The sequence below is a fragment of the Pelodiscus sinensis genome, chromosome 9, assembly GCF_049634645.1.
Source record: "Pelodiscus sinensis isolate JC-2024 chromosome 9, ASM4963464v1, whole genome shotgun sequence".
NCBI classification, from domain to species: domain Eukaryota; kingdom Metazoa; phylum Chordata; order Testudines; family Trionychidae; genus Pelodiscus; species Pelodiscus sinensis.
The window spans coordinates 50,408,786-50,472,253 of record NC_134719.1 but is presented as its reverse complement, the minus strand read 5'-3'; the positions used below and the strand labels follow the sequence as shown (position 1 = coordinate 50,472,253).

The window sequence follows — 63,468 nt, the reverse complement described above, 5'->3', positions numbered from 1 at the left end:
TGCATGGATCAAGAGATTGGGAATTGATTAAGAGTGTTTTACTTCCTTGTAACTAGCTCGCACCTGGACCTAGATGTTTAGTGACCAAAATTAGTTTTCTAGCTAGTGACTTTGGTGTCCATATGAAACTGGCCATCTCTGTCTAGGTCCTTAAGGATCTGATTTCAGAACACTGCAAATCACCTCTTTTAGGGTATGTCTACACTACAGCGCTAATTCGAACTAACTTAGTTTGAATTAGTTAATTCGAACTAAGCTAATTCGAACTAACGGATCCAGACTAAAAAACTAGTTTGAATTAGCATTTTGCTAATTCGAACTAGCATGTCCACATTAAGTGGACCCTGAACTTGGGTTAAGGATGGCTGGAAGCAGTGCCGGCAGGGCATCAGATGAGGACTCAGAGCGTGGAGCTGCTGCCTCAGGCTAGCCGAGGGCTGTGCTTTAAGGGACCTGACCCCCACCCCGGACAGACAGTTCTCAGGGGTGCCCCGCTTGCAAAGCAGTCCTGGCTTGGAGTGCCCTGAGTGCCCACACTGGGCACATCACAGCACTCGGCCATCAGACCGGCTGCATTTGCTGCAGGCTGCCATCTGGGGAGAGGAGGGAATTGGGGGGCTGCAGGAGAGCTTCCACCCCCAGAAGCCCGCAGAGCCAGCCCAGTCCTCCCCATCGGGGGCTCGTACCCCATTCCTCCCTCACCTCCTTCCACTTACCCTTCCCTAGCCCCCCTTCCTGATGTACAAAATACAGAAAACGTGTGGTCAAAAATAGAATCTCTCTTTATTGAACAAAACTCGGGGAGACTGGGAAAAGGAGGTGGGAGAGGGGAGGGCAACTACAATGATCAGAGGTTTGGAACAGGTCCCATATGAAGAGAGGCTAAAGAGACTGGGACTTTTCAGTTTATAAAAGAGGAGACTGAGGAAGGATAGGATAGAGGTCTATAAAAGCTTGACTGGGGTGGAGAGGGTGCATACAGAAAAGTTCTTCATTAGTTCTCATAATAGAAGGACTAGAGGACACCAAAGGAAAGGAATGGGTAGCAGGCTTCAAACTAGTAACAGAAAATTGTTCTTCACAAAGCAAAGAGTCAACCTGTGGAACTCCTTGCTGCAGGAGGCTGTGAAGGCTACAACTAGAACAGAGTTTAAAGAGAAGTTAGATACATTCATGGAGGTTGGGTCCATGGAGTGGTATTAGCCAGGGGGGTAGGAGTGGTGTATCTGCCCAAAGTTTGTGGAAGGCTGGAGAGGGATGGCACGAGACAAATGGCTTGGTCACTGTCTTCGGTCCATCCCCTCCAGGATCCCTAGGGTTGGCAGACAGGCTACTGGGCTAGATGGACCTTTGGTCTGACCCAGTACGGCCATTATAAGCTCAGGGCTCAGGGTCGGGGGTCTCAGTGGACCCCCTTGATTTTCATGCACACGTGCTCCTGGGTGGCCAGGCTGGCAGCTCTCCTGCCCTAGACGGCCGCTTTCCTGTGCCTAGTGCAGAGGTCGTGGACAAGGTCCACGATGTCCGCACTAGACCAGGCGGGTGCCCGCCTCTTGCGGTCCTGGGCAAGCTCCTGGGAGCTGCCAGCCTGGTCCCGGGAAGAGGCGGAGGGCTAGGGGGCATCGGGTGGCTGGCTCGAGCCGTGCCAGGTGCAGGGTCTGCTAGCTGGGTGCTGGCAGGCTTGCACCTTGCATGGGCATCGTAGCCAGCCTGTGCCACTTTAAGGGGTCCGGGGCCGGGAGGGGGGCAGTAGAGTTTCCCTGGTGTTGGCCAGAGTTGCCACCAGGGAAAGCTGGGGAGGGCTAGTCTCCCACTAGTTTGAATTAAGGGGCTACACACCCCTTAATTCGAACTAGTAAGTTTGAACTAGGCTTAGTCCTCGTAGTATGAGGTTTACCTAGTTCGAACTAAGCGCTCCGCTAGTTCGAATTAAGTTCGAGCTAGCGGAGTGCTAGTGTAGCGCCTATCAAAGTTAATTCGAACTAACGTCCATTAGTTCGAATTAACTTTGTAGTGTAGACATACCCTTAGTCACCCTCAGCAGAAAAGCCCATGATTGTCTGAGTTTTGAGTCTGAACATACTGCAGAACCAGCATATAGAAGACTGTATCATAGCTCATCAGAGAATTTTGCCTACCCAGAGCTGCCAATGTTGCCTTAAAACTGACCATTTTAAATGTAAGAACCTCAAATTAGGCATCTAAGCTTATATTTACATATTAAGGCCTTGGTTACTGAAAGTATTTATGTGACTAGCTCCCACTGATTTCAGTTGCACTCAGGTCCTGCTTTTCAAAGAAGCTCAGTATCTGTAGCTTCCATTGACTTCAATGGGATTTGAGAGTCTCTGCCCTTCTGAAAAGTCACCAAAAAATAAAATCTTTATTTTTAGATACTGAGCAGCTCCAGCTTCTATTGAAGTCAATGGCACCTGAGAATCAGGCCACTTTCCGTTAGTAACAAAAATGGACATATGTGCATAGTGTTAGTTTCAAAAAATGGAAAATATCTGTCTAGGTTTCTTTAAAAATTATTCTGAGAGCTTAAGATAATGTGATGTGTTATTTTGTGCTCTTATGTGGACTTTATTTAAAACTAAAAATTGTATATTATTTTTATGAAAGCATTTCAGGAGAAACGAGGCTGTCATCTAGCAAAATATCATGTTCCACAAGCACTAACCATAAACAGGCCTGTGGTAATAACTATGTTTATCATCATGATCAACGGCCATTTTGCAAATTTGCAATCTCACTTCCCTATGTGACAGCTGCAAGACAGAACTCTACTTAAAGTCTTGCTTACAGGCAGCTTTCATTTCATTGGAAGTGTAGAATCCTCTCCTTTTCACTTCCTGTTTCAGACACCTATCAACTACTAGTTGAGAAGCACCTCAGAGTCAGATTCTGTACATTTTTAGTTTCCTGAACTGAAATGTACAAGGTACAATAAATGGAATTGCTGCAAGTAAGCTAGAGAAGCATTTTGAGATAACTTGAATCCTTGTCAGAGGAAGATGGAGAATCCACTGCTTTTATTCCCCCAACTAAACATTTCCTCTTCAAAGGAGAAGAACTATTGCAAAGTTATGAAATCCACAAATAAAGAAGAGGCAAACAAGGAAATCCAGATCACGTAAGTTCCAAGTTTTTTGCTGAGACTCACAAGTGTTGTATGTAGAGAAGGGATTATAACAGCATAGTTGATAAATGTGAATTTAAGGCACCGTTCTTTTCATATTTGTAAGATATTTGTAAAAATTCATGAACGGCAAGACTGAAAATGTACACATAAAATATTCATTTAGTAAGGGAACACTTTTAAGGGCAAGAAAAAGAAGCAAATCAAATAATATATGAAGCAAAATAAATAAGAAAGAAGAATTATTAAAGTGAAGCTTAGAGAAATGTGTTTTTAAAAAATCTGACTAACTCTGATATTTCACCCTTCATTCAGAGCAAACAAGAGAAGACCCTGATCTTTTCTTACACGTTCATCAGCATTAGTTCCACCCCCTCTTCCCCCCCCCCCCACAAAAAACCCTTCAAAATTGAAAGGGGGGGAAAGTCTGAGAATGAAGTCATTCATTACCCTTTGCAAAAGCTTTAATATGTAAATTAGATGGATAGATATAAGAAGGAAATCCATTAATCTGTATGGCATATACAGAGAAATAGCACCAACATCAGTGTAACTGAATGTATAATGAAATAATCAATTATGCTGAAAAAGAAATTAATCGGAGGTAAACATTTGAAAAAAAAAACATTCACAAAGGTTGCTTTAAAGTTGCTTAAACCCTTTTTCAGGTCTAAGAAAAAAAGAAATAGACTGAGCCTTCTTCTGCAAAAGGCTGAATTCCATGAAAATGTCAATCCTGACAAATCTGAGAATTTGACAAAAGCTTCAAGGTGAGCATTGTAAAATATAAAGAGACTGAGAAATCCTATTAGAAAACTGATGTCTCTTATTCAACAGATTTCATCCATTTATCTGTGTGCATTCAGGTTTTTCACCAAATAATGCTTTTAAAATCTATGTTATTTTAAATTTTAGCATAATGCAATATAAACTAATCTGGGCACATATGCGGTATATATAAAGTGTGCTAATAGTGTTTTTGCATGCACTGGGCCACACAGTGATACTGGTATTTATAGTATCTTAGCCACCAGTAGTCCCCTAGACTTCAAAAGAACTATTTCTTCTATAAAGTATTATTCAGGAAGACTATGATCATATTCAAAGATTTATTTAACTCTCTGATACATCAAGTTTCCCTCAGTTGAGAGAAGGGGAAATGTAGGGATGAAAGTGAATATACTGGCTACCCTTCATATCACTAACGATTTTCATATAATCTAGTCCAGGTGGAATTTGTCCTTGTTTACCTAGTGCCAATGGGCATGTTTATTTGTAGTGTAATGTTCTTTTTTGTATGTAATACTAATTTGCCCTTCGTTTACTCATGTTGATGAGCACCTTAGTTTGCAAGTCACCCCACTGATTGTAAAGTGGCAGGTTCTGGATCTTTTGTAGCTGACAAACATTTATGTTTGCTTGGAAAGCTTGTGATTTTTATGAAATATCTTCTCTGAAATAATTTAATGATAAATGACTCTGTTGACATAAACCACCAAGTTTCCTCTCAAACACTCTAGATGTAAAGTACCAGTGTGCCAGCTGACCTGACATACACTTATCTCCAAATTCAGATACCACCATTTAAAAATCGTGTAGCTGTGTCTATGCTGTACTCTTTTTCCTTACAAATGTAGGGTGAAAACCTGGCTCCAATGAAGCTATTGAGAATTTTGCAATTGACTACACTCAAGCCAGGGTTTCTCTGGTAATTTGTCTGAGCATTGCCTCTGCTGTTGGGAATGTACAGAAGCTCCATGGGCACAAAAGTTCCATTCTTTTCACCACACAGAGTCTCAGAGCATGTAGTAACTTCAGTTTGTTTTTCTCTCCTTGAATTTTAATTTGTATTAACCCTAACCCTGACCAGTTTGGACAGGGACTCAGGCTTCCAGCAGTGAACAACTTGCCAGGGGAAGCTGTCCTTTTCTGAACAGATCATCCTGTTTGAGAGTATTTGACAAAGGTTTTGAATAACTGCTATCTTAACCTTTTAAGCCCATACCGATTGGGAAAATAGAATGAATAGTATCTTTATAGAGGAAGTTCTTGAGACCTAAACTCTGTTTCTGGGCCTGTAATACAGATTGTCATTGGAACTTAAGTCCTTGAATCTGTCCTTCTTGGAGTTTATACTATATTTACTACTCTGATATCCAAGCACCTAACAAATCTAAAGAATAAAGTCCAGCATGTGATCAAATATTCCCGTTTCTCAGAAGAATTGTCAGAGTTGTTTGTTTGTTAGCTGAATTTGGGTAAATGTAGGTTTATGTTTCCTGACGCCTCTTTTTTCCCCTTTGTTGCTGCAGAAGAAATGAAGTTTTCACTTTATTCAGAGATCCAGATTCTGATTAACTGCAGAAGTGGCCAGATGCTTAGTGGAAAACTTCTGCCACTTTTTTGAACTTTCCCTCTTGTACACCTAAAACCATGCAAAGTCTTCGCATAACAGCATGGCTGTGTCTAGACTGGCCAGTTTTTCCACAAAATCAGCTGCTTTTGCGGAAAAACTTGCCAGCTGTCTACACTAGCCGCTTGAATTTCCACAAGAACACTGACGATCTCATGTAAGATTGTCAGTGTTCTTGTGGAAATACTATGCTGCTCCTTTTGTTCAGGCAAAAGCCCTCTTGCACAAATCATTTGCGCAAGAGGGCCAGTGTAAACAGCACAGAACTGTTTTGTGCACGAAAGCCCCGATGGCTAAAATGGCGATTGGGGCTTTTTTGCGCAAAAGCGCCTCTAGATTGGCATGGACGCTTTTCCGCAAAAAGTGCTTTTGCGGAAAAGCATTCGTGCCAATCTAGACGCTCTTTTCCGCAAATGTTTTTAACGGAAAAGTTTTCCGTTAAAAGCATTTGCGGAAAATCATGCCAGTCTAGACGTAGCCCATGAGTTATAGCTTCCAAGCCATCTGCAGCTATTTGCATTTTAGCAGTCATGATTACATGGGTAGTGGATTACAGTTGGGTATCTAATGCAAAGGAGACTGAGGCATCAAATGGTTTTCATGATTTATAGTCAGAATTCCTCCAAACAGGATGATGTCAAAATAGTCATTGATAGTTCTCTGAAGTGTTTCTCTGTTCCTATACATAACCCAATAACCTTGCCTACTTATGGATCAGCCAACTGCTTCACATCCATGTGTTGATCTCAGGCAGAAATGATAGAAATGGTTCTATTCTATGTGAAGTAGAAGGTCAAAGGTAACATTTCAGAATTTAGATGGGATCAGTGTTCTCTGTAAGCTAAGTGCTTGTGCAGCCACTAATGCTAATGCTGCCCAGCTGATTAGCAGAATGTTTCTAAAGGTGGTGCACATCTGCAAATGCTTCTGTGCCAATAACAAAATGTATTCCATAAAGGGGTGGAAAAAATTAGAGAGAACATTGTATGGGATATCTGTGTGTGCAAGAACATTCATCCTTTTGCCTAGTTGCAGATTAAACCTGAGTGACATCCTTTACATGTTTCAGAGGGGTAGCCATGTTAGTCTGTAACTGGAAAAACTTAAAAAACAATGGAGAGTCTTGCTTCACTTTGGAGACTAACAAAAATGTAGATGGTACCATGAGCTCTTACTGCACAACCCACGCCTTTATATGGTTAGCATTTAGTGCCATGTCTCATAGATTTTAAATAGTATGGAGGGAGAGCTTGGACTTATGGAACTCCACAAGTGAATGGTCTGATGGCCATGAAGATGATCATCCCAATAAGCCAACTCAACATTTGACTAACCTGCTATCCTAGAAAATGGCAGAGCTTAACAGATCCTGGTAAATTGAAAGATTCCTTAAAGGCTGATTTTCCTGTTTCTTCCATTATATAATCTCCCTCTTGCACTTCATTCATCTTATGGTCAATTTGTACAAGATTTATTTCTTAGGTGCTTGCACCTCATGGGAATTTTTCTGCTCTTTAGTTGCAATGCCTTTTTCTAGGAAGTTAAGTAATATTTATGACAAATCTTTCTTTAAGTTTTTGGAATAAAAAAGTAGTCATTCTAAAATTCTTCACAATGTGACTGGAATTTCACTTCCTATGGTCTTCCTGAATCCAGAGAATTTTCCAGGGAAGCTAGACTATGTAAGCAAGTATAAAAAGAGATTTAAGTCTGAAAAGGATCAAGCAATTTTAGAAGTCACCTTAGTTTCCCAAGTCAAAAGAAGTTCAAACGCTATTCTCTATTGGAAAGAAATTGGGTCCAGTTCAGTGATGTAGTAGTAAAAAAAAATAAGGGGGACAACTGAACTAAACTCCATATTCCTCAAATGAGAAGTGGGTAACCTAGTTTATCTAAGTTTACTCTTCACTATATTATTGGTCCCAAGTCCCTGGATGGGGAGTCAGGAGATTTGATCTGGTTCTGTTTCCAGTTCTACTACTGACCTATTGTGACACTTTAGGCAAGTTACTCCATCTATTGTGCCCCAGTATTTCCTCTCCAGATAGTGAGACCCACTTTCATTTGTAGATGCTTTTAGAACTACAAAGGAAAGCATCTATGTAATGTGTATGTTGTCTAAATAAATTGGTCACCAGATTAAAATTTAGGGCCAGGTCAGAGTCCTACGACAATGTTCCCTCAGAACCCCCTCAATTTCTTTGTTCAAAAATAAAAGTAGAAACTATCTCTGTGTTCGGATAAAAGCGACGAAGAGTCCTGTGGCACCTTATAGACTAACTGAAGTGTAGGAGCATAAGCTTTCGTGGGCAAAGACCCACTTCGTCAGATGCATCTGACGAAGTGGGTCTTTGCCCACGAAAGCTTATGCTCCTACACTTCAGTTAGTCTATAAGGTGCCACAGGACTCTTCGTCGCTTTTGCAGATTCAGACTAACACGGCTACCCCTCTGATACTTGTGTTCGGATAAAGTGTTACAAAAGTAATTTTACAAACTTTTTTATCAAGAGATATGAAATGGTTTTTCTCTATTGTCCTAAACAGAGGAAAGTTTGAGATCAATGAAGAATACATACAGCTTGACATATTCGATAAAGAATACATAGAGTTTTATAAAAAGAACCCAGTCTCTGAAAATAACATGACATTTGAAAAATGTCTGTGGTAAACAAACCAGGCTACGTGTGTTATTACCTATGAGACTATTGCTTTTACTATACTGCTGTGACTTTGTTTTCAAACTGTAGCATTTCCTGTATTCTGTTAAAAATAGACTATGGGTAACATAACCTCAGACTGATTGCAATCAAAACCATATCTCTGCAAGAGTACACCAGTTTAGCTACTAAGGCTTTCCTTTTTTCAAAGTTAAAAAGGTAGTTCACTAGTTTCTCTGATGATTGTTAACCTTCCAAGATGTAAATTTTCCTCAAAGATTTGGAGTACAGTGCAAACAAACTCTCTAGACACAATGCTCTGCTTTAAATGTTTTATCTAACGAGTGTTATTTCAATAGGCAAAACATCAGAATGAAATAAAGAAAATGCCTTAGAAGTCTCTAGTAGAAAAAACTTCTTTGTAAAATAATCTATCTAACCAGGCACCTTGTAGAATATGACAGAGTGAAAGAAACAGCAGGCAACATATATTACAATAGCTACACAAGTACACAAAACACACTTTATCAGAAATATTTTTTGTGTCTTGTACAGTGTGTCCCCTGAAGAAGCAGTGAAATGGGGTGAATCCTTTGACAAACTGCTTTCCCAGAAAGGTTAGTAGTGTTTTCATTGTTCTGCTTCATGATGAAAAATAACACAATGTAGGCGTGCAATTAAATAGACTTGGCAGTCATCAACATTCAGCAAGATAGGTAACTAATAGCACTGTGAGTTTTTACTCTATTTGTGTACTTAGGCAGTAGCATGCCATAAACCACAGAAAATTAAGAATTTATTTGTAATTTTAAGTTTGGTATTACATTGAACAAGATTAATGTAACCATAAGAAATGCAATGAAGTTTTACTTTAATAAATGGTGAAAAGCTGACAAGATATAAGGAAAGCATTGTTTTGAAACAAATAATGATCTACTCATGAATTAATATTTCATATTGAATACCTGTGGATGAATTAGATAAAATTATTTCCATTTTGATACTGGAATGAATAATTACTTAGAAAAAATTGTACTGAATTTAACAGAGGTCTGCCTTTTCTGCACTGGACTATATTTTTTTAGAGTTAGCCCAGAAAGATCACTATAGTATGATGAGTTGGCAATTGAAAGTCTTCTAGCAACAATCTTACCTGCTATTTTGTGTCTCCCAAAGTAGAACATAAATATATACCAAGCCTAATGGGAGCATACTTTATAGGTTTACATACTCTTTCTTTCTTTTGGCATGTAGTCTTATACCCAATTTTGTGCTAAAAAGTCTTGATATGATTTTTTGTATACTGAGGATTACTATTAAATGTGTGGGGCAAGGAGGCAATTATATTAAATTTACAATGGGAAACATATTTACGTAGCAAATTGTTTGGAATTTTTATCAGAATTAAAACCTGAGAACACGCATAATATCTAAGCTTGGGTGAAAACTCAAAGTGATTAATATTTCATCCTTATGCATCACCTTTGGTTTCATCTTGCTGTGTGTACTCAGCCAAGCAGCCCACTGACATTGATAGGGATTACAGCTAAAGACTACAGCAGGGTGACATATTCATTAAGGAAAGTTTTTTTTTTCTAGTTAAATGACTTTTCAGGGGAGTCACTGGTTCTACTGAGCAGACAATCCTTATTTTAGGGTTGTGGTTAAACCACTCAAGTACTCTGTTAACATCAGGATAGCAGAAAAAAGTAGTGGACCTTAGAATGCCAGAAAATCTGGAAATGTCGGGAAATTAACGTAGGACCATCATCACAGGTGACACCGGTAGTGTGCCTTTCAAGACACTTTACAGTAAGTGGTCTGTAACCATACTTTCACAGGCCACTGCTGAGACTACCAAATTCAGGACAAATTGCTGAGAAATAGGGCACATATACCCCAAAAAGTTGTTAAATATTCTGCCAGGAGATATATCAAATAAGCCACAAAAGTAAACTTCTGCCTCACCACACTGGCTAGCAAGAAGTCATAAAAGCAGTTTCTTGAAGTATTCCGTTCCTTGTATCACCCCAAAATTCTGTATTCAGAGATGAGTGATTCTTTACAACTAGACTCATCAAATAAAAGGTTCCTCTTCAAAAAAGAGTTACCTACATTCATGGAGAACAAGTTCATCAATGGCTATTAGCCAGGATGCGCAGGAATGGTGTCCCTAACCTCTGTTTGTCAGAAGCTGGAAATGGGCGACAGGGATGAGATCATTTGATGATTTTCTCTGTGATGATCTGTTCATTTTCTCTGGAGGCACCTAGCATTGGCCACTAATGGAAGACAGGATACTGGGTTAAATGGACATTTGGTCTGACCAAATATGGCTGTTCCTATGTTTTTATGTTCTTCTGATCCCAAAGGATCAGCCACATGCCCCATTCAATATATAACATAGATCTTACCCATAAACCACCCTGTCTTGAATGAAAGAAAGAGTGAAAGAGTTAAAATTGTTAAAGGAATCAAATACATATAGTAATTGCAAAGTTATTGGATTTTAGCAGTGATTAAATAAACTGCTAGCTTAAGTCAAGTTTCCAAATCAGGGTGCATCTACACAGCACCCTAAATCCCAAATAAGATATGCAATTTGCATAGTGCAAATTGCATATCTTATTTTAATTGCATTTTGAAATAGTTAATTTCGAAATTTGGCACATTTACACAGTACCAAATTTCAAAATAACATGTTATTTGGAGACATCTCTTAATACTTGTGGAATGAGGGTTACAGGGATGTCAAAATAACATGTCCGTTATTTCAAAAAATATTTCAAAATAATGAGAGTGTTTCAAAGACATGGGGTAACTATTTTGAGATACTGGAGGTATCCCCAAATAGCCACGCAGTGTAGGCGTAGTCTCAGTGAAAGGTTCTCAGTCCCTTTGTTAGAATGCTCCAATTAGTATAAATCCACAGTCTAGAGACTGAGCAGGATAGAAGTAAAATGTTGTTTCCAGGGTCTTTCATAGTTTCTGCCATGTCAAGGGAAATCCATTGTTCCAAACAAAGCCCTCATCATATCTAGAGGAAAATTACAGGTGAAGGGGGAGTATGGATTCACTTGGGCAAGTCACATGCCCATGTGCAATTTTTGCTTAGTCACAGCAGAAGCCTTTACATACACTGTAGTTTGAATGTTCACAGTAAAGTCCATAAGGTACAAATGGACAAGTTCCATGGTTCAATGGGATCAAAGTGTTTCTTGATGAGTCATTCCTTCACAATGTGCTATCTATATACCTCCTGAGTCTTACCACAGGGGCCAATCATTTGAAGTACAGGTACGCAGCTAATATTCATAATTTCAAATACAAAAATGATACACGCATACAAATAGCATAATCAAATTCAACAAATCATACCCTTTCCATGTTGCATTTTCTATGGTGTTGCCCTGCATGCAACATTTTGTTCAGTGGTTGCAACAATGATTAATATTGTCATATTTTAATTAGATAATGTCATGTGATCAAAAATCAGATGGGTGCATGGCGAATTTTTGCCTTATACATGAGGTTCGATAAGGCACCATGAGGCATTTACAGGCTATAATGGTGGTGTAGAAGGCAAAGTTTGTCCATAGATTTGGCACACTATGAGAGACATGACCAAGGAGTTCATACCAATGTTTACAACAAATGACATATAGGATGGTTTTTCATTGCAACATTGCTCAAATGCTCACTGAAACCCTGCTAATATCACTATTTAGTGTCTTTGTACAAGACATGTGTCATCTTACGTAGAGCTTGTTCCTGAAACAGTAATATGGGAAAAAGTTGTCAGCCAAACACCTAATTGTCTAATGCCTGAAATTCAAGTTATTGATTGGAGGCCTGTTTCATTTTCTCCCTTTGCTGCACATAGCTAAGATGAGTCTTCCCCAGTACAGTGGTGGCCATTACTATCATTGCAATTTTGTGATTGTAGGTAATTAACAATAATAACATCCTAGTTATTTCTGCACATTAATTCTATTAATAAAGGGACTACCATGAACAACTTGGCAATGATAATTATAGGCAAAGAAAATTGTAAAGATTTTACTAACATTATCTTTTAAACTGTCTTCTCTTGTCTCATTTCTGGGACACAGCCTATTTGTAAATACATTCAAGATTTAAATGACACTTTAGGCATCCTAAATCTGATTGGAATTAAAACTAGGACTTAAATGGTTGAAAATGGCCACACTTTTGGTCACTCCATTTAAGATGTAACCACCTATTTTCTAATTTTTAAAGAGGTTGAGCATCCACGGTTGCTACTGAGATTAACTGGAACTTTGAGTCAGAGTCTTTGAAAATTTGTCACTGGCAAAGAGGCATCCAAAACCAGAGGCCACATTTCAAATTTTGGCCTAAAGCCAACTATCACTGCCTCTGACCTAACTGCAAAGCAATTAAACAGCACTTGTTTTGTGATGTAAAAGTAGATTCCATAATATGAAGTTTCATAAATAGTTTAAAATGAGATCAAATATATGTTGTTACATAATTTAAAAGGTAGAATTGTGTTCTAATATCTAACTGGAGTGGTAATTTAATGCTTCAATTAATTAAAGTAATTCAATGTTTCTTTTAAAAGCCGGATTGGATGCTTTTACAAGGTTTCTGAAAACTGAGTTCAGCGAGGAGAACATTGAGTTTTGGACAGCCTGTGAGGATTATAAGAAGAACAAAACATCTCATCATCTTCTTCCTACAGCCAAGACAATTTATGATACATTCGTAAGGAAGGATGCTCCAAAAGAGGTACAGAATAACTGAAGATACACAGTGCTTGATACAAGCTACATCTGATAGAAGCTGCCTTTCATAAATGCTTCAGTCATAAGCATCATCCATTCAGCCATGAAGGTCAACTTTTGATGAATTTGTAGTAGTTTGTCATGTGGACCCTGCCACTAGAATACTGTACCTTAAATATTAAAAAAAAATGCTTTGGAAGGAAGTATTGAATCCAACCTCTACAAAACATTCTCTTTCTCCCTCTTTGCCCCCGCATAACCTCCATATTATTCATTTAACCCTACAACAATGACAATAGTCATTTGTCAATAACATTAAAAACAATTAGTAGTTCTGTGGCAGCTTATAGTGTGTCTACACAGCAATTTGAGCTACATAAATTGCATATCTTATTTCAATGTTATTTCAAAAAAGCTTATTTCGTCATTTGGTGGTGTCTACAAAACACCAAATTTCAAAATAAAGTGCTATTCTGAAATGTCCCTTGCTCCTTGTAGAATGAGGTTTACAGTGACATCAGAATAGCGAGCCCAAAATAACAGGCTTGCTGTGAAGACGCAGGATACCTATTTCGGAATACTCTGGTATACTGAAATAGCGTTGCAGTGTAGACGTACCCTGAGCATGCAGCTGACTTGAAGATATAAATTGTCCCCAAATTGGAAATAGTTGCGGGTAAGGACAAAGTCACATAACTCAGCCACCAGGTGTGCTGTGGCATACTGACAGCTAGTAATCTATCATCATGTGGAATGTTGGTGTAAAGAGCTTCTGCATCCATGGTTCCTAGGACAGTATTTTCAAGGAGATAACTGATGCTCTGTAGTATCCTCAGAAAGTCAGTGTTGTCTCAAAGGTAGCTCAGAGTGCTAGTAACATAGGATCTGAGAGAGTCAACATGACCAAATAATCCTGCTGTAAGTGTGCTGATGCCTGAGATGATTGGATGTCCAGGATTTCCAGGTTTTTGGATTTGGGGTAGCAGATAAAATACTTCTGGTTTGGGATGGGGGGGGGGGGGGTGCTAGTATAGATTTAGTCTTGGGTTGTAGCAGGGTGTTTCATGAGCAGACGGGGTAATTTCTTTTGATATTTCTCAGTGGGATTAGAGGAAAGAACCTGTAGAATGTTGTATTGGTGAGTTATCTGTGAGCCTCCTATTCATAATCCAACCTGTTCATGACGACTCCAGGACCTCCTTTGTCAGCCTTTCTGATGATACTGTTAGACTTGTTTTTGAGGTTGTGGATAGCATAGCATTCTGCATCACTGAGGTTATATGTCACATGATGTTGTTTGTTTACAATGTCAGTCTATGCACATTTGCATCAATGTAAAGTCCAGACTCTCATTTCAATCATTAGGAAGAGTCCACATTGCAGTCTTCCTCTTGTAGGTTAAATATAGGGGAACCTAAGGACCAGAGTGATGTTCAGTGGAGTGTTGGAAATATTTCTTCAGACAAAGGTGGCAAAAATAGCCTTCCATGTCATTTGCCAGTGTTTTGTGTACATTTTACTCTGCTTCCAGAACAGTAGAATTATACTTTGTCTGCTAACCAGCATTAGAGATCAAATTACAACATATAAATATGGCCCATTCATCTTGAGAGACAGTGGTAAGCAGTAGCAGTGACAGTCTATGAGTTGTGCCTGGATCTGCAACTTCTTTCATGGCTTATGCGTCCAATATTGGATTTGCACAGTCGATTACAATAGCTACATGCCATCCGCACATTCCAACTACCAAGCCGGAGGCAAGCTGGCTTATTGTATCGACTGTAGTAGCTGTGTATAGCTGTGTGTGGGTAAGTGTCTTCTCCCGCACGCTGAATTGCCTATGCTAGTATTTGAGGAAAGTGCATTGCCCAAGCAGCACTATCTCCTTCTCGGTCACCCCAATTAGATCCAAAGGAAATACAAAAGCCAGTAAATTAGGAACAGAGGTGACTGCAGGAGATTCTGGAAAAACAGATTGGATGAAACCTCACTGTTAACCGCCTTAGGGTCTCCACTCTGGATTATCTGTCTGGGTTTACTCCCATAGCCTTTGGATCTCCCGAACCTATCCACAAGGCAGTGGAGAATTTTCTGTCAGGGTTCTCTTCCCTGGGGTGACGTAAGGAGTCACTATCCCTTGGATGCTGTGACCAGTCATGGTTCATATGCCCATTGGATTATCCAAAGTAAACCAGGGACCCAAGTATCCCAGACCCTCAACCAACAGAGTGAGAGGGTAGGGCAGCCTTATTTAATAGTGGGCTGCACTTGCCATGTCACATCATCGTCATTGGACACTTGTGACTTTTAGTCAGAGCATCGGATATCACCCAATATCCTATCACACCCTGGTAATATTGACACTACTGGTCCGCAGCTGCATATTCGCACGACAAAGCGCACTTATTTTGCAGCAACCTCTGAAAAGAGGCCCCCTCCTTTCTGCCACCTGGAGACATGCTGGATAGCATGCAGCTCTGCCAACCGGCAACTGATATTAGTATATCAGATAATGTATTTAATATGCCAAATGAATAAAACAAATCAATAAATGAAACATACCCTTCAAGGTAAAAGTTATAATATTTTAAGCAGAGAAAAGACTTGATTAACATAGGTGTGGGACTATTTTTAATTTTTTTAAAGGAATCTCTGAGCAATGAGTCAATACTATGGTATCTTATATTGCTCTGATAGTGTTAAAGGATTTAGAAGGATGGAAATTGTATTAAACTGTCATACTGTTGTAAAAGGTCCTCGTGTAGGACCTTTTACAACCGTATAAATATAAATATAAATTCATGTAAATAAATATAATAATTATTTTCCTTACACTAGTAGGAGGATGGACTGTCTGGAAGATGATAAAATCCCCACTAATGTCAATGGGGGCTTGGCTAAATAATGACTGGAAGATCAGGTCCCTAATGCATCTTTTGTATTTCTATTACTTATACTTTTATATAACAGATTAAGAATAGGTAGATTGACTGTCCTCTTATTTTCTCTGTTCTTTTCTTACTGTTGATAGAGGAAATGCTAAATGTTGGCAATTTGAAAACTCACCTGCTGATGTAATACAGAAAAAAGCATCACTCTTCAGTGTGAGGGAGTGATACAGAGTGGTAAAAATTAAATTAATAATTCCCTCTGTGTGACCTTGTGGATTACCACTCTCCCTTAAGGGCAGAGGACCTATTTGTTTGGTTTACTCTCAGGCTTGGTCTTCACTACAGTGGGAGGTAGACTTAAGATACACAACTCCAGCTATGTAAATTACAAAGCTGGAGCTGACTTATTTTAAGTCTCATTTCCATGCCGTCCACACAGCAGGAGGTCGATAGAAGGAAACATTCTCATCAGCTTCCCTTACTCTTTGTAAGGAGCAGGAGTACTGGTGCCAACAGGGGTGCCCTCTGAGTTTGATTTAGTGAGTCTTTACTAGACCCATTAAATCAAATCTGGAAGATTGACTGTGGCAATGTCAATCTTCTCTCCATGGTGTAGACATGGCCTCAAAGAGTAATGGCCCAGTTCCATGAAATGCTGAGTGATTTCAATACCCTTTTACATTCTATTATATGACACTTTGCAGGATCAGGCCCTGATTGAATTTGGAGAGTTTTAAATTATCTGAAGCAGAATACTATTTTGCCAGCATACCATTCTACCAACAGTTTGGGCTGACAACAAACTGTAACAAGAACTATTGATACAACATTCCAAAAACTATTCCAAAAACATGATCTGGTTAATTCAAAAGATATAGAGCCTTGACCTTGCAAGACTGGTTCTTGATTTCTGTTGGCTTCAATGGGAAGTCAGCAAGCTGTGTACTTTGCAGGACAGTGTCACTGTCACAGCAAAGGTACAGTGGGCACCATTAGAAAATTGACTCTAAATAAAAGGTACCACCCAGAAGTGATATCTTTGATTATCAACTTTCCCCTGTTTTTTGTAGCGATCTGTGGTGCTTCTTCAGTAGCCATTAACATATGATGACTCAGTGGATTTCACAATATTTATATCCATATCCATCTGGATCTGAAATATCAAACATTTTTAGAAGAGTATGGTTTTCACAAGTTAAATATTAGTGGTATTAATGACAGTATATCAAGAGAATTAATGCCCTTTTTGCCCTTTTTCCAGGTTAACCTTGACTTTCACACTAAAGAATTCACTGCTCAGAATATTATTCACCCCACACTCAACAGCTTTGATGCAGCACAGGCCAAAGTCTACAGGCTGATGGAACAAGACAGTTACCCACGCTTCCTGAGATCAGACATGTATTTAGACCTGATTAAGGGGAGACAGCCTCATCATCCTGCTCTTAGAAGGCGATCACGCTCTTTTACCTTCAATGAATTCCAGGATGTGCAAACAGACTTTACCATTTGGTTATAGAGAAATTTATCCTCATTGGATTCTATGTAGCAAATTGTAATACACAGCATCCTAAACACAAACCTTCAGATTCTGCACATGGACGTGGATCCATTGACTTCAATTGTGTACATCTATTTACTCCACTGAAGTACCTGGCTCAAAAAAAAAAAAATGTAGCCAGAGATTGATTAACTTAACTTATTGTAAAGAGATATGCAGCATATTTATAAGATGTATTAGATGTGGCAAGATGTATGAGATGTAATGAACTCATACAAGAGATTATGTCTTTGAAACTCAACTAGGAAAATGTAAGCATTCTTTTCACCAAATCATACCTGACAGTGATAACTATCTGAAACACTGTTCTAAAAACATTTCCACAATTCTATCTCTCTCCTGGGTCCATTATATTTAAAATACACAATGGTGTCACCTTAAAAGTCTTTACATTCATCATTTGCACATAGTTAACATTACTGCAATAGTTCCTACACTAAGCATAGTTTTTGTGGTATTTCCATGTACCACAAGCACACAGAAACATTAATTAGGCAAATGGACAGAATATCATGATTTTTACTTTTAGTTCCTATATAACCAAAGAACTTTAACCATTGCATATATTAAGAGGTTCTCTTTACTATGAGAGCCTCTGACTTTTACTGGGAGGATCCTTTGTGCTTCAGTCTAACCCTAGAGTCTACAACTCCCATAAACCCCTGTGGAAAAAGGAGAGAAAAAATCTCTGCTCCCTTCCAGGCATGGAGAGAGAGGGTAAGGGGAGGCTTCATTTTAGAGTGAGGAGCCAGATTGCTGGTCTGGAGTCTTTTCTAGGCCAGGAGCTGTGTTGAAGCTAGAACCTGTTACTGAGATCCTGCTGGGGCTTGGATCTAGAAGATTGCTTCAGGGGTTTGTGGTGATTGTCTCTGGAGGGGAAGACCCTGGCTGTGCCTGTGGCTGAGAAGGGCCTGCATAGAAGGTAACTGTAAGTAACTGTGGCTCTCTGGGAAAATGCAGCCTGGGATGGAGCACAGTAGACACTGTCTCTGGGTCCAAAGAGAGCCAGAGTGACCAGCCCAATGAACCAGAGCTGCTGGCAGTTTATGCAGCCTGCTCCAGTGGCAGAGGGATTTTGCAGCTGGCTACTTTCTTGGACTAACACACAACCTGCACAATGCTGTTTCCACTCCAGTTGCAGACTTTCAAGTGCGCCCACGCATGCAAGTGTATCCAGAGGAGGGCACACTTTTGGGAGGGATGAATGGTAGCAGTTTAAATGCCAGTTAGATAAGTTTTCTTTATTTCTGCGTACTTTGCTAATTGATTTTATTCACTTCTAATCAGTTAAATCCTGTTTCTTTAAGTTGTTAACTAAAGGTATGTTAATTCTAATGTAATTAGGGTTGCCAGATACTTTTACAAAAAATACTGAACATGGCAAGGAAAAATTGGTTGAGCAAAAAAAAAGGGAGGGGGGTACCAAAGTTGTTAAGCAAAAAAACAGAAAACAAAACTGCACACACACAAAAAGAGTCACTGCGCCTTTAAATCCCCACACTCCCTGCTCTCTTGCCTCCACCAGACGCAGCAGGGGAGGAATGTCCAAAGAGGCCTTCCAGCCGAAAAAAAACAGAAAATACCGGACATTTTATGTCTGGTATTTTCTGGGTTTTTTACCAAACAGAGGCCGCAAATACTGGATTGTCCCGGCCAATACCAGACACCTGACAACTCTAAATGTAATCAGTCAGATGTACATTATTTATAATTGTTGTTTTGGAATTAAATCCAAATTATTACTGTAATACATTTATTCCTGGAGGCTCCCAAGGCACACCATTTAGTGTGTACAGGGCCAACCAGGCGGAAGCACCACCACTGCATATTCCTTTAGGAGCAAGGGACTGCAGCAAGAGGATGGATAGGGAATCCCCAACTAAAGATCATCACCCTTGGGGTAAGCAGGATCTCCTTTAATGTTAAAGTCATTAGGCATCCAGGCACACAGGTGAGTATGGCTTGCTACTGAGCAATCCAGGTAGGAAAGAGAGGGTTACACCTATTTAATTAATTTTATAGTACTACATTTTATGGTATTTTCTTATTACATTTCTCTGTTCTCTCTATTTAAATTAAGTTGTACAGTTTAGCCTTTGCACTCAAATATTTGTATTATTTTATATGCAGCAAAATGGACAATAATAAAAGGACAAGAATAAGCAATTTAGTATGTTTTGTATCATTAAATGCCAGTTGAATGAACTTTTAATTTGCAATTCATTTGTAAATGTTGTTTAATTCCAACTTGTCTGCTAAACTTCGAGGTACTAATTCAGGTGATTTCTACCCAAGTGGGAATATGCAATGAGTGTATATTCACTGACATAGATAGTTTATTCGTGATAAAGATTTCCATTGAGCAAAGCACTTAAGTACCTGCTTAAGTCCCTGTAGCCCACCAAGGTTCTGGAGGGGCTCCTTCCCCTCGGAGTCAGTGGACAGCCACTCTACCTCACTGCACCAAAGCTCAGTCCTCTTGGAGAATCAGCTGTGCTGAGCTTCGGCCTCAGAGTCCTAAGGCCCAGGCCCTGGTTCAGGGTGAAGCGGAAAACAAACAATTCTTAGAACCAGGCTCTGGGTCAGGGTAGGATAGCAAACAAAGAGCAAATAGTCCAAATTAAGGCAAACACTCTGATCTCCTTGCTCAGGTGGAGGTCTGACAAACACAGACAGTTAGTCTGGAACAACCGAGGGGGAGGAGGGATGCTGTCCCACCCATTCCCCTGCTTCCTAGCCCAGAGCTCTAACAGCAGCAGATCAGTCTGCTGTTCAGTCAGCAGGGATCCTGACCACAACACGCTATCCCCAGCTCTGGCACAGCCAGACTACTCTTGGCTATCCCTGGGCTCCTTCCATTCTCTCTTCTGGCAAACTGGAAATTTGGCTGGAATCTCTGGCAGGGAGAGCAGTTCCTTCAGGCTGTAATCTATTTGTGATCCTGGCAATCTGGGCCAGTCCTCCTCCTCTTTCAGGTCCACCTCCACTTCCCAGCTTGGGAGTGCCAGGCAGCTATCTGGTTCCTCTAGTGGCTGGAGGCTGACTGACCTCCCAGGATGGCCTTCTATAGTTCTAGCCTTGCCTCTTAACTTCTGGTCAAGTGATGCACTGGAGCCAGCCTCTGCCCACCAGGGCTCTGGGAAGGGCTCCTCCTCCTCAAGGTCAATTGGTGGCTACCCCGCCTCACTATAGTCCCATTGACTTTAATGGGTCTTTTGCACATCTCTTTAAGCATGTGCATGTTTTGTTGAATTATAGAGGCAGGACTAAAATTTAGCCAGAATATGAAGCGGTGTTACTGTGATAAACTTTTAGTGCTTTTATCCCAAACATTTGTTCCTTGACCACTCTGATTCACTTGGGGTTTCTCCCTTTACTAAAGACTTCCCTGGGAAAAATACTTCTCAAAATTAGACCCAGAACACCTTTGACTGAGTCTCTCGTGCTCTATGAAGCTGATGTTTTTGCCACTGGAATTCCAGTCTATGTACAATATCTTTTGACTAATTCAAAATCTTTATCTCAGCAAGTAAACTTTTTTAGGGGAAGTGTTCATTTATAATTGGAACCTGGGCAAGGTGTCTCATTATTACTTTGTATTACTTGCAATAGTGGTACCTGGCAACCTAGCACAAGAAATAACCAACTTTCTGCTCCAATTCTGCACACATGAATGCACACATAAATAACTTGGAGACATAAGTAGTGCTGTTGAAATAGAGAATGAACCAAATATAATGCACATTATTCATGTTGGTTAATGCACTAATGGGATGCATTCAAGTCCTAAGATTTCAGGAGGGGAATAAAAAGCTATAGAGAACAGAATAGAGCTACTTGCTTTCCTAGTTGTAATAGGTCTACTCATATCGGTAAAGTTACACATATCTGTAAGTGCTTGCAGTTTCAGAGCCTTGCCTAGCATAAGACAGAAGCACATTACAAAAATAAAATATATGGCCAATGATCAGACTCCTAGTGAAAAATATAATTGATCTGCTGTACTAAGGAGCTTCTTTGTGGAGGCAAGAATTTGCAAAGCTAGTATGTCAGGTAATAACAGTGAAACCACTTTAATCAACTTGAGAAATAAGACCAGATATTCATAGAGCCAATGTGCTAGTAAGCACTAATGGTCTGATCTTCAAAGGTATTTAAGGTATTTCTGTGGACACTCAAAATTCTTAAGCACTTTTGAAAATCTCATGAGGCACGTATCTGCATCATTAGGTGCTTAACACCTTTGTAAATCTGCCCTAAGTTCCTATGCCTTTTGTTTTAAAGGGACAAGCTCTACAGTAACAGTCAAGTCTTCTCTGGGTTGAAGTAGGAGATCTTAATAGGGATGCAGTTCTACTTGTTAAATAGGGCATTTGTTTAATATGCTCTCTACAGTGAACATGCAATACATGCAGGAAGAGAAGAAGAAGGGAGAGTTTGCCTTTAAAATTCTTTACAATTCATCCTCACAGCCCCATCATTGGCATGTATCAAGCCTTTTTTGCTTGGAGGATTCTGCTGAAGATATCTTGAAGCACAGGGCAATTCTTAAAATATTAAACATTGTTTTAGTTTAATAATTCAGTGACTACAGGATTTAATAATGTGTGTGACTGGAATAATCAATCACCTTTCATAGAATTTAAGTTTTTCCCACCTTATTCCTTTTTAGTAACCAATAAAAGACAAAAGAAACATTTTTTAGTGACTGTTGTTTATGTTAATTACCAATGTAGGGTGTATATCAGGGCTATATCTACATTGGGAAGATTTTGCGCAAATACTCTTTAACACAAGAGTTTTTGCGTTACAGTAATTTCCGCAAGAGAATGTCTACACTGGCATGTGCCTTTGCGCAAAATATGTGCTTTTGTGCAAGAGCATCAGTGCCAGTGTAGATGGTCTCTTGCACAAGAAAGCTCCAATGGCCATTTTAAGCATCGGGCTTTCTTGTGCAAGAAATTCATGTTGCTTGTCTACACTAGCCTCTCGCGCAAGAACAGTTGCACAAGAGGGCTTATTCCTGAGCGGGAGCATCAAAGTTCTTGTGCAAGAAGCCCTGATTTCACACATTAGAATGTCAGTGTTCTTGCACAAGAACTCCCCACCAGTGTAGACAGGCAGCAAGTTTTTGCGCAAAAGCATTTGCTTTTGCACAAAATCATGCCAATGTAGACACAGCCCAGCTGTACAGCCAAGAATTTCACATAGTCCACTGAGTTGTTTTGTACCAAAATTTAAAAATGACAGGATATAGTTCAATGACAGGATTTCTATGTATAAAATGCTAATTCTATTATTGGAGTTGGTAGTTATGGGTCAAAGTAACAAAGTTTGACCACCCCCCCAGAACCAAAATTCCCAAGGTTTATATTTTAATTGAGGCCTATCTGTAATCCTTTGAAAACAAGTCAGGATGATAGTACCATAGTTTTTCAGTTATAAATACGTATTTATCTGGAGAAGCCACAGTTATTTCAAAATGAGAAGTTTTTCAACCTGAAAGAGGAGGAAAATTTGCTGTTGTAAAGTGAAGTATGTAGATGCTTCACTGATTAGGCTATTGTTGAGCCGCAATGCCTCAGAGAGACACAACTCTTCCTTTAAGCACCCTGATAAACCATAACCATAAGTTGTGTTATCTTGGGTGTTCAGAATATGGACTAATGCTTGTCTAGTTATATTAATTATCACCATCATCCCCCTGGTGCATGCTAGAACTCTGTCCAGAGTTTGGTGCCCTGTATCAATGGTGTATGATTCAGTCACATGTCATTTAGCGGTGGAAGTGCCAAGATACTGGCCATCTGGCCCGCGGGTTTCAGGATGACAGTGACTATGGTGGTGATACTGAGACTGTTCTACAAAAGTTCATACAATTCTCAAGTGCATGCTTTGAATTTACCAGTCTCCAATCTTCAATCAATATTCTCACAAATTAGCAACTGCACTATGTGGGTCTATTTACAGTGCTAGTTGGAAAATCTGTGGTTAAGGACCCTGCCTGTCTGTCAGGAATCTGGGAAGGAAAGAATTGCCTACACTGCTTTTTGTTGGTAAGCATATCTCATAGACAATTATGACACTAATATACTGTTCTAATAATTTTTTAAACAAATCACTTTCCAGTTCTCTGTCACCCACCTCCAGTCATAGACACATAATAATCCTATCACATGCGTACTTCAAAATGTGAAAAGCCCCAGGACCGTGGCCTGGAGCATAGTTCAACAGGTCTGTCCTTCTGTTCTGTAACTATCCTAGCTTGTTATCGGTGCATAAGAAAGGTAGAACAGAAAGAGAAAAGAAATCTACCCCAAAGACCATTTGGGCTCTATACAAATACTAAGGGACAGTATTTATATGGATACCAACAGCATAGGCTTTTCATTACAGCATGGCTTGTGGGCTAGTAGCAGACCATATTGCATCTACTGCAAAGAAACAGCACACTGAAAAAGCAGAGAGTCTGTTATGTTTGTTTCCTTCCAAACAGAATTTTGTTTTTATCATCAAACCAGTTTTGGCTACTGGCCGGAAATTTGTTTTCAGAGAACATCAATAAAGGCAAAACTTCCCTTACACATGTATTTGTGAGAACAGAATACAGAAAGGGACATTAACACAGCAAACCAAATATTGATGTCTAATTTGTTGAGATGTTGCTAAATTATTTCACCCAGCTCTAATCACCAGTAGCAACCATTCTTAAATCAAGAGGAGAAACTAGGTGATACAAGAGCAATTTGACCATCACAGTTGAACATGGGCTAGTTATGATATTAAAGAGCAGAGACATGGATCAGCATGAAACAGATAGAAGAGAAGATACCTAGGGAATAAATTTGATGTGTGGAGCAGAGGCATCAAAATTCAGCCTGTTATAGACAGTTAAGAAAAATTCTCTTTAAAAAGTGAATTTTCTAAGGATTGCTGCATAAAAACAAGGGACAAAGGGAAGAGACTGTCCCTTTCTCAGGGAACCCCCGCAGCAAGGGGCAATTCCTAGCATGCAGTTTTCCATCAGTCATTCCATCAGTAGGAATACAATTTTCCCTTGAAGAAAAGGCACTGGTTTAGTTACTCCCCCGCCCCCAAACCTCAAAGAGAACGTGAAGCTTTTGCTAATGTAACCTTCTGGGGGGTGGTGTACTGTCCCAAGTACTGGCACTTAGACCTCTTACACTAGGACCAGCTGCACTGTGCCACTGCATCAGTTCGGGGGCCACTTGCCTTCCAGTAATTTGGTTTCAGTGAGGCCAAATGAAGAAGGGTAGCTCTTCTGCTCTCTCCTGTACCAGGTAAAAATATAGTCATGACTTGGATAACCTCCACACCACATCTAGAGCAGACTATTACATGGAAATTCTCTAAGGATAGGCAAACGACTCTGGAAAAGGAAAAGCGGAATAAAGATACATATGCAAAAACTGAAATTGAATACTCTTATTAAAATTTGCCATCCAGGAAGCACTGTCAGCAGATATTCAAAAGTCATACACATGTATGTTAAATATTAATATAATGTCTTAAAATGTGGACAATGCAATATTTAAGCTATTGCCTCAGAAAATGTCATTATTTATGCAGTACACAATGAAATTATATTTTTTCTTCTTGAAAAAAATGCATTTTCCATGAGTTTCATTACATTATCTTTCACTCTTAAACTAGCATAGGGTGAACTTTGGCTTACAGTGATTTTATATGGTTGAAAAGTAAAATTGCAATGTCATATTTGAATTGCAATTTCAATTCTTTTTTGCAGAGTTGAAACTAAACCAATCAGAACCAAACTCTCCACAAGTTCAGTTCTGAACCCAAACTCTGTATTTGGCTCTATCTGTCCAGTGGACTAAAAACTAATTTGAATTTCCCTAAACCTTAGAGGAAAATTTTAAAAACAATGAGTACACCTGTGGCACCTTAGCCTTGGTCTACCCATGGGAATTATTTTGAAATAACTACCCTTGCTTCAGAATAACAAGCGGAGAATCCACACTAGCAAGCCCATTATTTCAAAAAAACTTGTTATTTTGAAATAATAACTCCTGCTTTCCCAAGGAATAATGCTTATTTCAAAATAGTTATTTTGAAGTAGCAGCTGTGTGAATGCTCCATTCCCATTATTTTGAAATAACTACTTCCCAGTTTCATTCAAAATAATTACTACCCAGTGCTTTCTGGGGTTTTAAGTTGAGGTAGTACGTCCACATTGAGGAAGCCTGCCTCCGACTAAATATGAGGCTACTCTGTGGCATGGATACCCTGTAGCAAGAATACTATCTCTGCGGGAAAGAATCAATGGACACAAATCGGATATATGCAAAGGGAATATACAGAATCCTAATGGTGAACATTTCAGCTTGTCTAACCACAGTCTGACAGACCTGTAAGTAGCAATTTTGTCACAAACCAGCTCTACAAGCAAAATACACAGAGTAACCCTGGAATCCCAGTTGATCCACAAATTCAATTCACATGCTAATGGACACAATCGTGATATGGGCAAGTGGGGACTCTACCTACTTAATAACCTCTGAAGGTGCTAACAGCTCCCTGAGTGGTATTCTTCTTGTTTTAGGAATCTATCTATTGTCTTTGATTTTTATCTGCTTAGGTTTAAGTACCCAGTCTCCAGATACTTAATGATGCTCTGTCTCTGCCCCTCCCCCGCCTCCTTTTTTCTTTATTTCCTCTCTCTCCTTCCCCTCTCCTATTTATTTTGAGTTTCATAACCCCAACTCATAACTCCAGTCATCTGAAGAAGTGGGCTGTGCCCACAAAAGCTCATGATACCATCTATATGTTTCGATAGTCTATAAAGTGCTACCAGAACATTTGTTGGGTTTTTTTACCTCAAAATAGTTATTTTGGGAGTTATTATTTTGAAATAAGTTATTTTAAAATAATTTCCTACTTCAGACATGCCCTTAGTGACTAAAAAAAACCAAATATATAGTATAATGAGATTTTGTGGACAAAACCCACTTCTTCAGATGAGATGATCTTGATGATTTCCCTAAACCTTGCAATTCATTTGATAGTCAAGTACTTCCAACATCACATTTACAGCAGGGAACAAATATAAAATTTAAGATGAAGATTTTGGACCTGAGAACATCCTATTCAAAATCACAGACTACTAGAAGCATAGAATACTAGAACTAGAAGGGACCTCGAGAGTCCCTTGTCCTTATGGCCCAACCAAGCACCTTCTAGATCATCCCTGATAGATGTCTATCCAACCTGCTTTGAAATAACTCCAGATTCCACAACATCCCTATGCAATTTATTTCAGTGCTTAACCATCCTGACAGTTAGGAAGTGTTTCCTAAAGTCCAGCCTAAACCTCCTGTACTGCAATGTAAGCCCATTGCTTCTTCTCCTAACATCAGATTGCAAAGAAAACAATTTTCCTGCCTCCTTGTAACACCTTATTGGGCACTTGAAAACCGCTATCGTGTCCCCTCTCAGTCTTCTCTTTTCTAAAATAAACAAAACCAATTTTTCAGTCTTCCCTCTTACGTCACGTTTTCTAGACCTTTAATCATTTTTGTTGTGCTTCTCTGGTCCTTCTCCAATTTTTTCACATTTTTCTTGAAATATAGTGCCCAGTACTGGACATAATACTCCAACTGAGGCCTAATCAGTGCAGAGTAGAGCAGAAGAATTACTTCCCATGCCTTGCTCACAATACTACTTTTAATCCATCCCAGAATCTTGTTTGCTTTTTTTAGCAACAGTGTCACTCTGTTAACTCATATTTAGCTTGTGGTCCACTATGATCCCTAGATCCCTTTCTGCAGTACTCCTTCCTAGACAGTCACATCCCATTCTGTATTTGTTAACCTTATTGTTCCTTCTTAACTGGAGTAATTTACATTTGTCTTTATTAAACTGCATTCTATTTATCTCAGACCATTTCTCCCATTTGTCCAGATCATTTTGAATTATGACCCTATTCTCCAAAGTACTTGCAACCCCTATCAGTTTGGTATCGTCTGTGAACTTAATAAATATATTATCTATGCCAATATCTAAATCATTGATGAAGATATTGAACAGAACCAGTCCCAAAACTGACCCCTGCAGAATCCCACTTGTTATGCCCTTCCAGCATAACTGAACAATTAATAACTACTCTCTGAGAAGGGTTACCCAGCTAGTTTACAGTACCCACCTTATAGAAGCCCCATTTAAGTTGTATTTCCCTAGTTTATTGATAAGAAGGTCATGCAAGACCATATCAAATGCTTTACTAAAGTCCCACCACTTCTCCCTTATCCACAAGACTTGTTATTCTATCAAAGAAAACTGTACGATTGGTTATTAGATTCAAATGATTTTTTTAAAAATTCTTGGCAATATTGTTCCTTTAAATTAAGCAACAGAAGAAAATACAAAGTTTCTCTCTCATTTCTGTCTCCACATGGATATTTTGAGGATAAAAGTGCAAATGTTGGACAGCCCTACATAAAATTCAAGGTATTGAATTGCCATCACACTCATACTAGAAGAAAGATGAAAAAATGAAGCAATGGAAAAGTTTAAAGCAAGTATGTAGAACAAGCCTTTAAAGGGAACAGCATAATATATTGCAGACTTTTCTTGTCAAGACTTTTCTTGTGCACTGAGGTTCACATACTTTTGAGCAATTCTTTGCTTATTTATGGTGTTAAGTAGCAAGTATGTGAAATATAACAAGTTTACATAATTCTGAATAAGTCTGATGCTGGAGGCTTCAGCTGCATTTTAGTTTGAGATATGGGGTTCATTCAATTCTCATATATTCAGCCTCTTGAACTGAAACAAGCGATTAAATGTTCACACAAAATCAGATGAATTTAAGTATCCCAGTACTACACTACAACAGTGAGAGCCAACCCTGAAAGGGACTAGATGCTTAATATGAGGAAGCATTACAGAGCCGAACTCTGAAAACCTCAACACTTTGCAAAATTAGGCTGGAGATCCCATCAGAACAGAATTTCATGAGAAGAAAAAAACATTCTGCTTTCAGCTGAACCAAAAAAACCATTATGTGCACATACTTCCTGCTACAATTCAGTACTTCTGCATTCAGCTTTGAGCTGAACCCAGCATTGCAAAATGAAAAAGTTCATTTTTAGTTTAGTTTGAGCTTCAGTAGAAGATTCAGAAAGTTCTTATCCTCTCTGAAAGCACTTCACCTATCCAATTAGTTTGACTTATATTATTATTCCGTTAGTTATTTTAGCTCCTCTGTGATCTTCTCAAAGGGTGCATCTACACAGCAGGGCTTAACTCAAAATAGATACGCAAAATGAGCTACATCAATTGCATAGCTTATTTTGAAATAGCTTATTTCTAAATTGGAAGCATCTACACAGCACTTTTTTTTTTAAATAGAGCACTCTTCCTTTGATTGCCCTTACGCCTTGTACAATGAGACTTTTCCTATCAGTTCTCAGAGGCTAGGACTACACTATAGCCTTTTTTCAGAAAAAGCTATGCAAATTGTGCTCTGTAATTCGCATAGCTTTTTCAGATTGCTTTTCCAGAAGAAGCTTTTTTGCCATTTGGCCCTGTCTAGACAGAAAAGCCTGCTCTTTCGGAGGAGCCCTTATTCCCAAAAGAGCATGTTTTCTCCTCTGCAAAAAAAGTGGAAGAGCAAACGCATTCCCTGGCTGCGGCAGAGTTTTTCCGGGATACCTCCAGTACCCCAGAAAAACCACGCAGTCTAGATGTACCCCAAGTTTACTAACATCTACCTTTTCTGAAATCCATTGCCTCTATTTTGCTTTTCTCTACCATTCCTTAGAATCATGAACTCTATGATTTCATGATCACTTTCACACATAGTGCCTTCCACTTTCAAATTCTCAACCAGTTCCTCCCTATTTGTTAAAATCTAGAACAGCTTGCCCCCAGTAGCTTTCTCAACCTTCTGAAATAAATAATTGTCTCCAATGCAGTTCGAGAATTTATTGGATAATCTGTGCCCTGTCGTGTTAGTTTCCCAGCATATATCTGAATAGTGCCACCTGCACTTTGGATGATTTTGAGAGTAGCTTAAAAAAAAGTTTTATCCACATCTTCTGCCTGGGTAGGTGTTCTGCAGTACGACATCACCCTTGTTTTGTTTGTACAACCTAGTTTGTTTCACAAAAAAATATGATATTGCAGTTAAACCTCATTTTATTTCTGCTTTTTAAAGAAAGAAAAGGCAATTTTTGAAGACAAACACTGGTGACTGAAGTTTGGGTATGATGTGGTCTCACTTCTGCTGCCCTTGATCAGGTTCAATAGTATTTCACTCTGACAGCAGGCCCATTGATTTCAATAGGACTGTTTCTGTATCAACACTGTTTATATCAGAAATGATGGTATAGGTGGCCCTAAATAACTAGCAAATAGCAACAATTGAATAAGCATTTTTTAGCTTTGTCTAAATTGTAAGTTTCTTCTAGAAGGCCAAGAAAAATACAGTCTGCCTCCTTGTCTGATGACCTCTAAAGTGAGAGTAAGTTGAAGGCTATTGAATTATGTAATGTTTTAATGACTGTTGATATGAAATAAAGTTATATTAAAGGAGATGCTATTCTCAATGAAAATCAGCTTCTAAAAATGAAATTTCACAGTTTTGTGGAAAAGCTATTTGTATTAAAGCATGAAAAATATGTATATTCCAATATGTATGAAATGTAGAAGTTCCTATTCTGGAAACCTGATCTAACAGATTAAAATATCTGTGTTATGGAGGGCCTAGAATCATAGGGGTCAATGTTGAACTAAGATATGTAACTCCAGCCATGGCAATACGAATGTAGTTAGAGTTCTAGTTTCTATGATGTCTCCACTGTGTGTGGGGGGGGGGAAGGGGATGCATGTCAATGGAAAAAAAATTCCCATCACTCAGTTTACTCTTCTTACTCTAGTGATAGAAATGTAGCCGTGTTAGTCTGGTGTAGCTGAAACAAAACACAGGACTATGTAGCACTTTAAAGACTAACAAGATGGTTTATTAGGTGATGAGCTTTCGTCTGGCCCACGAAAGCTCATCACCTAATAAACCATCTTGTTAGTCTTTAAAGTGCTACATAGTCCTGTATTTTGTTTCTTCTTACTCTGGCGGAGTACCGGAGTCAAAGGGAGCATGATCAGTGGTCAATTTAGTGGATCTTTCTTATACCCGCTAAATCAACTTCCAGGATATTGAACTCTGCTGTGTCAATCTCCTGGTAAATATAGACAAGGCCATAGAATCATAGAAAAGTTTTATTGAAGTAAATGTTTAAAACAAAGCGAAGGCATGTGCAAGTTTTATAATTCAAGGTATATGGGATCCAAGGGTCAAGGGTAGATTAAAGGGAAACAAGAAAGTATAACATACATTGAAAACAATAGACGTAACCCAGCTTGTCCCAGATATAAATGGTGGTGTATTTAAAAATCAGTCAATAAATGTCCTTGGGGGTGCCACCCATAAAGCAAAAAAGAGTCTTAGTCTCTAGCAAAGTTCATAGGCGCATGGGTGCAGCATGCCCCATGATGAGAAGCTTCCTACATCTTCTTTGGTCTGTTGATCTTCGTGCAACAATAAAGCACACTTCCTACATGGAGTACTTTGCATTTGTCTTTATTGAATTTAATCCTATTTATCTTAGACCATTTCTCCAGTTTGCTCAGATCATTTTCAATTATAAGCCTATCCTCCAAAGCACTTGCAACCCCTCCCAGGTTGGTATCATCTGCAAATTTTAGAAGTGTACTTTCTATCCCACTAACTAAATTATTGATGAAGATATTGGACAGAGACAATCTCAAAACTGATTCCTTCAGGACCTCACTCATTATGCTATTTTACTGAGAATATGAGCCATTGATAATTATTCTCTGGGAACGGTTATCCAACCAGTTATGTATCCACCTTACAATTGCCCCATCTAGGTTGCTTTTCCCTAGTTTATTTATAGGAAGAGTTAAATTGTTTTAAAAAAAGATCATTTCACATCCACTGTTAGCTTAATAAATGCATGTATTATTTTTATGAATCTACACAATTATAAATACAGCCTATAGTACATGCTTTATAATAATAATAATTACTTATCTATGCCCTAGGGGGAAAACAACAATATTTTCATGGTATGCCAAGACAAATTACGTATTATTTACTACTTCCAAAATGTATTTATGTAAGCAACTTATTATTGTAAATGTGACGTAATGTCAAGTTATATTAAATTAGACAGTGTGGACATACATATTTACTAGAAAGCATATCTTTCTGAAATATGTGGTATGGCAATTATCAGATAAATTGACCATTGGTGCCAATTTTATCTGAAAACCAAGACAATTCCTATATATGCTACAGCATGCGTGCCATGCCACAACAGTAGAGAAGTTACTAATTGAATTCCATCTTATTTTCTTCATGTTTGCTCCTCTCTGAGCTAAGATCTGTTCCAGCACTTGTGGAGTTGCGCAAGGGCATGTCTGACAGCTGCAAAACTATATGTAATAACATTATTAATGTATTTTCCTATGCTTCTCAGCTTACATATAGTATAGCTTGGCTGACTGGTTTCACAGCTGTTAGACTACCTGCAGATGTATTATAAAGTGATGATGGTCTTAGGTTGTCTTGTCTAAATGGAAACGTCCATTAATTCATCATCTGATTGGGTTTGCACTCTCCTATGTCCCCATATCTTGCAAAAGTCTATTTTATGTCAGAAAATGAGTTTTCCACAAAGAACATAGATTCAGACATTAAATTAAAGGTGTATATGAAAAATAATCGCCTTTGCAGGAGCATGTTAATTTGTTTAAATTTGTTTATATTTAAGTCTCCTGATTCAGCAATGTAATATATACGGACAAACCCCTGACCCCACACAGAGCCTAACAGAATTCACCACCATTTTCATGCTATCTTAGATAAAAGGAGTATGAATTTGTTGTGCTTTTAAATTCTGATTGCTTATCTAAAAATACGCAAAATTACTGAAATATACTATGGGATCTGTTATGTCCCCCTTATTCATGATGAGAAGTGCTTTTCTGCCAATGATTCCAGTGAAGTAAAGTACAACCCAGTATGAATTAAGACAGAAGAATGGTCTTATGACAAGGGAAATATTTATGTGCGTGAACTCCCGATTTACTGTTAAACGTTCCCTCAGCTTTTCCAGTTTGAAAAGCAAGATCACCCAACTCTCATGGAGTTCAGCTGGCATGGTGATTTGAAAAGAAAGCCTATCATTATAATTTTTCAGGGATTTTTTAAATAGTAGCTTTGTGTTCCACATGCAAAATATAGACATTATCTATCTGATATAATTATGCCATCTAGAAGTTGGATTTTTGTTACCTACAATTTATGTTGATAGATATCTCAGTTAATGGCTATAAATCTCGGGTGAGAAGTGTGACATAACTGTAAAATTAGATTAAATTGTGTATGGGGAATATAGAATATTGCTGACAGAAATCAGCACAAGCACTGAGAGCTCATAATGAATTTCAGTGATGATTTTTATGAACAGAACTTTTAAAAGTGAGCTAACTCAATGCTCTGTCCCATTAGACATAGTGTGAAAAGGCCAGATAATGAAAAAAAGAAGCAACAAGTACAAAAGAGAGCAGAATCAAATAGTTTACACTTATTATTGATGACTAGATGGTTATATAATCTTGCCCTTGTAGATTTCAGATGATTGATTTAATACTTAGACCTTTGGCATGTTTTGTCTCAATAATTAGGCAGAATATAATGAATGGTCTAGAGTGTGTAAAAAGCCCAGCTGTGCCAATGTAACATGAAATAAGAAAATGTGTTGAAAGAGGATGTAGGTAGCAAACATGCCAGGGAAACCCTACACTTATCATGGTTCTTGCTCTCAATAAAATCCCTTCTCTTGGAATTAATGCAAATGAGTCAAGTTCCGAATGTACTTTCCATTACATATTAATAACTAGTTTTTATAGCATAATTTCATTACAAATACTAAAAGACATTAATATATATTTATTAAAGTTGGCACAAAAATGGAACCTTCCATTGAATTAGGTTATTTAGGCTCTGCATGTGTATGTCTACACAGCCACCCTAGTTCGAACTAGGGTGGCTAATGTAGGCATTCGAACTTGTAAATGAAACCCAGGATTTAAATATCCTGGGCTTCATTTGCATGTCCCTGGGCACCGTCATTTTTAAATGCCTCGTAGTTCGAACTACCTCCTACGGCTACATGCAGTACTGGCTAGATAGTTGAATTAAAGCTCCTAATTTGAACTACCGTTAAACCTCCTGGCAGGTGGAATAACAGTAGTTCGATTTAGGAGCTTTAATTTGAACTACCTAGTTCGAGCTGCGTGTAGCCGCGGGCAGGTAGTTAGAACTATGGGGCATTTCAAAATGGCGGCGCCCGGGAACATGCAAATGAAGCCCAGGATATTTAAATCCCGGGCTTCATTTGCAAGTTCGAATGCCTACATTAGCCACTAGGGTGGCAGTATAGACATACCCCATAATACTAGAGATGGTCAGAATATTTTGAACTAATGAAATACCATAGAAATATACAATTTGCAGAGGCTAAAACATTTCACAGGGATGTATCTGGCTGTATAAAATTTTGTTTGAAAGGATTTTGATATACAAGGCTTTTCAGTTACTTTTTTACAAAAAAGGGTGACGGAGTTTGACCACATCCAGCATGTGTGGGTTTTATTTGGAGCATGATGGAGACACCAGTTCCACCAAAGTTTGGTAATTCATATAAATTTAAACTATAGTTTTAACCATGAACACAACACTTAGAACTCAGGAAAATTCTCATTAAACTGATTTACAAGCAAACCACTGAAACAGAATGTTATTTCTTTGTCTCGTTCAAACCCAGAGAATTACTGGCTCTGAATTAATTCCTGGGTTGCAGTTATCCCTAACAAGACCTGCCATTTGGCTCCTCTGGTTCTTGAGGATTTCACATTAAAATTGCAGAAGCATTTTGATGGCATATTGCTATGGATGGGTAAGCTATATTTGGACCTTTAGAAATTTATTTCAGGTGAGACTTGTCAATCATGTATTGTACGTTGACAAGATAACATTGTGTTATGATTATACTTCTACATAACTGAATATATGCAGTAAAAAATCTGTGCTGTTATCTTTGCCATATTCATCTGTTCAAGCAAATGCTAATTATATTGGCTTTCAAAATAGATAATAGGTTTCTTCAGGGCCTGGAAAACAGGATTCTGTTTCTTTCTGAAGTATTTTGTGTGTTGTATGTTTGCCAAATTGTATGCATGAGTCTCTCAAATGTTTTCATTTTTCACATAGAAAAAATATATAGATACACCATGGCTACATCTAGACTGGCATGATTTTCCGGAAATGCTTTTAACGGAGAAGATTTCCATTAAAAGCATTTTAGGAAAAGCGCGTCTAGATTGGCAGGACATTTTTCCGCAAAAGCATTTTTTGCGGAAAAGCATCCATGGCCAATCTAGACGTGCTTTTCTGCAAAAAAGCCCCGATTGCCATTTTCGCAATTGGGGCTTTTTTGCAGAAAACAAATCTCCGCTGTCTACACTGGCCCTTTTGCGCAAAAGTTTTCGGAAAAAGGCTTTTTTCCGAACGGGAGTAGCATAGTATTTCTGCAAAAGCACTGACGATCTTACAGGAGATCGTCAGTGCTTTTGCGGAAATTCAAGTGGCCAGTGTAGACAACTGGCAAGTTTTTCCGGAAAAGCAACTGCTTTTCCGGAAAAAGTGGCCAGTCTAGACACAGCCCATATGATTTTAACCAGAGTTTCATGACTCCATTACCTTAGCTCTGCTTCTACATGAGTTATGGGGAGATCTTAGCAATCTCTTCTCTGGACATTAATTACAGAGCTAACTATAAGCCATTAGAGTAGCACTGTTGTAGGCAAAAGAAGTCATGGTTTATCACAACCTATACCCTTGTTCTTCTCTTATGGTTTTAAGAGCAAAATCCATAATTAAGGGAAAATAAGAGAAACCTAAAGATAAATTGCTGGCAATGATAATGACTCCAAATGGAGCAATCCATTAACTGCAACCAAAGGCCATTTTAAAATGTTTCCTAAAAACTGAAATATCATGCCTTCATTTTTGGAATGTGAAGAATTAATTTGGAGAAACTGTAGCAGTAGCCTGAACAGAGTTTTGTTCTGCTTTTCTATCCCTCCATCATTTGTTTTGTTCCCACAAAGGCACATGCACACGAACAAAAATACCTTGCCTGTTGTTCAACCCGAGAAACCATGTTACCATCCCTTTAATATAATGTTAATGGACATCTATATGTATTTATGCCAGATACTTGCAAAGACTATATGATATGAGTAGCTGAAGTTATAAAGATTAGAAATGTAATTTAATATGACATGAAGAGAAGTGATTGGAAACAAACATAAAAACATAACCCACCCTCTTTGGAACTACCCTTCAGATAACTGAAGGCTGCTATCAACCTCCTCCCTCCCTCATTCTTCTCTTCTGTCAACTAAATAAGCCCAGTTCCTTCAGCTTCTGCTCATAAGTCATGTGATCAGCCCCCTAATAATGAATAGTCCTCCAATTTGTCTAAGTCACTCACTCTGGACCCTATCCCTAACCTCCAGCACTTCTACCTCTCCTCCCAGCTCAGTGTCTTCTGTTAACTTGATGAGGGTGAAATGATACCAGATTTGCCCAATGCTCTGGAGTATGCTCATGTATTAGGGTTACTCTTATGGGACTGGGGGAAGGTTAACAATTCTATTAGGGTATGTCTACACTAGCCACCCTAGTTCGAACTAGGGTGCCTAATGTTGGCATTTGAACTTGCAAATGAAGCCTGGATTAAAATATCCCAGGCTTCATTTGCATGTTCCTGGGCGCCTCCATTCTGTATGCTAATGAGTTCCATCTTCAATGCAGATGAGGCTGGGGTGTTTCCTTTATTAGTTTAGGTGTGTCTTCCCTGGCCTTTTCATTGCTTTGTCTGATTCTAGCAAAGGCTTAGGGGAAGGGGAGGACGATGGTTTTCTATGAATGTCATTCCCTGGCTCTCAAGAGCACAGGGCTGGTAGGTAACAGCAAATCCAGATCATGATGAAGATGTTGAGCAAAACTATCCCCAGTACTGATCCCTGGAGTACTCTGCTTGATACTGGCTGCCAAGAAGACATTGAGACACTGGTCACTACTCATGGAGCTCAACAATCTAGACAGCTTTTTATCTACCTTATAATCCATTCATCCAAGCCATACTTTTTAATTTGACCACAGGAATATTGTCGAAGACCATATCAAAAGCTTTAGCTTTTCTAAACCAAGGTATATCATATGCACCACATTCCCAATATCATCATAGAAGGCATTCAGGTTGGTGAGGCATGACTGTCACCCCCCTGTCTTTGAAGTGCTTCAAAATTGATTGTATGAGGGCTTGCTCCATGATTTTTCCAAAGATTAAGATGAAGCTGCCTAGTTTGTAATTCTCCTGTAGTTCCTGTTGTAAATATGGTAGTGTATTAATTTGCTAGTCATATGATGCTGTGCATGAAAACATGAATATAATTAATCCACACATATTTTTCATTCTTCATATATAATTATATTTATTGTTACACTTGTCTGAATATACACAGATTAACAGAAGTAGAGAGACAATATTAGAAATACTGACTATATATTAAGAAGAGGCACACATTAGATTCAAAAATATCACTGAAAATGAAATGATTGTAAAATATAGAAAACATGTTTTCACTAACTACATAGTATACAGTATCCAAATGATCTTATTTTCTGTTAATAATTGATAATACATATTTTCAGCAAGAAAAGCATTTGTTATTGAATGTTGTTCCCTAAGGGTATGTCGACACTTACAGCCTAATTCGAACTAGGGTTGCAAATGTAGGCATTCGAAATAGTAAATCAAGCCTGGGATTTAAATATCCTGCACTTGATTTGCATCTTCCCGGCCAGGCGCCATTTTTTAAATGTACAAGCCCGAAGTAACTTCCCGCGTCTACACGCGGCAGTGAAATGGGCATTCGAAATAAAGCCCAAGTTTGAACTACCTATTATTCCTCCTGCAATGAGGTGTAACAGGTAGTTCGAACTAGGGCTTTGTTTCAAACGCCCGTTTCACTGCCGCATGTAGATGCAGGCAGTTACTTCAGGCTTGTAAATTTCAAAAAATGGCACCTGGTCAGGAAGATGCAAATCAAGCGCGGGATATTTAAATCCCAGGCTTGATTTGCAATTCCGAATGCATTCATTTGCAGCCCTAGTTCAAATTAGGCTGCAAGTGTAAACATACCCTAAATCTCTGGTTTGATAGGACACTTTTCTCTAGCTATATAGAATATGGGAGCCCATCAAGCAACCTCTTGAACATGCCCTTAATTTTAAGCATTGAGTAGTTCATTTGTCTTTTATGAGAATGTGCTTAAAATTTAGTGTATATTTAAATGTTTTGCTGGATTGAGGCCAATCAGAACATAATTCCTAAAACTCCAAATGCATTGAATCAGGATCTTATCATAATTATTATAAATTGTTTGCACTGAGGGATCCCACTCATGCCATTGTGATAAACACTGTATGCACATAACAAAAAGACAGTCCTTGCCCTGAAGACCTTGAGCCTATTTCTTGTCTCCCTCTTCCAGGCTATTTGCATAATCATAGCTGCCTTTCTTTCTGTATCCCTAAATTAAATACTGCCTCTTCATAGACCTCTGCATGACTGTTTTGGGATGTGGAAACCTGCACTGAAAACCACCAAGGCCACTGAATAGAATACAATTGATTTAAGGACTATGGTTACTGAACAGTTAAATTCAGTAATGAAAACAGGACATTATGGACCACAGTCCAGACTTTTTTAAAACCAGCTCTCCTGTCATAGTTGTATTCACACTGTGAATTGGCTCTTTTAGAACACCCTCCATCTAATTCCTAAAGCAAGCTTTATCTATATGGTTTCTTAATGCTAGAGCTGCATTTAAAGGATTTTCCTATGTCCCTCTCCTATGCCCATTGTCTGTGTTACATCTCACTAAACAGCTGTAGCAGATTTCTGACAGCAGAACATACTGTTATATAGCAGTAAAACCTAGGAGATACATTCTTACACAAATATCCTCCTAGTACTACATACAGACTTCAAAATGCAGCAAATAGAATGTTAGGAATCATTTAAAAAGGGAAAAGAATAAGAGAGAGAATATTTTATTGCCTCTATGTAAAACCATGGTACACCCACATCTAGAATAGTATATACAGATGTGGTAACCTCATCTTAAAAAGGATATATTGGCATTGGAAAAGGTTCAGAAAAGGCCAAGAAAAATGATTAGGAGTTTGGAACAAGTCCCATATGAAGAAAGATTAAATGTTGTACCAATAAAAGCAAGCAGGATCTTATGAGGGGGATAAGGCAAAAAGCCACATTTATTGTAAAGATAATAATAAAGAATAAAGAAAAGATAGAAGCAAACATTGTTTAGCTACCTATTCCTACTACTTAACCCATGTATATATTCAGTCATTCATCCATTCATTCAGGTTCTGTGTATTTGTTATAGTTACCCGTATTCATTCAGGTTCTGTGTATTTGTTATAGTTACCCGCCTGGAAGTTGCTTGTGACAGAATACTGGCCAGGTATTCTATACACAAGTGATGGTAGTGGGAAGCAAAGTCCTGATCAGATGCACATCTGAAGCCCCTGGTGGACTGGCAGCAGAACCTTGGACTCTGACTCCATAGTCTTTTAGTCCAGTTCTTACAGGAATTTCTTCCTATGCCAGTCTATGGGAATTGCTTCATCATGCTGATGTCCAGGGTGGCTGTCAGGTGCTTGTCAGTGATCTCATAGGGTGGACCTCCAGTACTTGGTTTTCTCCACTTGACACCTTTTGATTGCACTGGCACCTGACGCCTTCTTCAGCCCTTTGTTGCTGCATTCTCAGGCTGGCACCTCTCAAAACCATTCATTCATCGTCCCAGCACTCTCTCTCTTACATACATTCCCTAATTAATGTTTCACATACAGTAATTTGTATAATAATAACTTCACATATACAAGAGTTGCAGTTACAAAAAGTCACAAAAGTTTCTGGTATCAGAGGGGTAGCCGTGTTAGTCTGAATCTGCAAAAGTGACGAGGAGTCCTGTGGCACCTTATAGACTAACTGAAGTGTAGGAGCATAAGCTTTCGTGGGCAAAGACCCACTTCATCAGATGCAAAGTTTCTGGGTGGCATTTCTTAAAACATTCTCTCTCAGGGTGTGTCTAAACTACATGGATCCATCAATGGAGCCATGTAGATTAGGCTGATCAGCAAAGGGAACTGAAGCCACGATTTAAATAATCGTGGCTTCATTTAAATTTAAATGGCTGCCGCGCTGAGCCGACAAACAGCTGATCAGCTTTTTGTCAGCTCAGCGCGCTAGTCTGGACGCTCCCGCGCCGACCTGAAAGCCCTTTATCGTCCTCCCCATTATGCCTCGTAGGATGAGGTTTACTGGGGAGGTCGATAAAGGGCTTTCATGTCAGCAGGGGAGCGTCCAGACTGCCCCGATCTGCCGACAAACAGCTGATCGGCAGAGCGGGGCAGCCATTTAAATTTAAATGAAGCCGTGATTATTTAAATGGCAGCTTCATTTCCCTTTGCTGAACAAACAAATCCACATGGCTCCTTGGACTGAGCCATGTAGTTTAGACATACCCCCAGAGTGCTGAGTTAGTTACTGTTATAGTTACAATGTTTCACTGTGCGATTAGGGTTAATTGCATCACAATGCTTTGAAGAGAACTGGCGTCAATTGTGTAACAATGCCCTTAGTCAATTACAGGGCTTGGCTCCCAGAGCAGAGTTAGTGGCTTGACAATGCAATGTTACAATGTATCACTGCAATGTCAATTTCAAGCAGCCCCTTGCAAAAGTTTGAGCATGCCCTGGGACACAGAGAGGGGAGCTGTTTCTGGCTACATAATATTATATTCTTAACAGTTCTAAGTTACATGACCTAATATTACATTCCTAACAAATTATATACTAAGGGGGCAATAATAATAAATCTAAACATTTAACAATCTTAACAAATAATAATAATAATAATAAATCTAAACACTTATCAAGCTTGATAACACTAAATCTAAACACTTTAACAAGAATAAATCTAAACACTTATATGCTTCTTATACTTAACAAACTTATGCTACTTAGACTTTAAGTTGTGGGGAACAAATTATGCGGAGTCACTTCCACTTGGGGAAATCATTTTTAATACTTTAATATGTTATCCCTACGTAAAAAGACTGAGACATTTCAGCTTAGAAAAGAGGAGAGTAAGGAGAGGATATGATAGAAGTCTATAAAATCATGACTGGTGTGGAAAAAATGAATAAGAAAAAGTTGTTTACTTTTTTCCCTAACATAAGAACTAGGGATCACCAAATGAAATTAATAGGTAGCAGGTTTAAAACAAACTAAAGGAAGTTTTTCTTCACTTGGCACACAGTCAACATGTGGAACTCCTTGACAGAGGATGTTGTGAAGACCAGGACTTTAACAGGGTTCAAAAAAGGACTAGATACATTAATGGAGGTTAGGTCCATCAATGTCTATTAGCCAGGTTGGGCAGAAATGGTGTCCCTAGCCTTTGTTTCTCAGAGACTGTTAATGGTTGGCAGGAGAGGGATCACATGATGATTACCTGTTCTGTACATTCCCTCTGGGGCATCTGGTATTGGCCATGTTTGGAAAACAGGATAGTGGGATAGATGGACCTTTGGTCTGACCTAGTGTGGCCGTTCTTATGTTTTTAGATTTAAATAGGTTTTACTTAAAAACTATCCAGCTGAATATGACATCTTCTTAATGCACTTTTATATTTTTTACAACCAGCATAGGTTAGCTCTGATTCTGACAAAGATATTTTAGCATTAACCCAACACTAAATAACATATTATTATTATTATTATTATTATTATAAAAATGTGAAACTAAATGTTCAAAGATTTATATCCACTTTGAATAAATTTATTTTCATTCTTAAACCGAAGCACTGGCCTGTCTTAGGGCAATACCATATTTGTAACAAAGAATCCACAAATATAAGTTTTGAGGTTTCCTTTTCATGCTTCCATGGTTCCAGATACAAATCTTCAGTTGGGTAAAAGGACCATCAATTCAAATAAAAATCCACTGGGGCTTGAATTGTTCATTCTGTCCTATGCATTTCCCTTCCAACAGCATTTCTTTCACATACTAGCATGCCCCCAAAATCCTACAAAATATTAGTGCCTATCTAGATGAGCAGATGGGACACCATGGGTTAAACAACAGTGTTGAGGCTGAGGTTACAGGCCAGGAAGCTTGTTATTTTGAGAATGTTTACTTTTTCAATTGTTTTAGGGACTTTTCACCTTTATTTTACTCCACTTGCTTGCTCCAAACTCCATATCTATGATCAGCATGTTTGGATTGGCCATATTTTGAGTCATCACTAAAGATACATTTTATTGTAGATTCTCTGGTATTTTTTGTCCGGGCAAAGAACACTTATATGTGTGAGTCCCAACGGCATGCCATAAATTACCCTAAATATCCTCCACTGACTGATGGAAGATAAAATTGTACTTGACTGTTTTTTCACTTGGTTGTTCTGGAGTTTACTCAGTTATTCTGGAGTTATTCTCTGCACATTTTTTAATGGATCAGATTTTAAAGAAGACATTAGAGGACACTCTGTGGAACATAATGTAATGTCTATTCAACCATGTGGCACATTGTGGTTATATAGTTATACAGATTCCAAGTATATTATTAATCATCCATTATTTTTCTCTAGTTTACAATACTTTTTTCAATGATACAACACATGTGAAAATTAGTAAATGAGGAAATTAACAATTGCTCTGGACAACTTAAAATGAAAACAAAAGAGCTACAGATATCAGATGACTTTGCAAAAGTATCAAAGCCTTGGAATAATTTCTCTAACTATTTAAATAAAGCCCCATATCATCTATTCCAGTGGTTTCCAACCTTTTTATACCCAAGATCACTTTTTAAATGACAGAACGAGCCAAGATCTACCACCCCGCCCCTTCCTTGAAGCTCCGCCTCTTCCTTGAAGCCCCGCCCTCTCTATTCTCCTCCTCTCCATCACTTGCTATCCCCAACCCTTATACTGCTGCTTTTTTTCCCCAAATGTAGGAAGAAGTTTTCCCAACATTTGGCCTGTCTAAAATGGACCAAATATCAGAGGCATAAAGGAGCAGTTAACAAAGGCTTCCCTTGTCGACCGATCCATGGCTTGACTTGTACAGTGCGCCGATGATCAGCTGAGCCGGCACACCGCGGTGGCCATTTTTATTTTAATGAAGCCGGGCATATTTAAATCCCAGCTTCATTGACTATGTCGGGTAGTCTAATTTACATGCCTCTGGTGACAGAGGCACGTAGTTTAGACATACTCAAGGATAATAGGGAGATATTTTTCTCTAGGTTATTTTAATTTTAGAAAACAAATGCTATTCCTATGTGATATCCTTTGTCATTCAAATTTCAATAAATACCTTAAGTAATAATTACTGATCTTCTATAGAAAACATTCCTAGTTTCAGTACAGTTTACAAGTGCAAACAGAAAATAAATATGGAACAGAAGGACCATCTGTTCATTAAAATTCAGTTGCATGCCCTAAACATCTATTCACTTCCTTTCCTTATAAATAATATGCCCTGATGACATTCTAAGGGTCTCATCTGAAGGCCAGTATTATGGATTGCCTAGTACCTTTGAGTACTGAAGCCTTCATTAACTCTCAGGATTGGGCCCTTCCAGTATATAATAACTTTTTGCCTTCCTTTTCTTATGTCTTTCCTAGTTTCTAGCCTATCCTATCTGGTGGCACAATTTAAATCAAACCCTAAACGTGCAAAGTCTACTGTACACACAAGGAACACAGTGGAATCAGCTGATGGAAAGCCTCCTGTCTACTGGCTTCCATTTTGGAACTTTCTGAATCTGTGCTATATGAGGCAGCTTGATTAGGAATACCTTTGCCTGCTCCAATGAGTTAGAATTTCCCCTGTCCCTTTATAGACACTATACAGGCTTCAGCTCACACATGCAGGACTAAGTGGAGTTATTCCCTAAACTTCTTATTCTCTCCCTAAGAAAAGTGGGTGTGGTGTGCTTTACAAGGAGGATGGGGACTGAAGAAAAACCTTGCAGCCAATCACACATGCCACCTGGCTGAAAAGTGGGTAGATAAGGAGTGAGACTAGGAAATGTCTTTCTGTTACAGGCCCATAGTAATTTGCTATTCTTTGGTGCAAGCAAGAAACAAAGGAAGAAGTACGCCACAAAGGAGTGTGCCTCTAAAGCATATGCCGTCCAAGATTACATTTGGGATTATGCAGTTTATATATACACCTCCAATGCAGTGCTATGCCTGTTTTCACAGGCTAGCCCTACATGGTGTGGTCTGAGGAAATAACTATAGAAAATCTTCATACTAATGAGAGAAGGAATACCCATCTTTCGGTTATACTTTTAATTCAAGATTTTGGAGCAATTACTAACTGACCCACAAAAAAGGATTAAAAAGGACTTTTCTAAAGTCATAGCTTTTTATTATGATATTAATTATGCTGACTTATTTACGCTACATACTCTTCCTTCTATAAGAGCCCATTCTCTATGAATAAATTATATCCATGAGAAATGGAAATATTTAAACTTTAAGGTTTCATAAAACAAAACAGTGTGGGCAATATCAACCCAATATATCAAGCTAAACTAATGTTTGCACGATTTCCTGCTATAGCAAAACCAACCTCTTTCTAACATGTGTTGCAGATATTTTAGTAGAATCCATAAAAAAATATCTGAAAAAACACCATGCTCATTAGATTCTGAAAGACATGAAGTCTCGATCTTTGTTGATATGGAATTAAAGATACAGTTGATACTGTTAATAAATAATGTAGATACAGTAAACTTCCGATAATCCGGAGCCTATGGGACCTAGGTGATGCCGGATTATCAGATATGCCAGAGTATCAGGAGGTACTATAAGATGGTTATGTATATACTGTATATAGTATATACTGTATATAAAGTGTTCTTAACCCTTTTTATTGTACATATTGTATACAGTATACTGTAATGTTTTAGTTTTTTTAACCCTTTTTTACCCTTTTCGCTCAGTTCAGCTGCTGCCGCTGTTACCTTGTCATTCATTTTTTGCTGAAGCTCACTCACTAGGCTCTTGCCATTTTGATGCCAGAGTATCAGGAGTGCCGGACTGTTGGATGCCGGACTATTGAAGTTTTACTGTATTAAGAGCCTATATGACAGATTGCATAGTTTTAAAAAGTGAAGATTTTAGCTAACTCACATTATTTGTGTCATGTAATGGAGTTATGACTCACCACCATAGCAGCATCTGCTGATTCCCATTGTGACCATCAGGGTGATCTTTTCTGGCCAGTGTCTCACCCATCATTGCACTGCACGCTCTCTCCGCCCTCTAGCTCTGGACCCACATCATTCCCAGGATCTCGGCATTCTCTTCAGGACACTGCCCTCTGGCAGTGCCCAATACTATGATCTCTCACCCTTGTCTGGGGGTATCAGCGTTCCTCTGTCCCACTGTCTGCCATTGTGGCCAGAGGCAGCCCCAGGTGTGGTGCAAGTGCCGGGGATGTGTGTGTTGGGGGGGGGGGGAGGGAGTGGAATCCAGGCTTGCCCACTGCTCTGAAGTCCTGATCCAGGATCCACTGGTGGCAGCCTTGTCTTGCCTTCTTTCTCTCCCTTCTTCTGCTTCTTGTTCCCTGGGTCACTTCCCATGACCCCTTGCACCTTCTTAGCAATTTTATCAAGGCCACAGTCTGGGAGGTATCAAGCCAGAGCTCCTTTTCTTAGCTCACCTTAACCTGCCCAGCACTGCTCCAGCCAAGATGCTTCTTTTTCACTGAGGGTACGTCTAAACTACATGGCTCCATCAACTGAGCCATGTAGATTTGTTGTTTTGGCAAAGGCAAATGAAGCCGTGATTTAAATGATCGCGGCTTCATTTAAATTTACATGGCTGCCGCGCTGAGCCAACAAATAGCTGATCAGCCGTTTGTCCGCTCAGCGCGCTAGACTGGACGCTCCCCTGCCGACATCAAAGCCCTTTGTCAGCAGCCCCGGTAAACCTCATTCCACAAGGAATAACGGGGCTGCCGACAAAGGGCTTCAATGTGTCTAATCTACATGCCTCTGACGACAGAGGCATGTAGTCTAGACACAGCCTGAGAGGTGATTCTACACTGGTTAAGACCCAACTGTTTCTGCTCTGCTGAATAGGTCCTTAAAGCAGGACCACTCCAGCAAGCTGCCTTCTCATTGTGTCCTTATAAGCCTCTCTCTGACAGACTGAGGCGCTGCGCTGGCTCCCTCCACTCTGGTTTAATTCCTTCTGGCCAGAGTGGGGCAATGGCTCTCTACATGTGTGACAGGGTATGGTCACAGACGACCCCTTGGGGGTGCCTTCTGAGGTGCTGACATGGCCACTGACACTTGTCTTCCCACTCTCTGGGGATCCTCACTGCCCAGTCCTGCTGGGCCAGCTCCACTGGTCCCCTCTGAGAAGCAGTACAGATACTGAACCTCTTCAAGTCCCAGGAGAGTGCAGTTTAGGGCCCAGCTTCCTGGGATATCACTCCCCAGATGGGATCAAACCCCAAAGAATTATATAAGGGTAAACCACCTTTAACAATGAAAGGGGGTATGTGCACACTGGTTCCCCCTCCCCAGGTAACAATTATTTACACTGGGTTTGATTTTATTAAGTAGAAGCAGAAGGATTTAAGTGATAATAAACGAGAACAGGCAGAGCAAAGTAGGTTACAAATCAAAAGAAACAAAAGCTCTTGGCTAATTCTACCCTGAAACCTCAGTACCGACTCTTCATACTCAACCTAAAGCCTCTTTTCCAGCTGCTCCTCCAAACCAGGGCTGGTTCCCCACCCTGGGGACTTAGGCTCCTTCCTTCATGTGCAGCCCAGCCAAAAGATAAAGGCCTCTGCTTTCCTATTCTTTTTGTTGGTAGGGAATTGAGGCCACTCCCTACCAACCACTGCTCAGACTTAAGGACAAAGGAGATAGTTTAAGCTCGTCAAGCCTTTGAGGGGTAACAACCTTCCTGTCTCTCATTCACACATTTGAAACCCTCAGAGTATTCCCCACTCCCTATGTCTAGTTTTACACACACAAATGATACATAAATCAAAGTAAAATAAACAGAGCCAGCAGATCATGAGATGAAGATGGATGGGTTACCAGGAGCGGCTTGAGGCCGGCTGTTGCAGCTCGCACCCCAGGTGGAGTGCGTGATTGGTGCCCCTGCCTGCAGGGCCGTCAATGGCCTGACATCATCAGCGGGTGCCCCAGGCACCCCTGTGATGTCATCATCAGGTGACCTGGGCAGCAGTGCCCTAGGTGGTGGCCGAGTCCACCTGTAGCCACAGGCCGCCCCTGTGGGTTACATGAAATAATTCGCTCAAAGCACCTTTGAGTTATGTAAATTCATGTCTATAAGTCCATTTCATAAAGCATGGGGGAGGGGGGGGCGGTCCATCACAACATGTCTATTCAAATAATCAGAGGATATTTATGAAACTATTTATTATCTTGAAAGTTTCATGAATTTTAATACAAATTATCATCATTCATTTGAAAGTTCAGACTAAGATGCTTATTTGTTATTTGCTATTTATTACTCTGACAGTTAAAATGGTTCAACCCATCCACTCATATGGTTGAAAAATACCAGTGATTTAGATGGTCAACACAATATGAACAGTGGGTCTTCAGAAATTATACTATCTCTTGTTCATTATCAGCCAATATTTTCCAAGGCTCATCTTTTGAAATAAGTGAGAAAATAAAAAGTACAATCACATCTCTGATTTGCCCTCCCCCCTTCACTTTACAATAGACACACTTACCCAATCAGATGGCAATATCATATGAAATGGCTGATCAGTCATCTAGCACATATAATCAAATTACTCAAAACATACACAAAAAATTGCACTCTTCAGGAATGAGTTTTGAGTTTTATAAATTTTCTCCTATAAAATTGTTCAATGAGCACTTCCTTTAAAACATATTGTTCACACATATGCCTCTTAAATCTACTCTAAATAGTTCACACAGTTCCATTTACCAGCTAGTAAATTATGACCGAAATTAATTATCATCTAACTGCTTATCTGGTGAGAATCTCAGGTATTGGAATTAACCTACCCAATCTAGCTTTATAGTTCTCTATTGACTGAATACAACAAGGATATTGTAGTTCTAATACTACAACAGTAAAAATGTAATATTTCTGTGAACCACTGAAACATATGAGACTATTCATGGAATGCAGCACTACTCAGTTTGAGTAAGCATGGCATAATCTGGCCCTGTTTAAATAGCTTTGTTTGTGCAATGTATGTGTATAGCATATCATCACAACATGATTGCACCAAATGAGAGATCTCCTAAGAAGAATTTATCTCAGATGTTGTCTGTGCTGGCACTTTAATTTATACAATTATGCAAACAGATGAGGGATAATGGGGGAACATGAGAGGATAGAGGAGGGCCAAAAGGACTTTACATCTACAACATGCCGCTGTTTAGCAAAAACACTGCATGCTTATTTCGAAATAAGCAATTTTGAAAGAAATAGCCTGAAATAGCTTATTTCAAAATAGCACATCTACACACAAAAATATCATAAAAAATAGCGTAACCACCACCAAGGCGGATTTGAACCTGGGACCTCACTATAGGAGCCTCTACCCTCTGAGCTAAAAGCCAGCTGGCTCCCAGCCCATGCTGTAGAGGTCACTTGATCTTAACTGTTGCAGTGGTCTAGGTTCCACTTGCATTGCTCAGTAACCACACTAGGGCTGTGTCCAGACTCAGGGTTTTTTTCGGGAAAAGTAGCCTTTTTCCGAAAAAACTTCCCCTGCGTCCAGACTCAAGCCGCGTTCTTTCGAAATTAAATTGAAAGAACGCGGCTTTTCTTTCGATGGCGGTAAACCTCATTTCACAAGGAAGAACGCCTTCTTTCGAAAGTTCCTCTTTCGAAAGAAGGCGTTCTTCAATGTAAATAGGGCTTCTTCTAAAGAGAGCATCCAGACTCACTGGATGCTTTCTTTCGAAAAAGCAAGCCGCTTTTTCGAAAGTTCAACGTGCAGTCTAGACGCTCTCTTTCGAAAGAGGCTTGCAGTCTAGACATAGCCTAGGTGTGTGGGTTATAATAGCACCTAGCTATTTTGAAATAGAGTGACCACACTGATTGGATGCTGAATCACATTTATGGCCAACTGGAACCACTTCAGGCAGGGCATCAGGTCAGCAGTTACTTCTTGCACCTGCAGCCTGAGGCTATCTGAGACTTGTGCTTAAAAGGACCCTCCTGAACTACTGTTTCTTAAGTTTTTCACCTTTACCTACCTTCTTGAGGGACAGCAAAGCCTTTGCTCTGACTGCTGTGGTTGCCCTTGCGGACACCTTAGTTTGCCAGACATGAAGCCAGAAGTGCCTCTGGACAGTCAATCATCCTCATCTGTCATGCTGCAGTTTCTGCAGGCTGCCCACCTGGCCATGCAGAAACGCAACCCCCAGCTGATTGATGAGACCCTCGTCATCTGTCTGGGAGCATCGCTCTTCCACCTGCACCCCACCGTGCATAGTTCTGATTGGTGGGACCGGCTCATTATGGAGTGGTGGGATGACCAGCAGTGGTTCCAGAATTTCTGCATGCAGATGGACAACTTTCTGGAGCTGTGTGCCTGGCTCGCCCCCACCTCACACAACGGGACACACACATGAAGTGGTTTGCCATCACTGTGTGGAAGCTCACCATGCTGAACAACTATTGATCCTTCAGCAACCAGTTCAGCATGTTAAGTTGATTGTCAGGGCCTTCATCATGCAGGTGTGCTGCTCTCGGGCTAGTGTTCCAAGAGGGGGAATGGGGAATGGAGAACCCTAGGAAAAGGGGGAATTGGGGGTGGGGGAAGACCCCTTTCCTGGGTTTGTCTTCAGTCCCGTCTTCACAAAGCCCTGCCAGGGGATGGGCTTTGTACAGGGTTGCTCCTGGTGTGTGTATGTATGTGGGGAAAACAGGTGGGCTCAGGGACCTCCTAAGGGCTCTGTCACCCCTGTGATTCTCTGTTTGTCTCCTTTTACAGGTGGTGCAGGCCATCAACACTGTCCTGCTGCGCAGGGTCATCCACCTCAGTGATGTCGACCCCAACATCATTGGCTTTGCCACAAAGGGGTTCCCCAACTGCAGGGGGGCTGTTGATGGCACCCACATCCCCATCTGGGCCCCCGACCACCAAGTACCTGTCTATATCAACCACAAGGGGTACTTCTTGATGGTCCTGCAGGCCCTTGTTGACCACCGCGGGCAGTTCACTGATATCATTGGTAGCTGGTTGGGGAAGGTGCACACCGTCCATGTCTTCAGAAGCTGGAAATTGGTACTTTCTGACTGAGCCATCAGAGTGGGGGACGTGGACATGCACATCATGGGGAACACAGCCTGCCTTCTTGTGCCCTGGCTCATGAAGCCTGACACTGGACACCTTGACCCCAGCAAGGAATGCTTCAATGCCAGGCTCGGCTGGGTACATTTGGTAGTGGAGGGAGCCTTTGTGCACCTCAAAGTGACGTTCAGATGCCTCCTTACCTGGCTGGATGTTGAGGAATGGAACATCCCCCATAAAGTGGCAACGTGTTGTGTGCGCAACAATATTTGTGAGCGGAAGGGGGAGATGTTCCTCCCTGGGTGGGGGGGGGGGGGCAGAGGCTGGCTGTGTCGGCATGACCTTTGAACAGCCGTGCACAGATGCCATCTGGCAGGCCCATCAAGGGTGTGTGTGCATCTGGGAGGCCCTGAGGGAGAGTTTCTCACAAGGCCCCTAGTGACACTCTCCCCAGGATCTCCCCACTAGGGGCCTGTCTCTTGAACCTCTTTGCCTTTCCTCCCTCACCCTTCCCTTCTTTCTCCTTCCCTCCTCCCTTGGAGAGATAATAAAATTGACTTTTTGTTTGGAAACAATAAACTGGGTGTGGTTTTTATTTGGGGTCAACGTAACTGGGGAGGGATTGGGGAAATAACCTGGGATAGGAGAGTGGAGGGAGTGAGAGGAGGGAGGATGAGAAACTTAGAGGGTGAAAGAGTGGTTAGGGGAGGATCAGGGCTAGTAGTGTGATTGGCACCTGTCTTGGTTGGTTCCACCGTCTCATGTGCGGGGTCCTCGTCAACCATGGACGGGGAGGCTAAGGGGAAAAACAGAAGATGAAGCTGGAACAGGGTCTGGCATAGGAGGTAGGGCAGGGCCTGGTATGGGAGATGGAGCAGAGGCTGTCATGGGAGGTGGGGCAGGAGTGGCAGCAGGAGCAGGAGCTGGCTCCATGACACAGAGGAGAGACTGGAAGGCCACACACATGTGGCCCTGCTGCAGCAACTTCTAAATCTCTCTCCACAGTTGCATGTCCTCCCAGAGCCTCTGGTCCAGCACCTCATGCAGGGCCCGGAGCGCAGAGATGTGCTCTTACAACAGTTCCTCCTGCCTTCTCTGGTACCTGTGGCTTCCCCTGTGTTAGGCGGCTGCCTTGAGTGGTGTTGCCCTCATCTGTGAGCTTTGTCCTCATCTGTGAGCCAAGACAAACAGTGACATACTGGGAGCAAGGCCATCTGTAGCCTGGACAGTGGGCCCTTTCTTACAGAGGTCCAGATGTCCCGAGGGGAACAGCCTCATTACCCTCATGTGTCAGGGACAAGCAGGCATGGAAAGTTGCTGGCCACACTGGGATCCTGTGGGCAGGAGGGGGGCCTTGTACCGCCTGGGCTTGCCTGAGTGCTGCACACATGCCAGGCTCTCCAAGGTGGCATCCCCAGGGGATGGGACTTCTGCCCCTGGCCACTGGAGGAGAGGGGATCAGCGTGTGATGGGGAGGTGCATGTGTGAGCGGCAGACGTTCCTATGCCTGGCAGCACTGTCCCTGGGAGTGGGTGCTGCCTTGATCTTGCAGGCATGCCCATGTGCCGTGTGCAGCACTCCTGAGTGTGTGTGTTTGTGTATATGGCCATGTCCCCAGCCTCCATTTAGTGGTGGCTTGTCATAGGAGGGTGCCCCATTCAGTTGTCAGAAGTGAGGCCAGTCTCCCCAGAGCTTGTGACCAAGAACACGGGATGCTCTGATGCAGCCTCCTGGAGCTGTGCAGCCCAGACTGGCAGTGCATGTGTATCCACATGCATGTACTGCAGCACTATCCCAGGCTCAGAAGGCCCTGCAAGAAATATGCCTCAGCCCCTTACTCAACTGATGATCCTTTCCCTGCCTTGGAAGATGCCTGTGGCACATGTAGGCCATGGGGTACTGGCTCAAGTGTTAGTGTGGTGACAGTGCTGGCTGCATCAGAGTCCTCCTCCTCCTCCTCCTCCTCCTCCTCCTCCTCCTCCTCCTCCTCCTCATCTGCACAACCAGCTCTGCCCCCGGGATGGATGATGACAGGCCTCTCCAGTCCTGAGTCAACCACCTGGGGTGGGGAATGGACTGCACTGCCCCCCAGGTTGCAGAGCAGGTCCTGACAATAGGGGCAGGTGTGGGCTACTGCCCCAGAGTGGGAGCTGTGTTCCCTGGGTCTGCTATATGCCTGGCAGAGCTCCTAAACTTTCATCTGGACTTGCTCCTGGGTCCAGATGTGGCCCTTCGAAGCTTGGCTGTCAGCCATGTGGCTGTATATGTCAGCACTGCGCCGTCTGGTGCAGAAATCCTGGAGGTTTTCCTTCTTGCCCCAAACCTAGGATCTCTGCCCTAGACCAGGTTGGCGCATGCTTCTTGCGGCACCTGGCAAGCTCCTGGGAGCCGCCATATTGCTCCCTGGGAATGGGGGAGGGCTCTTGGGGGGCTTGAGGGTAGCTCATGCTGGCCTGATGTCATGCTGTGGCAGCTGTGGGTGGCTGAAGGCTGTGAGGGCCAGCTTCCTGCCACAAGCCCTATCCCCTGTGGCTGCAGCAATAAGGGCTGTAGGGGATGAGGAATTATAGAGTCCTAATGCGTGTGGAGACAGTGGCCACGAAGACACCTGCGGGATTTCCTGGAGGGCCCTTATTTCAAAATAATTCCAGCTGCCATGTCTACACATGCCATAATGTGAAATAGCTATTTCAGAATAGGCGTTATTCCTCATGGAATGAGGTTTACAGAAGTTGTAATAAACGGTCCATTATTTCAAAATTATGGAATTACTATGTGGACACTCACGTTGTTATTTCATAATCATGTCCATTATTTTGAAATAACTATGCTGTGTAGATGCACCCTTAAAGAGTAGCAGCAGCAGCATGCAAAGAGAGGAGGTGAAGAACAGAATACAGTAAACTTCCGATAATCCGGCACCTTTAGGACCCAGGGGGTGCCGGATTATCAGATATGACGGACTATCAGAAGGGGGGGTCTATGAGGGGTCTGGAGTGGGGTGGGAGGGGATGCCACCCCAGGCCCCTCATAGCCCCCCCTTACGATAGTCCGGCTCTGCCCCAGGCGTCCCTGATTCAGCCGCTGCTGGTCAGTTTCAGCAGCAGCTGAATCGGGGATGCCTGCAATAGAGCAGCTGGGGTGCTGCTGGGTTGGTCCCGCAGCGCTGAGGGGCAGCTGGAGTACTGCCAGGTTGGTCCCGCAGCGCCGTCCTTTGGCGCTGTGGGACCAACCCGGCAGGACCCCAGCTGCTCTGCCCCAGGGGTCCCCAATTCAGCCGCTGCTGAAACAGATTAGCGGCTGATTCCAGGGAGCCCCGGGCAGAGCATTTCTTCCCGGGGCTCCCTGGAATCAGCCGCTGATCTGTTTCAGCAGCGGCTGACTTGGGGACCCCTGGAGCAGAGCAGCTGGGGTCCTGCCGAGTTGGTCCCACAGCGACGAGGGGTGGTGCTACGAGACCAACCCCGCAGCACCTCAGCTGCTCTGCCCCAGGCGTCCGGATTCAGCCTGTGAAACTGACGCTGCTGGTCAGTTTCAGCAGTGGCTGAATCTCCACGTCTGGGGCAAAGCAGCTGGGGTGCTGCTGGGTTGGTCCCATAGTGCCGCCCCTCAGCGCTGCGGGACCAACCCAGCAGCACCTCAGCTACTCTGCTCCCGGCTTCCCCAATTCAGCTGCTGGTCAGTTTCAGCAGCAGCTGAATGGAGGAAGCCTGTCCGGCTGCCCCAGCACTTCCGGGTTCCTGATGGTGCCAGACCATCAGGAGTCCCGGAGCATTGGATGCCAGACTAATGGAGTTTTACTGTATATAGATCAGGGATTGCATCCTTACTGAGATGGGCTACCACCTAATTTAATATCTTAATCTACAGCTTCAAGTCCATATGGGATTCAGCCTCTAAAAGCTTTTGCAAAGATTTGTGCAATACACATTCTACCTTGTATGGGTATGTCTACACTTGCCCCCTAGTTCAGACTAGGGAGGCAAATGAAGCATACTGAAGTTGCTAAGGAAGCATGGGATTTAAATATCCTGCACCTGATTAGCATATTCATGGCCGGTTTGCCATTTTAAAATGCCAGTAGCCTGAATTAACTTGCCGCATGTAGACACAGCAGTCTGATCCAAAACCCTTCCCTTGAATTAACTGTTACTCCTCATGCAATGAGTTAACGGCATGTGGTTAGTTAATTCAGGTTACCGGCATTTTAAAATGGCAACCGGCCACGAATATGCTAATCAAGCACAGGATATTTAAATCCTACATGTCATTAGCAACTTTGGTATGCTTCATTTGCCTCCCTAGTCTGAACTAGGGGGCAAGTCTAGACATACCCTATGTTACCACAGGTAAAATTCAGGTCAAACTCATCTTTAAAGTTTCCAGTATCTACACAGATTTTATGATAGCTCCATTAACTATGCTTCAAGTAAGTTTGCAAAGCCTGAAGCAGTTTCCATGGTCCCTGCAGAGTAAATTCAAAAACTAATTGCATCATAAACACAGAAGTTATGGTTATATGGTGCTTGCTGCAACCATTTCATGTCTCCTTTTCTATTTATTACTTGAAAAATTACTAACAGCAGAAAAATCAGTCTCCTCAACACTTAGATATGTCTCTTAATTCAAAGCAGTGTGAGTGAAACACATTGGTTTTGGTTCACAAAAAGTTCTGTAACTATTTTCTTTCATTTGGTCTGTAGGTTTAGCACCGACTGAATTTTGGTTTTGGATTTCAAGTTTGAATTAAATCAAACATTCACAGCAAAACTCATTGCAGTTCAGTCACCAAACAGGACCATTTGGAACTTTGCTTGCATTCACTTGGAAGGTTTGTGAACTTTTATTGTGATAGTGAGAAAACTTTAAACAATTGAGTGGCTTTTGTAGTAAGCTCTACTAATCCTACTATAGTAAAGCCACATGAGTTAAACCCTTTGGCCACGTCTAGACTACAAGCCTCTTTCGAAAAGGAGCATCTTGACTACAACCAGTGCTTTTGAAAAAGCAAGCAGCTTTTTCGAAAGAAAGCACCCAGGCAGTCTGGATGCTCTTTTTTGAAAAAGCACAGTTCACATTACATAGCGCCTTTTTTCGAAAGAGCACTTTTGAAATAAGGCATTCTTCCTCATAAAACAAGGTTTTCTACGGTCAGAAAATCTACTGTATTCTTTTGATTTACTTTCGAAAGAACGCAGCAGCAGTCTAGACACAGGGGAAGGTTTTTTTTTTTAAAAAAAAAAGGCCACTTTTTTTCGAAAAAAACCTTGGGCTACATTTACACTGGCACCCTTTTCCGGAAATGCTTAAAACGGAACAGTTTTCCGTTATAAGTATTTCCAGAAAAAGCGCGTCGACATTGGCAGGATGCGTTTCCAGAAAAAAGCCCCGATCGTCATTTTCGCGATCGGGGCTTTTTTGCGGAAAAGACTACTGTGCTGTGTACACTGGCCCTTTTCCGGATCAGTTTTTCCAGTAAAGGACTTTTGTCCGAATGGGAGCAGCATAGTTTTTCCGGAAAAACACTGACAATTTTACAGTAGATCGTCATTGCTTTTCCGGAAAAGCAAGCGGCCAGTGTAGACAGCTGGCAAGTTATTCTGGAAAATTGGCTGCTTTTCCGGAATAAGTGGCCCAGTGTAGACACAGCCCTCTCTGCGTCTACACTGGCATGATTTTGCGCAAGTACTTTTAACAGAAGTGTTTTTCCATTAAAAGTATTTGCGCAAGAGAGCGTCTATACTGGCATGTGCCTTTGCGCAAAAGATTTGCTTTTGCGCAAAAGCATCCATGCTAGTGTAGAGGCTCTCTTGTGCAAGAAAGCTCCAATGGCCATTTTAGCGCAAGAACACTTGCGCAAGAGGACTTATCCCTAAGCTGGAGCATCAGAGTATTTGTGCAAGAAGCACTGATTTTGTACATTACAACGTCAGTGTTCTTGCTTAAATACTCGCGGCCAGTGTAGACAGGCGGCAAGATTTTGCGCAAAAGCAAGTGCTTTTGCACAAAATCTTGCCAATGTAGACACAGCCTCAGAGTATAACAAATCTGCCTAATGGTTTACTAGGAAAAATGCAAAGGTAATTCAAGAAGTAATTATATGCTGTCCTGGGAGAGCTAGTACATTAAAAGGAATGAGTTTTAAATGGTCATATTGCCAATACCCTTTCTAAATAGCACCATGATCTTATATCTTTATCTTTGAAATGTCCTTAAGCATCAGTTAGTGTTACAATAAAAAAAAATACTGTGGAAAGTGCTGCCAATGTTTGAAAGTCTCAACATGATAAAAACCTCATGTTGTTCACACTCTTGCAGAACTGTTAGACAATCTAGTCATATGAGAAGGAAAAGGCAATACATGTGCTTATAAGACATTTGAAATTCATGATTTCATGAAGTACTACCAGATCTTATATGCTTTTAACCAGAAAAAGTTACCCACACATTGAAAGGGTTGTTTTGCTTTTATTCTTGTTTTGCCCTTTTGGCTTAATGAAAACAAATGTTTCAATGCTCAAGTTCAATATAGAACAGCAGCACTTGGCATAAAAATAATTCTGACAAATTATATTAATTAAAAATATGCAACATAAAGAATATGATTATGTAAGTATCCACGCCAGAAGAATAAGTAGGAATAAGAGATCCTCCGGAAAAGGGCTTTATTCGGGAGGATTGCGCCAGTATAGACGCTTTTTTTCCGGCTTTTCCCCAAGCCGGAAAAAAAGCGGCGGACATGTTTATTTAAATCTGCGGGGATATTTAAATCCCCCGCGGATTTCCCTATTCTGACTTACCTGCTTTGCATCCCTTTTCCGGAATTTGGGGCCAGTGTAGATGTAGCCTAATAGAATTGTATAGTACTTAATGTCCATAACCCTTAATTCAGAACTGTAAAATTAGCTAACTGTATTCATGCACAAACATTACTCAGGTAAGCACAAGAAGAGTTGTATTTTAAAATTAAATAATCTTTTTAAAAATTCCCACTATATTCAGAATTCTTTGTGTCACAGTGCATGAATAGAATCAGAATCATAGAGCTGGAAGAGACATCAGAAAGTCATCAAGTACAGCCTCCTGCCCAAGGCAGGACCAATCCCAACTAAATCAACACAACCAGGGCTTTGTCAAGCCGAGACTTAAAAACCTTTAGGGATGGAGATTCCACCATCTCCCATTCCAGTGCTTCACCAACCTCCTAGTGAAATAGTTTTTCCTAATATTCAACCTAGACCTCTTCCACTGTAACTTGAAACCATTGCTTCTTGTTCCACCATCCGTCACTACTAAGAACAGCCTTTCTCCAACCTCTTTGGAACTTCCCTTCAGGAAGTTGAAGGCTTCTATCAAATCAAAATAGATTCCTTGAGGATCCCCTCCATGATTTTTCTGGGGACTGAAGTAAGGCTGACAGGTCTGTAGTTCCCTGGATTGTCTTTCTTCCCTTTTTTAAAGATGGGCACTATATTTGCTTTTTTCCATTCATCCGGGATCTCTCCCAATCTTCATGAGTTTTCAAAGATAATGACCAAAGGCTCTACAATGAAATTTGCCAACTCCCTCAATGCCATTGGATACCTTAAATCCGGGCCCATGGATTTGTGTATGTTTAGCTTTTCTAAATACTTCCTAACCTGTTCTTTCCTCACCAAAGGCTGTCCCCCTCCTTCCCATACTGCGTTGACTAGTGCATCTGTCTGCAAGCTGACCTTGTCTGTGAACACAGAGGCAAAGAAAGCTTTTCCCACATCATCTGTCACTAGATTACCTCCCTAATCCAATAAGGACCCCACACCCTCTCTGATCACCCTGGGTATGTCTACACTACCACCCTAGTTCGAACTAGGGTGGTTAATGTAGTCATACGAACTTGCAAATGAAGCCCGGGATTTGAATTTCACAGGCTTCATTTGCATGTTGCCGGGCGCTGCCATTTTTAAATGTCCGCTAGTGCGGACTCCGTGCCCGCGGCTACACGCGGCACGAACTAGATAGTTCGGAGTAGGAAGCCTAGTCGGAACTATCTACTTCGAGCTAGGGTGGTAGTGTAGACATACCCCCTCTTATTGCTAAAATGCCTGTAGAAACCTTTCTTGTTATCCTTCACATCCCTTGCTAGCTGCAATTCCAATTGTGCTTTTGCCTTCCTAATAATTCCCCTGCATTCTTGAGCAATATATTTATACTCCTCCCTAGTCATCTGTGCAAGTTTCCACTTCTTGTAAGCTTCCTTTTCGTGCTTAAGTTCACCAGGGATTTCCCCGGAAAGCCAATATAGTCACCTACCATATTTGCTTTTCTTGCTGCGCATTGGGATGGTTTCTTCCTGTGCCTTTAATAAGGTTTCTTTAAAATACTGCCAGCTCTGCTGGGCTCCTTTCTCCTTCATGTAAGCATCCCAGGAAATCCTGCCCATCAGTTCTCTGTGGGACTCAAAGTCTGCTCTTCTGAAGTCCAGGATGTGTATTTTGCTACTCTCCTTTCTTCCTTTGGTCAGGATCCTGAAATCTACCATCTCATGATCACTGCTTCCCAGGTTGTCACCCACCTCTACTTCCCCTACTAGTTCCTCCCTGTTTGTGAGCAGCAGGTCAAGCCATACATGGCTCCTTGTTGGTTCCTTCAACCAAGAAGTTATCCCCAACATTCTTCAAAAACTTCCTGGATTGTCCATGTACTGCTGTATTGGTCTCCCAACAGATGTCAGGGTGATTAAAGTCCCCCATGAGAACCAGGGCCTGTGATCTGGAAGCTTCTCTCAGTTGTCCGAAGAAAGCTTTGTGTACCTCATCCACCTGATCCAGTGGTCTATAGAAGACACCAACCGTAACATCACTCCTGTTGCTTCCACCTTTAAACTTAACCCATAGACTCTCATCAGGCTTTTCTGGAGCTCTGAGCAATCATAGTGCTCTCTAACATAGAATGCAATTCCTCCTCCTTTTCTCCCCCTCCTGTTCTTCCTGAACAGTTTATACCTTTCCATGACAGTGCTCCAGTCATGCAAGTCATCTCACCAAGTCTCTGTTATTCCAATCAAATCATAGTTCTTAGACTGGGCCAGGGCTTCTAATTCTTCCTGTTTGTTTCCCAGGCTTCTCGCATTTGTGTACAAACACCTTAGATAACCAGTTAATTGCCTTACCTTTTCCATAAAAATCAGTGATCCTCCCTTGTGGCTCATTGTTTCTTCCGGTGTCTGACTTCCTCACTTACATCAGGGCTTTGGTCACTGGCCCCCAACGAACCTAGTTTTAAGCCCCCCTCACTAGGTTTGCAAGCCTGCCCTCGAAGATGCTCTTTCCTCTCTTGGTTAGGTGGATCCCATCTCTTCCTAACAATCCTTGTTCCCGGAACAGAGTCCATGGTCAAAGAAACCAAAGCCTTCTCTCCGACACCACCTGCGCAATCACGCGTTTACTTCCTCAATTCGACGATCCCTACCTGGGTGTTTTCCTTCAACAGGGAGGATGGATGTGAACACCACTTGTGCCTCAAATTCCTTGATCCTTCTTCCCAGCACTACATAATCTGCTGTAACCCACTCAAGGCCATTCTTGACCATATCATTAGTTCCTACATGGAAATGCAGGGATCCGAGGGTTTGATCACTTTGGAAAGACTTTTGGTCACATCCTGATAAGCAGCACGCTTCTCGAGAATGCAGGTCTGGACAGCAGATGGATGACTCAGTCTCTCTCAGGAGGGAGTTCCCAACCACCACCACCACCCATCTTCTTTTTTTGAGGGTGGTGGTTGTGGAACCCCCATCTCTAGGACTATGCATCTCATGCTTTCCGGTACATGGTGTTCCTTTCTGATTTCTTCCCTGAGAGTCCCTGCCAAAGCATTCTCCACCTCAGTGCCTGTGGAGAGAGCCTGAAAGTGGTTACTTACCTCTGCAGGAATGGGGGATACCTGAGTTGGCCTTCTTCTTCTTCTAGAGGTTACATGCTGCCAGTTTTCTTCCTTGTTCTGTACTTCGCTCATTGGTTCTTCAGCCTGCTGTGTCTGCAGGATTAAATGCTGCCTTCTATCGCAGAAGTCTTCATCCTCTCTGATGGAAAATAGGGTCAATACTTAGGCCTCAAGTTCTCTAATTTTTTCTTCCAAAATGGCAACCAGCTTGCACTTAGTGCAGATGTAATCCCTTCTTTCTTCTGGAGGAAGACAAACATGGCACATGCTCTGCAGGTAACAACAACAGATCTATCACTATCCAAACATGCCTTCCTTCGGAGAGATTCCTCAGATGTTATTAAATGTCTCATTGAAGGGCAGGAGTGTAGTAAAAGGATTTTAAAGAATGGTGAGTGTATCTACCCCCTTTCCCACTCCTTCTCCAAAACTCACTATTAGCAGTCCCTGTTCACAAGCTCCCTGATTGCTGACTCACTCCTTTATAAAGCCCTGGATGCCTGATAGCCTGCAGCACAGCTTGCCCAGGAAGGAAAATATAAGGAAATATATATATATATATATATATATATATATATATATATATATATATATATATATATATATATATATATATATATATATATATATATAAATTTTCCCAATATAAGGAAAATTTTCTGGTGGCACAGAACTAATACAACTCCTACACCAATCTCATTTCTATTGAGCCCAGGGTTGGAAATGTGGTTAGGAGACTGGAGATGTCCAGGGTTCCCCTCTATACCAGAAATCTCCAGGTACCATAATTGAAAACAATTGGTGTAAATTAGGGCAATTTAACGTTCAGTCTGACTTATGCCTGGACCAGAGCTAGCTCAGGATTGGAAAGGGGCTGGTTTATAACTACATTTGCATTCATTTCTGAGTTGTACTATGTGTTCTTTGTCCTCGGGCAAGGATCTGGGCCAAAACCTTTTTCACATAAAGAATTAGTATCTCCGTACTGAATATTGGCATATTGGTTCATAAAAAAATCAGAACTTGCTCAAGCCTATTGCCTTGTTCAGATTCATTCCCCACCATTCAGTGGGTGGCATGGCAAAGTATGGTGGCAATGCAGGAGGAGATCATCATGACAAGCTGAAAAACAGCTAAATATATATCATCATCTGAATAGCTCTAATATAAACCAGTATATCTATGGCTAATTCAATTAACAAATCCTTAAACACTCAGGCAAAGCTCTATGTGATCCAAATTCTACTCTCTTTTAAACCAGTGAAAATCTAGATGCAACTGAGAGGACGCTGATTATTTCAGTGGAGATACTCCAGATTTACATAGATGTAACTGAAAGTTGAACTAGTGAAAGTTTTGACTAATAAAGTCTTCAATCACGTTGAATGTGAAATACAAATGCAACAGTCCAGATTGTCAGCAAGTGTAAATCAACATCACTCTATTGACTTCAATGGAGATACACTGATTTTTGGCAATTAGGACCTTGCCCTGTAAAAAATAGAACATACTACTGTAGTACTATCAGAATATACCATATAAGGTGTAAAAATTAATAATTTCCAACAATATTTGAGCTTATTTACTTTTTATAAATGTCTTTAAAATATAAATTGCAATAAAAAAGAGTCCAAGCAATTATTTAATAAATTGTTTACAGTTATATTATCTGTGTAGAACACAATTAAGACAATAACTGTTAACTGCAAGTCCAGAGGTTAGCAGCTCATGGGTTACCCATGCCATTGAGGTTTTCTGGAAAGTTTTCTGCAGCTTGAAGGGTCATTCAGATCTGTATTACATGAATGCTCATATATTGATGGGTTTCAAGTTCATAGAAGAAAAACGCTGTTTTTTAAATCTTAGGAGCCATGATTTATGAGAAAGAAGAGAAACTCATTTACAATCTAATGAATCTATTGATTAAATAAAAAATTATACATTAACAGAAGAGGAAAAGCAATGCCAAATGCATATTCATATTAACATCTGAAGTAAATAACATTTACACTTTATTTTGAAATTAGTACATTTTCTAAAAGACTTATGCAGCTTCTGATGCACATGAATAAAGAATATTAATGTATTGCATTGGCCTGCATCTTTCAATCTCATTTTTGCAAAATTAAAGAGACTTTTTATTTTGTATTTCCAGTGCATTGATTTATAATCTACTTCTGCCAACTATTGAGAAAATATTCACTATGTTTCTTCCTTTCATACTTACAGACAGTGTTGTTATAATCAATAAATTGTCTTTCTTCAATGGCATATTTTTTCAGATTTAGTATGGGAAACTACACAATTAACCTGTATGTGTCCCTCAACAAGACTATGTAAAGCACAGTGGTCAGAATGCTATGAATACTGTAGCCAAGCAATACCCAAATGCACTGCCTTTATATATATAGAAATACTGGAATAAGTTATATTTAGGCATGTGCTTATATTAAATTTCCATAATCCCAAATGACCTTCAAGTTCTTTTCAAACACCTGGTTCTAATCAGATCTTGTGACCTACAGGGTCTAATCACAACTGATAGATTTTAAATATTTGGGGCCTGATTCTCTTCTCATTTGCCCACACGGTAAACTATTTTAACTCCCCATTTGCATGGGCCTGAGATTACCTTATTATTTCAAATGTACATAAGATATTTCTTGTCTATGGATACAGCCTGAGAACTTAGTGAAATTATATAATTTGCAATACTTAAAAAATATTATTCATATCCAGCGTGTGAAAGGATTTCTTCTGGGTGTTTCTTCCCTTACTCATACCTACTTTGCTAGGGATAGTAAAGTACAGGTGCAGTACTTTGAAGTATCTGTGTGCTGCAACAGAAATGTACATGGCACTATACAGATCAGTTAGATACATATAAAAATAGCCCAGAGAGGTGCCAAAGGTATGCTATTTCAGCACTAGCAGAAGATAGATGACAATGTTACTACTGTCTATCTATTGTTCTGTATCGATTGCTTCCACAAGGCACTTCATAAGAAGGGAAATTATAAAAGAAATACTAAACAGGAGAATACTGAGACAAAGGAGCTCCCTACTAAATTATTTTACATCTTTTTCCAAATGCCTGCTAATTGCTGTTTCTTTCATTCCTGTGGCATGAAAATTGCACAAATTCCACCTCCACTATTGACTTGTAAAGTGAACTTGGTCAAGTAGATTTTCAGACATCTCACTAAACTTATATGCCTCAGTTTTTGATTGCTCAACCCTAAGACAACATGAGCCAGATATCAAGCTATCAACTCAGGGTTTCATTCTATTAATGTTATTTATACTGAGCATTTCCTTGGTGAATGCCTAGTCCACTTAATTATGAATGTCAGAATTTGGCTTCAAATTAATGACCTTTGGATCTTAAAGTTTCTGTGTCCCAATTGCCTCACTTTTTTAAAGATAAAATAATACCTACCCCTAATGGATAGTGAAGGTTAATTCTGGTTGTAAAAAGTTTATAAAACTCTTTGAGATCCCTTCATGAATGATACTTTATAACTATA

General features: G+C 40.5%; 1 protein-coding gene across 2 annotated transcripts; it reads left to right on the top strand.

The window, feature by feature from the left end:
• Positions 1–2,781: 2,781 nt before the first annotated feature.
• Positions 2,782–21,957, top strand: RGS18 (regulator of G protein signaling 18). Of its 2 annotated transcripts, XM_006122961.4 has the most exons (5): positions 2,785–3,136; positions 3,811–3,912; positions 8,769–8,830; positions 12,817–12,983; positions 17,132–21,953. In XM_006122961.4, the coding sequence occupies exons 1-5, from the start codon at positions 3,018–3,020 to the stop codon at positions 17,387–17,389; spliced, it is 708 nt and encodes a 235-aa protein (XP_006123023.1). In that variant the 5' UTR covers positions 2,785–3,017; the 3' UTR covers positions 17,390–21,953. The 2 variants fall into 2 exon arrangements, with proteins under 2 accessions (XP_014429069.1, XP_006123023.1); XM_014573583.3 differs by lacking the exon at positions 3,811–3,912 and having other exon boundaries at positions 2,782–3,136; positions 17,132–21,957.
• The last annotated feature ends 41,511 nt before the right edge of the window (positions 21,958–63,468 follow it).

Excerpts from the sequence above, each read along its gene's own strand:
- RGS18 (XM_006122961.4), top strand. The coding sequence starts at position 3,018 with ATGGAGAATCCACTGCTTTTATTCCCCCAACTAAACATTTCCTCTTCA. Across the intron at positions 3,137-3,810 it reads AACAAGGAAATCCAGATCAC|GTCTAAGAAAAAAAGAAATA; the intron begins GTAAGTTCCAAG and ends ACCCTTTTTCAG. Across the intron at positions 8,831-12,816 it reads CAAACTGCTTTCCCAGAAAG|CCGGATTGGATGCTTTTACA; the intron begins GTTAGTAGTGTT and ends TTCTTTTAAAAG.